This window comes from Hesperophylax consimilis, chromosome 3 (genome assembly GCF_061612785.1).
Source record: "Hesperophylax consimilis isolate HC1 chromosome 3, BYU_Hcon_1.0, whole genome shotgun sequence".
Taxonomy (NCBI): Eukaryota; Metazoa; Arthropoda; class Insecta; order Trichoptera; family Limnephilidae; genus Hesperophylax; species Hesperophylax consimilis.
The window spans coordinates 27,971,029-28,043,117 of NC_142838.1; the positions used below are offsets into that span (position 1 = coordinate 27,971,029).

The window sequence follows — 72,089 nt, forward strand, 5'->3', positions numbered from 1 at the left end:
TTAAGCAGTGACCAATACGCTCATTCACTTTCAAAGTGTAATTTGCAAGCTAATTTGTCCCATTCAAATTAATGCTAATTTTGAGGAAAATCCTGACACGTATTACACGCGTAACTCTTACGTATTAATCCAATGAAAATATATTGTACTCAAAGATGTTGTAACGAGACAAATTCAACACCTGCATATTGTGATCCTGATGAATGATAATTTTCTGTTAAAGAATTCTTAACACGTGCGAAGGCTTCGAAAATCAGGAAGCAGGATTTTTTAAATGAAATATTGAGTTAATTCTGCGAATTCAAGGTAAACAAAATTAATATTATTTGAAGACATATGAGCACGTAGAATATGTCCTTACTCAGAATATAAAGGTACGAATACGACCTTCAAAATTATGTGTGAATATTAACAAAAAATGTATTATTTTACTAGCCAGTTATGAGCAATTTCATTGTTTTAAAAATATGTACAATATAAACACGTACATTTAATTAAATCATTTTATTTTAACACTTCAGAAGTGTTTTTTTTCATCGGGAGAATATTAAAATTAGCATAGTATACAAAATACTCACGGATCTAATAAAACATATTTTTAATTAATTCTGATAAATATACAGGGTTTTCCAATAAGAGGTGTTATTTTGATATTCAATCATAAAAGATCAATGTTTTCGTTGCTTGTGTGGCACGTAGCGCCGTTTTGTTGACAGTAAACGTTGTCCAGATCAATACCATCCAATTCCGGCCATAAAAAATCATTAATCATCTCTCGATAGCGCAATCCATTCACCGTAACTGTTGCTCCGGTCTCATTTTTGAAAAAACAAGGTCCAATGTCTCCGCCGGACCATAAACCGCACCAAACAGTCACACGTTGAGGATAAAGAGGCTTTTCAACAATAATTCTTGGGTTTTCCGAGCCCCAGATGCGACAATTTTGCTTGTTGACGAAGGTGAAAATGGGCCTCATCACTCAAGATGATTTGCATTTGATTCACTCAAGTGAATTTTAATAATTTCAATGGGTTGTTGAAGCGTGTATCGTTCAATTTTTATAAACGGCGTAGTTTCTACTTGTCAAATGTCAAAAAATGACAGCTTTAAAATTAACATCTACCGAAATAGCGGGCTATTCAAAATAACACTCCTTATTGGAAAAACCTGTATTGTCACACCCTTTTTAAAAAATATTATTTGACATTCACATTCAGAAGGTTCTCCTTGATCTTAGACTCTTATAATTTTGCCGCTGTGTGGTTTATCACTTTTTCATGATAAACCTTCTAATTTTATTAACCAGTCCTTGTCATAAAAGCCCCATAAATTTGGTAAATATTCGTCAATAGTTTGAGGAAGCTATGATTCTATATCACCAAATCCATCATACGCACATTGAATCAGTGACGGTCATTTTAGCGATTTACTAGAAAAAAATTTGACCATCTAAGGTTACATTTGATATATTACATACAAAACTTACGCCGGTAAACGCATAATAAGAGGTGAAAATAATTTAAGCTTTCGACGCTACGCACACGCTACATCATTCAAACCATTGAGTTATATAATCCTCAATGTGTCAAACTTAAACGAATGATTCACTAAACGAGTGCCGTATGTCCGAGAATACATATGCATCGAAAAGGTTGTAAAAATGTTATCAGAACTTGCACCATAAAATCAATCACTCACCGTCAAGGGTGGTATTGAAAATTCTTTACTTCAGTTTTGAATTATGATTGTGGTGCTGATGATGTGTGTGGTTCCCAGGTAAGATATGAGAGGTACTTGTTCGCATTCGGATGTAATGAATTTTTAATCAATTACAAGCAATAATTTACCTGACTTGTGGGCGAATGGGAAAAAAACTAGATGGATTACAATCGTGTTTTGAAGAGGGTACCTTGATGTTTATCAAAATATGTCATGCGTGCATATTGAGTTTGAATCGACGCCTTTTAAACGGCACCGATCATAAACGTTTATTTTACTAAGGCTCATCAGAAAGTAGGAAGGTTATCTAGTTTTCAGTGTCCAAGTTGCGTCAAGTGATTTGTCAATACTATCTCAACTCATCTTCACAGACATGTAGGCAAAACTCTCGAAGGAATTTGTGTCTAGGTTACAACATTTGAGTAATAGATAAATTAATGTACCTAAACATACCTTTAGTGACTAACATTTTTTTCACTGGCAAAATAATCTTATACTGGCTTCAAAAAGTGTATCTATTTAAAGGTTTCACGATGTAACAAACCAATCAGATTTATACGTAAAGCGCATTAGCGCTATCCATTATGCAGTTTAAATAAAAGCTCTTTCCTCTAGCCCTCTATTAAATAAACAATTTTCAGGAAAGGTTTAAATAGAGCCGTCTGGTCGTGGTGTTTCGCCAAACTCTGAAGCCTTCAAAATAACGACTATAAAGAATCCCCTCTGATTCTTCCCGGATCTTATTTGCAAGTCATCGTCGCTATGAATATGATATTCGTTAAATATTACACCTGAATGCCATAATATTAACATTTAAAGCTTATTTGACATTCCCTGTCGATGTAAAAATGGCGGCGGCAAGTTCAAGGTTTCCCAACTGAAATATTAAATTTTAAAAACCAACGAACAGGGAATTTTGCATACATTATTATTCTTTGGCAAACGTGCTCGGGGCTTTATTGGCTGAGAGGACATTCAACATAGAACACTCAAACATTGAAAATATTATAATTTGCAAAACAGGAATTAACCCATTTAACATTTTATCTGTCAGAATTTGATTGCAGTAGATTCGATAATTTTTAATGCCGTTTTACATTATTTATTTACATCAGGAAATCAACGGAAAACTTTATATCTTAATTTGGAAAAATATGTTTTGTGACATTTTTTTCGTATATTTTTTCATACATACAAAATTTCGGAATAAAAAACATAGGTACGTATTAAGGTTTAAAAGCGGTAAGTTATGGGAACCCACAAAGATACCGCCTGTCCGTGGGTGATATAAAAAAATAACAATAGAGAATAAAAATAAATTCGTTTAGCAAAATAAAATAGAACGAATTTATATAAATATTGTTTCAATGTGTAACTCACCAAGCCATAATTTATATGAATAGTGTTTCAATGTGTAACTCACCAAGCCATAATTTATATGAATAGCGTTTCAATGTGTAACTCACCAAGCCATAATTTATATGAATAGTGTTTCAATGTGTAACTCACCAAGCCATAATTTATATGAATAGTGTTTCAATGTGTAACTCACCAAGCCATAATTTATATGAATAGTGTTTCAATGTGTAACTCACCAAGCCATAATGTAAAGTGTTTTACATAATATGTCATTTGTAATTGTTTTGATAGAAGATGATTGTAACAATGTACGCGGACCGATAAAACCGATAAAACTGTGCTTGAAAAAAAAAGATTTAAAAAAAAAGATTTTAAAACCGATAAAATTGGTGCTGATTTTGGGGGGGAGGGTGTAAAATACATTATTAATCCAATTGCTTAATCTATTTTCATTTTTTTCAAACTTATTTTGGTTTTCATTAACTTTATTTAATATTATTATCCTATTTCATGGTTTTGCAGGATAAATAATTTGCGAATATTAAATTTTAACGTTCCCTTTTTATTATATATAAAAAAGCGTTCAGTTTGAGACGAAATTCAGGACATAAGGCCTCTGAAGATGGACAGTGAGATCTGTCCGAAACGTCAGAAATTAAAAAGTCCTTTTAAGGACTACTTTACGCGGGTAAACCGAGAACATTATTCTACATTTTACACCCGTGAAAACCTTAACCATAACATATATATATATATATATATATATATATATATATATATATATATATATATATATATATATATATATATATATATATATATATATATATATATATGTTATGGTTAAGGTTTCACATTAGTTAAGTTATATATATATATATAACTTAACTAATGTGCTTCTGAGTTATTTGTCCACCTCATCCTATAATGCCGTAAATGTTTGAAGATTGCCCAAGTGAAAAATAGTTTTTTTTTATTGTAATATAAGTAATATAGATACATAAATCATCATTGGTTATGTATGCCTTATCAGAAAAAAAGGAGTTCTTGTGCCTGAAGGGAGCCACGATTCTTTCATAGGTTTTATGTTGTAATAATATTTTTGTATGGATTATAGATTTTTCAATGTAATGTTTAATTTAAGTTTATTTGAATTTTTTTTATTTAATTTTTTTTTCTGATTGATTGACAATGCAGCGCAGTTCAGAAGGGAGATTATTGTAGTTTTTTAATGCTTGGTATATATAATGGTTTTGCATTTGTGTTGTTTTAAAATTTGGTGTAATAAATTGATTTGTAATTTTTAAATACTGAAGACAATATTAGTGATTTTTTCAAACGAAAATCTGAAACAGAAAAATCAGAAAAGGAAACGGTCACATCTGGGACTCGAACCCAGGACCCTTGTCTTTCCGGGACAATTGTCCCGGAAAGACAAGGGTCCTGGGTTCGAGTCCCAGATGTGACCGTTTCCTTTTCTGATTTTTCTGTTTCAGATTTTCGTTTGAAAAAATCACTAATATTGTCTTCAGTATTAAAATATTATAATTTGAGGTTTTACTCAATAAGTTATTCCGAAAAATAATAATAAATTGATTTGTATTTCTCATTAGTTTGTAAAATTCTTGGTATTCTTTGTTATTTTTTTCTTTGCATATTTTTACAATGGAAGCTTTCTTAAATATGTCATTGACATTTGGTACTGTAAACAATTTAAATAGTGACTCTGTTGAGAAGGTAGAATTTTTTTTTAGTATTACTTTTATGATGTATCTTAGTGAAACTTTTACAGAGTTTAGATTGTTTTTATAGGATCCTCCCCAGCCTATGATTTCGTAGATAAGCAAAAAGTGTAAAAGTGCATAGTACACATTTTTGATTGTTTTCACATTTAAAATATTTCCTAACCTAACAAAAATATATTTATACATTTCCTGATTCTCTTTACAAGCTCTGTAATGTGGCTGTTCCACTTCAGATTTTGATCAATGATCACACCGAGATATTTAACTTCAGAAGAAGAGTTGATTACAGTACAAATAGGATCGTTTTGTTTACAGTTTACATTATCACATTTTTCGTCGTGGATTATAATACTAACTTTCTGATTAGGTATGTTCTTTAAGGAAAATAAGACATATGTTGTTTTTTTGCATTAAGTGTGAGCAGGTTATTATCAAACCATGATTTTAAAGCATTAATTCTTCATTTGCAAGTTTGTTAACTATTTCCCATGTTTGACCTTTTATTAATAATACAGTGTCATCTGCGTAGGAAAATAATTCTCCTTTAATTTTCTGTTATAAAATTTCATTTTCATATATTAGAAATAATAATGGACCGAGAACCGTGCCTTGAGGAATGCCAAATTTACTTGTTAGTGATGTACTAAATGTTTGGTTTAATTTTACAATTTGAGGTCTCTCTGTTAAGTAGCTTTCTATCCATTTAAGGGCTATGTGGTTTATGCCATTTGCTATTAATTTTAATACAAGTCTTTCATGGGAAATACTGTCAAATGCTAAAATAGATCATTTTCAATCTGTCAATATTCAGTACTTCCGTCTATAAAAAAGGTATGTAAATATCGTCATTTAGATATGGTTTTATTTATTTGCGATTTATAATTTAGATTTGTGCCAACAGTAACACCTAAACATTTGATATTTCAACTTTAGCGAGTTCATTGCACAATGAACATGTTATGTGAGCATTAATATATGATTTGCTTAATTATTCATTCGCGGTGCAATTAAATGGCAATAACACTAATGAATTATTTACCATTCAAAAAATTATATCTGGCTAACCACCGCCCAAATGTAGGCGGGAAAGCACACCTCCGTCATGGCACACACTCCTTGCTTCATTCATATTCATACATTTTTTCTACTGCTGACATGGCCCGGCTTTAGATTATGAGATTTCGTTCGAATTGCGAGGCCATTCAGCGAGTGCTTAGCCAATCTTAAAAACAAATCCTCCGATGCAGTTGATATATGTAACGTGCAACATTGGATATTGTATTTATATCCATCCCACAAAACTCATTTTCATCATTGCTTTATGTCATCTTTTATACTAGTAATTCATTAGTTTCCAGTATGTCTGTCATTAAAATTCCGAATGAACTTGATTCACTCATCCGTGTGAGCACGGCCACGAGCCACCGCTTCAGCTTGATCACCTTATTGCCTTGTTAATAGGTACATCATCTTACCTCACCCCACGCACCTGCTGCCTGCTACCAGCTGGGCACATCTCATCACGGATGTGACTTGGAGACGCCCGAAGGTCAGAAGTTCACAAATCTTGTCCCCTGTGCAGGGAGGGACTAACAAAATTGACATTCTCGGGGCAAACTTTATTGTCCCAAGCACAATTAAATGTTTTGTAATATTCATTCCGTTAAGTCTGTAAAGCTGTAAAACGTCGTTAAGATGTATAAATTAATTAATAAATTACGAGTATTATTAAAATAGGGGAAGTAATGAGTTTCAGGGTAAACAAAAAGCTGTATAATTTGTGGATATTTCAATATGTAAACCGTAAAATTTATTTGAGATATCTGAATAAGGGAAATTTCGCGTAACTCTCTGGGCCAGTCTGCACCAGTCCCAAGGCACCTGTGACTTGTAACTCTCTGGGCCAGTCTGCTCCTGTCCCTAGGCACCTGTGACTTGTAACTCTCTGGGCCAGTCTGCACCAGTCCCAAGGCACCTGTGACTTGTAACTCTCTGGGCCAGTCTGTTTCCGTCCCCAGGCACCTGTGACTTGTAACTCTCTGGGCCAGTCTGTTCCGTCCACAGGCACCTGTGACTTGTAACTCTCTGGACCAGTCTGCTCCTGTCCCCAGGCACCTGTGACTTGTAACTCTCTGGGCCAGTCTGCTCCAATCCCAAGGCACCTGTGACTTGTAACTCTATGGGCCAGTCTGCCCCTGTTCCTAGGCACCTGTGACTCGTTACCATTGATATTTACACAACGTGTGTTATCAATGGTTACCTCGTCACTACCTTACTAAGTCTTACGTAAGTGCTACTTTTTGGCGGCTTCATTCACCGCCGAGTCCCCACTCCTCGGTTCTTTCGGAAACATGCTAATAACAGAAATATGTTTACAGTTTACAGTCAAATTATGTTTTGAATCTTTTCGAAGGAGGATTAGTCCTATAGCTTTTAATCTTCTTATCGTCCCGCCTTATCAGAGAACAGTGGCTAAAAAAATCATTATGTTGAAAATTGCGAACGGCATAATCGGAAGGTGGGAGGGATCCTCCAAAATTAAATCATTTTAATATACGTTCAAGTTCGTTTTTACTGACGTCCATGGTTGTAATACGTTAAGTCATTACATTTTTTAAGAGTACCAACTGCTCCAGACCGAAAGGATCCAGTGCGACTATGGCATCCCAGATTGGGGTAAGTTGTGAGGCTGAAGGAAATGGGGTGGGAAGGAGATGAGAAAGAGGAAGGTGGGTCAGTACCTGGCTATTCAGATATGGTCACCAAATATGGTGGAAATCATTTCGAGCAACGTTTTAATTCAGAATTATGGCCTCACACCAGGGCGATACTGAGAGTATCTCCCACTCTGGAATGTGCCGGAGTAATGTACTATACATTATTTTTAATGAGTAAATTGTTAAATAACACCAATTAATCAAAAAAAATTGTGTGCATGCCGGATTTGAACCAGCGACCTCCGATTTGCTAGTAGAGAGCCTTATCCCTCGTACATGGAGATACATAAGTAATGCTGCAATAATTGAATGAGCGAAGAAATGAGTTTAAAGAGAATATATGACGCAAATGCGAATGGTAGCAGAAGTCGGGGACGCCCGAGAAAGACATGGCACGATCAAGTGAATCAGATGCTTGAATTGGGTTATGTTAAGAGTAAGAATAATATATTATAATCATATAATAATAGATTATGTATGAGACGATGTATGAATGTGAATGAGGAAAGAAGTGTGTGCCAAGACCGAATTATTTTGCGGTCCGTCCTATATGCCTACCCCTGCGGAGAAACGGCGGTTAGTTGAGTAGTTAAACGGTTGGTTAGTTATGTTTAAACATTACAACTTTCCCAATGACACGTTATTTATCCCCAACGCTGTGCGCTGGTGAGAAATAAAAATAAAGCATTATTACATTTTATAAAGGTGGTGATCGTGACCATGACCCTATTTATTAAAAGCGTTACTAGAATCGTTCGGCGGTGTCAATCTTATCACATTTACATTACATCATATTTGGCATTCTAGAGAAAACACCAGCCCGGTACAGTCGGCAGACCGCATGAAGCTCTTTCTCTCTCGTATAGGCGTTTGCGGCTCTTCGGACATCAACTCCAACTATCTCACCTGTCTTAAACAGCTTTATAAGATGAAGCCAATGAACGAACTTTGACTCGAACATATATTCTAGCTGTTTATGTTACACGTTTTTAACAATTAGTAATTTGTAACGACAGAGAACAAAATAAGTAGCATTCCCCCAAAAAATCTCTCAATAAGAGCAATGATCTCATCTCATCTCTGGCTTTCACACTACCACTCTGGCTTTCGCCATGGAGTAGGCTTTCACCATTGAAGTAATAATCATGTATTGTTTCATAGTGCTTTCACACAAACGAAGTATTGAATTCCGTAAGTCTAAACTTAAACTTTAATGATGATAAAACGATAGATAGGCGAAATAGATTTCAAAAGTAACTGAAATGTTAAAGGTGATTTAATAAACAACCTGTTACCAAAATACTTTTCAAACAAAATTTTATGCAACAAGGACATTCACAGACATAACACAAGGACGTTCAATGAAATCAGACCACCAAAAAAGGACAAAGAGAATACGCAAAAATCTACAAACGGATAAGATATTAAAAAATGGTATCGGAAACCATTAAAAACTATACCCATTAATAAAAGCAATATAAAATAAAATGATGTTATTACATATAAGTTATAATTAATAATTTGTAAACTTAAATTAACCCTCTTCTTGGCAATGTATCCTATAGTATACATAGTTTTCATAATTTTTTCCCACTTAAGCTGGTACATGGGTAAAACAGATTTTAATGAAATCTGCTTTAACATGTTCTGAACTTGATAATTAGTGCCACTAGAGCCATCTATTGTTTAATTAAGAAGAACAGTGACAGTTCAAACTCACACCGCTGCAAGATGGCTGCCAACAGAAGACGCACAACTAATTTGTCTGTAAGTTATCTTTATTTATTACTTGCATTATTAGATATTTAGTTATTTTAGGAATGAATTCGTGTTTATAAGGGTTCAGTGAATAATAAAAAATATATACTGAGTAACATATGTGACAAATCTTGTTTATATTGCATTCCAAAATGGTGTGTATCCTATGATATACACCGCCAAGTCTGCAGTGAATTACATTTGATTGAATGTGTATCCCCTGAGATACAATGCCAAGTTATTAAGAGTTTATATTATCTTATGTATAATGTCAAGTATTTATTGTTTATTGTATTATGTAGTAAACCCCTTTGAAATCTATATATTATGATTTTTTTCATTTTTCCATAGCCTCGCGAAATTGAAGAAATGCTGACTATAATAGCAGATTCTGATATTGAAAGTGACGAAGATGATGAACTACAAGATGATTCATCTGCAGTGCGCTCATCAAACTTTGGAATTGTTCATGATGCATTGGAGGAAGATAATGAACCAATGGCTCATGTTGCTGATCTTTCCGCAAACACCTCAAGCGCTGAACTACGGACACGTCGACATGTTAATCGTAAGAAAAAAATGAACTTTGATTGGAAAGAGAAAGATTTTATGTCAAAAGTAGACATATGTGACAATCATTTTACAACTCCAGAGAAGATAAAATCACCCTTAGAGTACTTCAAAATGTTTTTTTCAGAAGAAGCATTCAATATTATTGTTTGTAACACCAATTTGTATTCCACACAATCATCAAGCAAATGCATTGATACTTCCTACAGTGAGATATGTGACTTTCTGGCCATTGAAATTTTAATGGGCCTAATAAATCTACCAGCATACGCTGATTATTGGTCTGAAAAAATGCGAATTGAGCAAGTGGCAAGTATCATGCCACTCAAAAAATACCAGTCCATCAGAAGATATCTTCATTTTGTTAACAATGAGGATGTTGATGGGGATGTTTATTTTAAAATAAGGCCTCTTTTTGAACTGGTAAAGCAGAATTGTTTAAAAATTGAAAAAGATGATACCATACAAAGGAACAAGAGCAGGCGACAATATATAAAGAGCAAACCTAAAAAATGGGGCTTTAAAATGTTTGTCCGATCGGGGGTTTCGGGCATAGTATATGACTTCTTGATATACGGTGGAGAGGCAACATTTCGTGGTTGTGAATTTTCAAACTACGAAGAAAATCTTGGAATGGGGGCAAAAGTCGTTCAGACTCTCAGTAAGTCTATTCCCAATGCGGCATGCTCTGTTATATATTTTGACAATTTTTTTACCTCTTTTGAACTTCTGCATCATCTTCGTCATGAGTACGGAATTTTAGGTCTGGGCACCATGCGGCGAAATCGATTACGAGGATGTAAACTTAAACCTGATAAACAACTCAAGAGACTTGGAAGAGGAGCTTTTCATCAAATGACGGATGAGAAGAAAAAATTGGCTGCAGTCACTTGGTTTGACAATCGTGCTGTCATTATTGGAAGTTCATTTGTAGACTCACACCCATTATCTACAATACAAAGATATAGCAAACAGGACAAAAAAAAATTGACGTCACCTGCCCCGAAATAATAAAGCAGTACAATGCCCATATGGGTGGTGTCGACTTAGCCGATATGCTGATAGCTTTGTACCGATGCACTTTTCGCACACATCGTTGGTATATGGCGATATTTTCTCAATTACTCGATATATCTATCAACAACGCATGGCTACTTTACCGGCGTGAAGTGGCCCTACAAAAAGAAGGAAGCAAAAAAACAATATGTTTGAAGGATTTTCGTCTAAAAATTGCAAATGGTCTGCTTTACAAAAACAAAATACGTGGCCGTCCTATCGGAAACATCACAACGCCACCAAGCAAAATAAAGAATCTGGTAAAAGCCAGGCCGGATGATGAAGTCCGGTTTGATAACTTAGGACATTTTCCGGAACATAAAGAAAAAGCAAGATGCCGACTATGCAATTCTGGACAAACGTCTGTATTTTGCATAAAATGTGGACTAAGGCTTTATTTTACTGATAAGAGAAATTGCTTCCTATCATATCACACAAAATAATAGTTTTAATTAGCTTTTAAGACATATTTTTTTCATTTTCCATAGTAATTTATTTTAAATTTTGATTTGTAACAACCTGGCAATGTATCCTATAGGATACAACTCCAAATAAACTATATAAAAAACAATAAAAATATTTTTCATTTGTTTTTGTGAATCTGAAGCCTAACAGACTTCAAATATGTAAAAAAATATATTTTGTGATGCTTAATTCTATCGGTGCCAAGAAGAGGGTTAACAAACAACTAAAAAAAAATTAACTTTGATGATAATTTAAAAGTTATTTAGTATTGAATGTAGCTATCAATTCGTGGCTATCCAAAAGAAACAATGTAATTTTTTTACCTCCATATTTTATATTAACCTAATCCGAAACCGGTCGGTTCGCTTAAATATTCACTTCCCACCCTCCAATAAAGGATAATTATTGTAAAAATTTATTTTTGCAAAGCAAGAGTCATATTAGAACTACTAAATTAATGATCTGTAGTTTTATAGTGGAGTATCTTATTGAGTAAACTTATTGATTCCTAGATACCTGCGTTACCTTTTTATTTACTGTGTCTTGTTCTGTTTCATGTTTCGTTTATATTTGTTAGTACTATCTTAAAACCTCAAATAGTAATATTCAATCATTGAAGATAATGTGAACAACTTCCTAACGAAAAATGTGAAACGTAATAATGAAAAAAGTCACATCAAGGAATCTTTTTTCTGATATTCAGTTTCACATTTTTCGTTTGAGAGTAGTTAATATTGACTTCAACGATTAAATTAATGCATATTAAAGGGTTTAAATGGATTACTAAGAGTCTCAATGGATATTACAATAAAGTCAAGTTGTTGGAACCTACTGAACATGTGCAGGCATTTTTTCGTGTGTTTCAGCTTCTTACAAAAGCTACACGCGAACTCACATGCTTCTCAATTAGGCCAGTGCAATTAGCGCCAAAAAGGGGGTCGCGATCGAAGTAATTCCGGTAGTCCCAATTTTTTTATATGTTATATAAACTGATCCCCTGATGTAAAATCTGAGTTTCCGACCTTGGCGCACCTGTGCTCGCGCCGCCATTTTGAAAAAACTGGCCGAAATCGGGCAAAAATCTAGTTTTTCCCAAATACCTCATTTCCAATGCAAATTTCGGCTAAAGTATCTTTACAAATATAATAAAACATAAAATAACCTACAACTTTTATGAAAACAAATTTCTTCTATCTCTAATAGGTACCGAGGTAGAAAGTCGTAAAGGTGCATATATTTTTGAAAAAACATGAAAATTTTATTGATACCAATTATGTAGAACATAAAATTTCAAAAAAAGCTGTGCAGTTTTTATGTTAATATAGTGTTTTTACCGATACAAAGAATAAACAAATCTAGGTAGGTACGCACAGAAAATCTATCACGGTTTATTATCACCTTATTAGATTTTTGTTTTCATTTTTTTAAAATACATGCATGATGCATCTATAAATTTACTAGAGGGCACTTCGGTATGGAGGGGGCTACCCCCCTCCCCCACCCTTCTACTCCACCCCTCCGGTTCCCTTCAGTTGAATGGAACAATGGAATTCAGGGATTGAATCAGGAACGTCAGAGCAACATGTAGAGATGAGGCCTACAAGAATTAAGAGGGATGATCGAGACGTTCAAACTCTCATTGATTGGTTTGCTTGCCAAGAAGCATTTCCTAAAACAAACGTGATTATGTCTATTAGCAGTGGCACAATCGGGGATAGCAAATTCACTTGTGACATGGCTGAAAAGATGGGGAAATTAGCTATGTCTAAAGTTATCAACCAGAACTTTGGAAACCTACACTTAAAACGTAATGATGCGATAGTTTCTCTTGCGGCGGTGACCAGCAGTGTCAAAAATCAGGGTGTGACTATGGCAATAGATCCATTAATGCTATTCCATCGTATGTGTATTTCCAAAAAGTCTGAAAGTGAACTTAAAGAATATTTTCAATATGAACTCTCTCCTGTACCATTGTCTCTTTTCTCAGAGGAAGGCATGCGCAAAGAAACAAAGTCTATATTTCATTCAACATTCAACCCTCTACCAAATAATACAGAACTGGTAAGCAGTAAAATACACGTAATTGATGGAGGATATTTACTGCACAAAGTTGTATGGGGTCGTGCTCAACCTTTTTCAGTAATTTTCCAGCAATATGTCAGGTATGTACAAAATCATTATGGATCCAATGCAGTAGTGGTATTCGATGGATACCCAGATTCTATGGAAAAGAAAAGCACTAAAGGGGTGAAAAGAGCACGGCGTGCCAGAGTTACAACTTCTGCTGAAGTTGTAACTCTTTCGAAGAACAAGTTTCGTTTTATTTCCCTACTCAGAACCTCATTTGCACGATCCCACATAACGACAGTACAAGCTGAAGAGGATGCTGACGTTCTCATAGTGAACACAACAAATTCGTTGTCATCTCAACATGATGTAGTCATAATCGTTGGTCAGGATATTGATCTGCTGGTACTCCTCACAGCTCTCTCACCTCCCAACGTATATTACCAAAAAGTTGGAAAAGGTAAATCACCTAACGCGTTGTACTCGAACAAATGAACACATTGAAATAGTTGAAAACATTTTATTCCTTCATGCCATAAGTGGTTGCGATACAACTGGAGCTCCTTTCGGTCAAGGCAAAAACAAATTTTGTAATATTCTTCTCAAGAACCACTCGGTGAATGAATTTGTTCGTGTATTTCAAGACCCAAAAGCAAAGACAGAAACAATCACTTTGGCTGCCGAACAACTATTTGCACTTTTGTATGGCGGCAACGAGAAATCAAATTTGTAAAATTTAAGGTACATCATTCTTGTCAAAGGAGTAAAAAAGAACAAATTCAATTTATCCAGGCTACCACCCACCAAAGATGCAATCCAGCAACACGCTTCAAGAACATACTTGCAAGTGCAGACTTGGCTTGTTCACGATAAAGATACGACTGAATGGGGGTGGAAAAAGGATGCTTTTGGGTTACTTACTCCAGTAACAATGTTGAAGGAAGCTGCACCTCAAGCCTTGCTGAACTTCATATCATGTCAATGCAAAAAAGGTTGCGCTGGAAAGTGCACCTGCAGAAAGTCGGGTTTGAAATTTTCCCTACTCTGCATTCATTGCAATTGCAACTCCTGCGAGAATGCTGTAGAAGCCTTCGTTGATGACGATGACGAGGAATATGATGACCCAGTCGCCACAAATTTGGGTGATAAGACAGATGAAGAAGCTATTCAGGGCCAGAAGTAAGAAACTATAGTCAAGGGCTCGTACTTCTGTCTAAACTGATCTACCATTAATTTTATTTTTTGTTATGCTGACAACTTAACTAATAAAGAAAAGAATGTCAATAAATGTTAATTTTACGCAAATACCATTTTTTATATACCTTATCATCTTAATTGTATTAATAATCTTAAATGTATATTGTGATTACGTTGATAGGCATGTCAGACCAAGCTGCGAGCACAAATGTAGTGGCTTTGCCTATTTTAGTGGTCTTCCCATTGGGAATGTATGGCGACCGATATGCTGAAATAGTCTATCTACTATATTTATAGCTAGGTCTGACACAGGCATGACGATTGTTGTCAACGTATATGTTCTTAGAATAATAATTGTTAAAGAAAAATAAAATCAAGGAATGCCAAGTTTAAAACACCTAACCTCTGTTTCAATTTTTGGCCTGGTTTTGGTGGATTAGAGTTTGGATACGTAATAGAGATAAAAAAATATAAATTATGTACCTATTTCTTAAACGAAATTTTATTTTCTACAAAATTATTTTTCACAAAATTGTACTGGAAACGAGGTATTTATAAAAAACCAAACCTAGTCGCGCAAAAAAATTGTTTTTTCAAAAATATACGCACCTTTACGACTTTCTACCTCGGTACCTATTAGAGATAGAAGAAATTTGTTTTCCCAAAAGTTGTAGGTTATTTTATGTTATATTATACTTGTAAAAATACTTAGCCGAAATTTGCATTGGAAATGAGGTATTTGGGAAAAACTAGATTTTGGCCCGATTTCGGCCAGTTTTTTCAAAATGGCGGCGCGAGCACAGGTGCGCCAAGGTCGGAAACTCAGATTTTACATCAGGGGATCAGTTTATATAACATATAAAAAAATTGGGACTACCGAAATTACTTCGAACGCGAATCGCTAATTGCACTGGCCTAAATCCATAAATTAATATGTTTTCAATTTACGCAAAGTTGCCGGTGACATATACTCGTACGTGTATTGTACAAAATACGTGTAACTGAATAATGTAGCACTTTTCAAATGGAATCATTTTTAAGGTTTTCAAATTTATTATGTTGTATAATGTGTATATTTATATTCTGTCATTTGCTGCATTTGTTTATAAGAAAAAAACTGTTAATTGTGTATGGCCAAGTGCATCACCCTTAATGGGTGCAAACTTAAATAATTTTATTTAAATTAAATAACTAATAAATGTGTTAAGCCAATCAGGTATCTACCATAAACCACATTACTATTTTTCTGATGACGAAAAATTTACTTGATGTCGGTATTATATTAGGTGTAATATTTAATTTAAATGTAATAAAATTTTTGAACGATGTGATATGTGACGAAGCAATATTTAATTTTATACAGCAGCCCAGGGGTAAGGTACACAAACCTTCGGGAGGTGATTCTATATGATGGTAGAATTTAAAAAAAAAATCCCCTACAAAGTTAATTTTCAAAGGAAGTTTATTTATTTTTCCATGAAAGCATTTCAACTTAATTAGAAACTTCCTTATAACTTTGCAATTTCAAATTTTTGTAAACTATTTTACTTGAATTAACATGTAGAATCGCAAGTGCACTTTACCCCCGAACACTTTATATAACTAATATAAATATAATTTATTCAAATGGATTACATTGATAATACATCGGCCGAATTCAGTCTCATTATACATGATGTCCTAAGTGGCGAGTCAGATCGAAGGTTAGTTTCAAAACTGTTTAAGAAATCCTTCCCACTTATAAACAAGACGCATACATAATTTAATGTTTATTCTTGGTATTTATTAGATACGTTAATGCCATTAAATATTATTATAAAACATTGACGTGATTTAAAGTGAATATGATTATTAGTTATTATCAATCAATTAGGCGCCTTTGTTTATAATTTCATCATTTTTCGTTGACCTTTTCATCGTTTAGTGGCCCTCAAAATATTAATTATTCTGTTCTCTGATCCTACCTGTGTAAACCATACTTATGAAATCACATACATATTATATTATTATCTTATATTTTATTAGGTACCTGTTTACGTGTTTTATGTAAAATACCGAGGAATATTATAAATGAATATGTCTATTATCAAACACTAGGCTTCGTGTGTGAAAAATGGGTCAGTTAAAAGAAAGGATGAAATCACTGAACAGACAATCCCTAGAAGTTTGATGCTTATGTATAGAGGTTGACGACATGACGCCAACGCCGCAAAATTCACGAATAAAAACGAACATGTGGTTTTGGCGGCATATCGAAAATCGCACATTTTAAACCGTTATAGAAAATTTACTCGTCAACAGTGGAAATATTCTAGTTGCATAAGACCTCTTGAGTTCCAGGCTCAGAGACCAATGAAATGTGCCATTTTCGTTTTGCCGCCATAAAGACATGTTTGTTTTTATTCGTGAATATGGTGGCGCGGCGTTGACGTGACTCCCGGCAACGTCGGTGGCAGCCATCTTACCAGCCATTGGCATTTTCTACGTCACAAACCAGTACCTATCTCTTCAAGAAAGAATTTTAAAATGTTTGTTCATTTTCACCAGAAACAACATAAAATTCAAAAGCTTACTTCGGGCATACGGATACGCCAACAACACAATTCTATCGGTTTGTCTCTTCAGTGGGTGAAATGAATAAAATATTGACAATAGTAAAAGGTTACGTATAATAATTGCATTCACGTTACAATAACAATATGGGACTTAAAGGTAACAGATATTCCGTACACAAGCATGTTTTCACCTGTGTCTGATGTGGTAATGTGAGTTAATGTTTATAAACGATCGCATTGTTTTAGGACATTGAAGTATTTGTCTGTGCAACGCGTACTTTGTAGTTTTACTATTTCTTGCATTGCGTCATAACTTTCAATTGTTGTGGGCTTTATATTGTTCCGGTTATAACCTTGTATAACACAATGCGACAGTTGAAGTCGGCGGTCGAGGAAATTATGTCGAAAATTTTAATTAAATTAATATTACACGCATTTTCAGATAAGGGTGTTTGTTCTTACGCTGTCCACAAAGATAAATTCGTAGATGAATAGGGAATTTTCACCGTTTTTTTTTACTCTCGGAAAAAATATGAAAATATTACGATAATAAAGGTATTTTTATGTGGGCAAATACATTTTCAATAAATTCAATGTGCCATTTTCAATTTGCCCCCAAAACGACTTGTTCGTTTTTATTCGTGAATATGGCAGCGTTGACGTCACGCCAGGCAACGTCAGTGACAATCGTCTTACCAGCCATTGGCGTGTTCTACATCTTAATGAGGTTGTAGCCAGTTGGAACCGTTTCGGAAAGTGCGGATCGGTTAAATCGTTTTTCAAATCAATTATTATGAGTGAAAATATTTAAATTACATATTAGTACGAAAATCATAATCAGAAAAATAAACTCTAATTTGAACAATTCATCAAATTTCAATGTTGATTTTCAAGTTCTGTGAAGTTGCAGTTGGACCAGTTGCTTCGCGAATCTGAAATATTAACAGAAATTGGATAGAACCTTCACAGAACTTGAAAATCAGCTTTTAAATTTGATGAATTGTTCAAATTCTGTGAAACAACCCGACCTTAGTCTTATACAAATTTTAACGGTGTTCATAGTTTTCTAAAAATACCCCATTTCGCCTTCTTCTGTGTACGACTTATAAGGCAAAATAAAGACAGACCAATTTCAGAATAATTATAGAGCTCTTAGATAAATTTCATGTTGATAGCCGACCACCGCGCGTGGTAAATGGTGGCAATAGAAGGAGAAGAATTCGGAGATATGTATAAAGAGTTAACAAAATCTAAATTAAGTTAGAGTATTATAATTCTCTTTTAAGAATAACTGTATTATCAAAATACAATTTTCATGGTTCTGATTATCGTTCTTTGAAAAGTAGTAAGAAATTCTAAAAAAAAGAAAAAATGAATTAATTGAACCTTGATTCAATTTATGATATTCTAATAAAAAACATCATAGTGTTAGATCCACTGAAGTTAGCCAACAGCGGATTCTCTTGATATTTCACAATAATTGAAATGAATTTATGACAACCGAGTCCTTCATGTGTTCCATTAACTTTTCGATTATTTCTTGAATGATGCTTTAGAAATGACATTCTAGGATCCTAATGACCAAGCCGAACTATCAACATACAAATCGATTATTTATGTTTTATTTTCGAGCAATATAATTCTGAAATGATACCAGCTTGATCACAAAAAGTGGAAATTTACAAGTCAATTTGATGGAAACTACTGGATATTAAAGTTTTGTCCTTCTAAAATATGCTCGTTTGATCTTTTTCAAAATAAAATAATTTTACTAAGATTTAATTATTATTAATATATATTATATTATAGGTACCTATACAAAATTACAAAAAGTCAACATAATATTATAAGCAGACGTGTTTTTAATTACAATTTTTAGGATGAATAAACTTCAAATTAAATTATTGTAATATTTTAGTATATGTGTCTAATGTCTTATTTTTAACTATTTTGAGCCGTCAACACTTTTTACTTATTGGAAAATGTACAATTTTCCGGTTTAACTTATCATAAAATAGCAACGTTAATTTATTTCCCTTAGATAAATGATGTACGAAGATTCTAAAGAAATGCTTAGATTTCCCAAGACAATTTTGGGAATTATAGTACTAAATGTGTTAAATATTTATGTGAGAATTCGCACACACCTAATAATAATCTACCCAAACTCACCGCATACGGATACTGAGTACGTGTCCTTACAATGTTGTGTTAAGGTGTGAATTTCCCAGATTCCTAACTATAGTTACAAAGAAACATAAACACTGGTAATATTTCCATATTCTATTATCTCTTTAAGTTTATTCTACAGTTTAGAAAAACACAGCCTAGACAAATAGTATAACCGATTAGTTAATTTTTTCACGGTCGAGGCAAATATTAGCAAATAATATAACGTATATATTTTTTTAATTTAATTAAAACCAAATTTAAAAATATAATTATTATGTTCTGCAAGTATTTTTTGGTTTTTTCATTATTACAACTGTTTAAGGCCATTTTCAAACTGTGGTTTTAACCACGTTTAGACGACTTATTTATATGATTCTATTTTAACGATTAAGATAACATAGTCATTATTAAACAATTAAGATAACATTAATGTGGGGAAAACAGACTTCAAAATACCCCCACAGAATATGAAATCTGTTGTAACAATTATTTTATTAGTAAATCGGTTTAACCGGTAATAAATCAATTTAAATTGGGAGGGGGTAAAATAGAATCATATAAACAAGTCGTCTAAACGTGGTTAAAACCACAGTTTGAAAATGGTAATGAAAGACGAAACAGCTGTAACAATAAATTTGATTTAAATTAAATTTAAACAAAAGAATAAATATAGTTAAAAACAATAAATATGATATTATTCTTCCTGTGATGAATTTAAAATATTTTCTACGTGGGCATGTTATGTATGTTTTCGTAATAATGTATATTTCGTGATACTGATTTAATAAGCATATATATTTAACCTTCCAAAACACCAATAAAATCTTAAATCGTATGTATTATAATTTATCTCTTTGGTGTCCAGTTAAATCATCAATTAAAATATAAATAGTGTTCATAGAAAATAATACTACGTTAATCATAAATAAATGCTACATTTGAAATTCTCCCGCAGTAAATAACTTCGGTGGAAAATGTAAAACTTTTTACATTTTAGATAGATGTATGCATATTTAAGCTTTTTATTTTTTTATTATTGTGAAACTCAAGTCCGGCAGAGGAGGCAAGGTAAAGGTTCATTGACAGAACAAACATCCGTCCTAAAGTGTTGCGTAAAGATTGTGCGTCGTTTCATCCAAGATCGTAACTCTCAATGTTTACTTATCAATTCACACCATTAACAGACATTGAGGCATACACCTTGTAGCGAATCTGCTGGCATCTCATAAAACGTAGGTATACCTACATAATAAATTATGTACCTGAATGACAAAGAACATTTGGAGAACTATCTGTAACTGTAGATAAAAAATACATTTTTATTGTTTTTTTGCTATTTTTTGTTGTTTTTATGATCGTTTTAGTGCAGTGCTGATAATGTGGCGCAGAAGTAATGATTTTTCAACATTTGTAATTATTTCGCCTAACGTATCGTCCTGGTAATATAAAATAGGTTATACCCTCCCCGCAATCGGGTGGAATAGCCTCTTGTCCAAACCTGGCAGAGTTGGTGCCTTTATTAATTGTATTTTGTAAGCACTTAGTTTTCTGTATTGTCCAGTGCGCCACCCCTGACGCAGCGGTAGCAGTTAAAGGGAAGGTTCCCTTCGACCATGATTTCTTGTTCTCTTGCGGTTCTGGCTATCTGTGTTTATTTATGGTTCTATCTATGGTTCTCCACTATCCCACCGTCTTCATGGGGGTCACGTCTGGCCATTGTGGTGCCGAGGACGGTGTGGAGGGCTTGAAAGACCACCTTACCGTCCCACTGCTCACTCTCGTTGGGACAGCCTGTGGTGCGCCAGAAGCAGAGGCTGTTTTTGTGTTGTTCAATGCCATGGGAACGTGTTTGAATTTGCAGTTCCGTTATAACATATGTTCTTCTTTATAAATGTTGTCTCTCCACTATCTTCAGGAACAAGAACAAACTGCCTTGGATGAGAGCACTCAAACGTTTTTGGTATGTAAAAATGTTGGACCATGAAGGGACAATCGGGGGCTTTCAAAATCATTTACAATGGCTTCGTTTAAAACAACAAAAGAAGAGTCTTGACATTAGAATCGATAAAGGGACCCATCTGGTCCTTAAAACGGGTCGGAAAACTGGTGGGTGCTCTCGACTGTAATTGAGTAGGTATTTATATAGTATGTAGGTACATATTTTGTAGAACATCCTGTACATGACAAGTTCACGAAAAGTAGTCGTTCTGTATCGCTTAAAATTTCCAAGTTTATTTTTATTAGTGCCAGGAGTATTTAGAGAGCGGTTTGGATAATAGAAGAAGTCGAGGACGCCCGAGGAATATTTAACGCAATATCTCTGCACCGGAATGAGATACGGAGTCGAATTAATAGACGTGATATTTTTTTACAGTAATATTTTGGTATACAGTAATGTAATGTAATGTAAGTAAAAGTCGGAGACGCCCGATAAAGACCAGTTAAAGTTATTAGTTTATTAGTTAAGCGATAGCGAAGAATTGCAGGGTCCACTAGTTTATTATATTTTACATCCATGCAATCAATGAATGGAAAACGTATCAAAGGCGGAAATTTTCTAATTATTATTTTTAATTTAAATACGAAGGTCACAACTTCATAATTTGGTGACCGACTTTTCCTTACGCATCCTATAATTAATGCCGCTTTTTTATGTATTTTTACAAGAAATATTTTTTTCTAGGAAGCCTTGAACCAGGTGAACTCTATTAAAAATGGTCGCAGCCAGGGTTTTCAAGAATTACCCAAAACATTTAGATTTTTCTCTATAGCCACGGGCCGCTGGTTGTGCATCACTGGTTTGTGACAAGTAAAATTTCATAGCCGAAAACCAAAACAATCCAGTTAGCTAGTTATTTATGACAAGTGAGATTTAACAAGCGGTGGGTACAGTACGCGCAAGGTAGTGATATTTTTCATGGAAGCCTTGAACCAGTTGATGATAGTTATAATGCGTTGATTGTTTTGAAGAGGAAATTGAGAAGCATATTTAAATCTTTAATACAATCATTGTTAATAAATTTGAGTAATAAAAGTGTATTTTTCTAATTATTTTTTTAATAAGAAGTATCTACTCGTATTTTGAAAATAAACTATACTTTTGCGAATATATTGATAGTAGATGATAGTAGAGAGTTACATATTATGACTGTTAAAAAATCTCTTTTGGATATAGCGACTAACGCCTATAAGGAGCAAATTTAGTCGGTCCCCTCGTTCCCGTTATAACCAAGTTTGGCTGTATTATATTGTTAACTGACTGTTGCATCGTTAGAATTTTCGAAACGTTACAAAAACCATACCAATGTCTAAAACTCACATTCGTTATGGCCTTGGAATTGGGAATGCCAAGTAAGTAGGTACTTAAATACTGACGAAATTGCGGGTAATTCAAACAACTAATTACATCTATCAATAAAATTAAACTCGATTTTAAAAGACATATTTTTTTTATAAATTGACGACTAGTAGGCAATTTGACGACCTCCGTAGCCAAGCGGCTAAGAATTTAAACAATTATTTTTTACAATACAATACAATTTTAACTGTACTAGATCTTATTTTTTAAAATCTTCCTGTTTTCACGCAAAGCGTTTGCGCTCTTCTGTCCTGTTCAGGGTGGATCAATGCAAAACGAACTCTAAGCAGAATTCTTGTCTGAACAGACTACGCAATAATTACAATAACGTATTATCCAAGGTGGATATTTTCAGTTGCGAACTTACCAAATACAGAGGTCCATAAAAGAATATTTCTCCGATGGTTTGTGAATAATTTTATGTCTCTATTGTTATATCTACATGGCTATAAATGTATTGATTAATGTTATGTTTTGTAAATTTTTCGTTTTAAATCTTTTGTTTGGTATAATTTTTTGATTTCATATTCCTTTCTTAAAAAAATGATTTAGTTATTCCTTATTATGCTGTCTCAGTAGAGGTAAAGTCACAAGGAGGAAATCCATAATTGGTTTTATTTTGGCTATGTACTAGTAATACTTATGTACAAACTGAAATAAATGTAAACTCTCGATTTCCCGAAAATTAATAAATAAATAAATATAATTGTCTGGTAAAAAATATTTGTATCACATATGTATTTTCCATACAATAGCTGGGCCCGCCATTGAAATGGGTATATAATATCCTACTTGCCTTCTTATAATCGGGCATAATGCGTGATCGTGTCACACCCACCTAAAAACTTGATAATGTCGATATACGTTACATATGGCACGTTTTACATTATTTATGCAACGTGACACTACGCGTTCCGTAATGCCGTATACTCGATCAGTTTTTTTTAAGAAATCTAAGGCGCTCTTCGGTTCCACATTTCTAGTGAATGTATTACAAATCATATGAACGAAAGTGATGTAAATGAGACGTTTTGTCCATGTTAATTGGAAGGTTTCATTGTTGCGTAATATAATATGCGGTATTAGATTTTAAGTGTTCCAGACCTGGATACATACATAGAGAAGCGAAATTACTTGAATATGTATCGTTATTTCTCCTTTGTGGATAGGTGGGAAGTTATTTTCACGTAGGTGCCAATTCTGTTAAACCTAAGGGTGAATTAATCGATATTTACATAATGGGTACATGGAGAAAAATGAGTTTTACTAATTTATTAAAAATCTCTTCAAATTATTGGTGATCCGGTTAAAAGCAGGATTGCAGACCGTTTCCTGATATTTTTTTAGTAAATTTCTAACATATCAAATATGATTTAAGATTTTCTAACATATCGGTTGTGATGGACCAAGGTTTTTCCCAAGGAACTTTCCCACAACGCTGAAAAAGAGTATTATTGCGAAAATAACTCTTAAGATCTTGTTACTGTATACTCCATACAGGGATCGAGAGGCTTAGCTAGGGTTTTCTTTTTAAGGTATGCCTTATAAAGGGCGCCCCCACTAGCTTAGGAAAATCGAAGGACAATGACCAGGATGCTGCAACATTTTACAAATCAGACAGAAGAAATCATCATTAATTTTACGTAGGTAGAAAGATAGGATCATCACACGGTTATATCGGAGCACGCATGTTGCACCATGCACCTGTATTCGCTTTGATAATATATAATGACAAAATGCGAAAATATTACGAAACAAGTGTTCCTAAATCGTCATAATAATCAATCCCGTTTTTGACCAGAGTACGGATAATTTTAAGAGATTATTAAAAAAAATTGCAATTCTAATTACTCTCCGTGTGCCAATAGCATTACATTAAAAGGTTGTCAGTGTGTTAGTTTAGGTTCTATAGCAGTACATTAAAAGGTTGTCAGTGTGCTAGTTTAGGTTCAATAGCAGTACATCAAAAGGTTTTCAGTGTATTAGTTTAGGTTCTATAGCAGTACGTTAAAACGTTATCGTTAGTTTAGGTTCAGTAAGCTGAATTTTTCTTTACTTGTGAAATTGATCAAACATTTTTAATCTGACTCCTTTATAAAGCAGAGATACACAATTTTAATAGCGTCCCTGGGGGTTAGCAGTCAAAACGTCTTTTGAAAATTAAGTTTTCTTTAAAATCGGTGTAGACCTCCTCCACCCTCCTAGCTCCTAGTGTTTGTCTGTTTAGTAAGTTCGATAAGGGTTGTATAACACGGTTTAGTAAGGATATTCGGTTTATTGAGCCAATAGGTTCTACGTAAGACTTGTCTAATACGGTGTAGCGGTGAGATGCATATTCACTTTATTAAACTATAGGTTCTGCGGTAAAGATTGTATATTATACGGTGTAGCAAGAATTTTCGCTGAACCAGTAGGTTCTACGATAACAGTTGTATAATACAGTGAAGCAAGAATATTCACTTTATTGAACCAAAACGAGGTGATTTTGCACAACAGCGCTTTACAAATCATCCAAATATTATTTTTAATATAACGCACTCGTAGCTGATGTCGAATAACGTAGGAATGACCATTACGATGCGTAATTACTCATTTGAAATAGCACTAAGGTACTATGGAATGTGCAGCCTAATCGGTATGCAAGGATATCCGCCGCCTGCAGCGATCTGCTGAGTGAGATAATATTATATCATCGTGTCACTATATTGGCCAATAAAGTTCAAATTATGTATCACATTGCACATATTGCGTAAAATCGGGTGTTAGCGATGCCACGGACTCGTGAATCATTACAATATCGTGAATATGGAATAGACAGCTTTGTGGAAAAGCGGTACAGATTTCTTTTCATCCTATCGAAATTAATTCTTGACTTTCTTATGCAATATGGTTTTACCACTTTGCATGGTAAGTTTTATCGAACTGGGTCGGCCCGTCGTAAGTTATGAAAATTTTATATAAATGTGATAATATATATTCACGTTGGCCGCATTCAGATACTCTTTTATACACTACAATTATCGTTATCTTAATTTTTAACGGAATCTGACAGGAGTCCAGACTTGCAGGCCGGCGATTGAAGTAGCGAATATCCATGCTAGATATTTCGATGGTCCAGTATTAACGGGAAACAAGTTCGAAAAATCATAAATTACAATACGGGTAACAGAATATTTGCCAAAAAGAAGCTCTTCTCAGTTTTAAACAAACAAAAAACTGTCAAAAAGCGAGTCGAAAAACCTGTTTGAAAATATCCAAATATTTAAATATTCCCAGTCAATAAAACTGGCGACTGTGCCATGCATTTTATTTAAATGTGGAAATTTCAGTGAAAAATGTTGAAATACATATTTAGAAATACTCAAAAACAAAATATTGATTATCTCAGAATAACAGATTTGTACTTGTTGCGGTTAAATGTCGAGCGATCAATTTGCTAAATATTTGGTTTAAAAAAAGAGTTATTCGGTTTATTCAAGTATTTAGGCCTGAAATCCAAATTTAAGAATAAGTCCTGCTGAGATGTTGATATTATGTATTTGAAAAAAGTGGTTTCGAACAAATTTATGTGTGCTTAGGTTGGCTAAAAAACGACACACCGCGTGCGTTTTTACTCTTCCGAACTGGGCCAATCTCTTCTGCCTCTCTTCTCGGTTGGTTTTTGAATATGGGTTTTTTTATCTAAAAAACTAACCTTTAAAACTTTGGCGGTTTCCTATTAAAACCGCTTCATTAAAAAAACTTTAACGCATTCTTGTAAATTAAAAATTCTAAAATATCTTCCCATTTTCTGATTGCTCGGCAAACGTAACAATGGTATAGGGATGGTGAAATAATTCATAAAATTTTAACTTCAATGTTTTTTTATTATATTTATTTATTCATTTAAAATTTACGGCACAAGTGCCATTTACATACAAAAGTTTTTATTTTATTTTTTTACACATATTAGTGCAGTATTAAATTTTGATGAGAAAAATTAAAGAATTAAATTTTGTTAAAACATAACAAAGAAAATAACAGTAAAGAAAGAAGTAATGACATAAACCTGTTATGTAGTGACCTCATTCAAATAAGTGGCGTTAAAATGTGTTATTAGTGCAGCTTTATACTTTACAAGGGGAATATTAAAAGTATCTGCGATTTTAGCATAAAAGTTCCCAAATGTGTGAAATCTATTTATAACTGAGTTATATCCTGAGACTGTGGTATAATTGTCACAATAATACATACTAGAGGACCTTGATCTAATGGTAGGTACATGAAATTGAATCAACATTAATATGTCAGGGCTATCCAACTGATAATTTATAATTTTGTATAAAAATATAAGATCAAAAATTTTTCTTCTATCACTTAACTTAGGCAATTTCAATGAATGTAATAAAAGATCGTAATCTATTCTTTCTAAAGGAATTCCAAGCCTAAAATTAATAAACCTCAAAAATTTGCGTTGGACTCTGTAAATAATTTGATATGGTTTCTGTAAATAATTTGATCAGATGAAGGAGTAATATAAACACAACCCAGAATGATTTTATTGTTTTTAATTAAAAGTATTATTATTATTTATAAACAAGTTCTGCTGTTTAGTTACTCGTATTATTACGCATGACAGCTATTTTGCCTTCCGAAGGCATTATCAAATTGTCTAAACAAACTAAGAAAAAAAAATTGTAATGTAAAAGAAAAAAAAAACTTAAAATTAAAAAGGATTTCTACAAATAAAACTTGATAACATTAAAACACATCAAATGTATTTACAAAATAGACTTAATAATATTTAAAACTGACCAATGTTTAATTGGGTAATAAATAAAGTACTACGTCAGTAAAAATTTGTAAGGTGGACTGACTGGTTTTATGCTAGTATTAAAGTTGCCAAATTGAATGAATTCAACAAATAATAGCTGTAATAGCTTGCCCGACTATTTAAGATACCTGAGAAGGAGACAGAGAGAGAGGTCGGCAAACTTCTTAAACCAAAATCCAAATAAATTAATACCTATGCGTAATAGTTTTCTCGAGCTATATAAAAGTATATCAAAATAACTGTGGTGACCATTTTTGTTTAACCATAAATATGTACATCTAGAAACACTTTATTAAAGACTGTTTTATAATTTTAGGGTTTGGTTAGGAATCGGAAAGATCCAGGCATTACTGTAAAAAAGACATTTCACAATGAAGTCATCGTTTTCGTCAAGCCTATTACAGACCACGATATATTCTCGTGGCTTGGTATATTACAGCGTATCGCTCGCCAAACATTCCCATTGGGATTGTATGGCGAGCAATACTCTGAAATAGGCCAAGCCATAATGCGTATAGCGTTATCTGTCAGCCCCATAAATATTTCATTACAGGGCCGTATTTAGGATTTGTGTATCCCGGTCTGGGTGGGGAGGGGGTAATTCGTAACCATCCTCGAGGAGGGTCCTCCCTCTGAATTTTTTTAAAAAGTAAGCTAAATATATGGACTAAAAGAAATATTAAAGTGTATTATTAAATTGCACAAAATTTTACCATACTTTCAGTATTTATATAAAAATATTAAATGTTTTTGAAAAATAACACAATATCCACATTCACAAGTATGCTAAAATTTTTACGTAATTTGAAAAATAGTAAATTGTAGTAACTACACATAAATTTAATTGTAAAAAGCTTATTGGCTTATCGGTTTGCGTCTACGCTTAACACTGATTAAGCTTCTTATAATATCTTCACAACATAAATTTAAACAATTAGTGGTGCGTGTTCTTTTGTGGTGCGGGCCCATAGGCGGTAGCCTTGGTTGCCTGCGCATAAATACGGTCCTGTTCCATTGATAGCATTTTTGCTATCCGCAATGAAAAGCTTCCCAGTGTTTTTTAGCCAAAGACAACAAAAACCAAAGAAGGAAATTAAGCAAGAAAAAAAGACTCAAGGGGGTTTCACTGCCAACATAAACACTTGACAGGTCATAACGTGGTAAGTAGGTACCATTCATATTATGTACTCAAGTGTAGATACTACTTTTATGTAGGTACCTACCTACATTTCCTTTGTCTAATAAATTCAATTCCACAGTGGTAAAAGTTACGATTTCCACTATTCGAACTATTTTTAGAAATGTGTAGGTAAGGAGATCTGTCTCTTGCATTCGGAAGGTACTAGATGGTAAGTAGATGGGTAGATTTAGGTAATGCTACATAGATACATTATTTTACTGGTAGTATTGGTGTATGGGTATCCTACACCTGTTCAGTATAGCAATCGACGTCCGCATTGTTCATTGCGTAATCCGCGAATCCTGGGCCGAATAATAAGCCTAACTGGACACATCACCATGACAGTTACATGTTGACTTTAATCTATATACGATACGATACGATTGTACCACCCCAGTCAGGAGCACTCCTGTCCCGTTGCGACCGGTACACCAGGGGGCACTGATTTGTTAAGACTTGGAACACGTGCTCTGAGAATGGAAAGGATGTTGGAGTTAAATCGACCGGTATATCTACAGGTAATCTAATAAGCCAATATTGGAATTTAGGATGGGCAGGAATAAAGGAATTGATTGAGCGTTTTTATATTGTTATTTTTTTCCTCCTTTTTCTTCCGTTTTCCTTCTTCTTGCCTCCTTTCAGCTCTTCTTAGATCTTCTTGTTCATTATTGGCTATTCTTGGCTCTTTTTGCCTCTTTTTGAATATTCTTGTTTCTTCTTGGCTCTTCTTGCTTCTTCTTGTCTCTTCTTATCTCCCTTTGGCTCCTCTACCTTGTTTCTTCTTCCTTTCTATTTATTCTGTCGGGTCAATACTCTCCGAGTACGTTTCGTACATGGTAATTAATGGAAATAAACGTTTAATAATAATTGGGAGCTCATTTTTGGTGACATTATGGAGAATCCGTGACATGATTTGCATAGTTAAATCAAGCGTAAATCAGTGGCTCCCAGCCCGTGGGTGACGAAAAATTTGGTTTAGTAACTTTATATCCGGGTTCTTCTTCGGACACATAAAAATCTTCGATTCGAATTCGTACCTACTTCCAACTCACAATAAACCGATGGAGTCGAATTATTGTTCAAACAAAATTGTGCATTATTTATTTGAAAAGCTTTACTGTTCACATAGGTTTCTCACATATTTTTTTTACCTATCAACATTATGAAAAATCGTTCAAAAATGTTATGCTTTGATTCTGCGATCCATTCGTCATTGACGCCATTTCCACTGAAGATATTATTCTATGTTTATTTCCAAGGATGTTAAATGTTGGCCAAGCCTTTTCCTTTTCTCCAGACACTTGGCTTTGACCAGTCTGGGTTAATTCCGCTGGGCAGAACTGATCTAGAGGACTCTTCTCGACTGTTTGTAGCGGTACAGATAAGTTTGGGAATCCGTTGCAGATATTATTCGAGAATATTACTGTACGTACACACATCCAGCACGTAAACATGTTCGCATGTCAGTAAATAAACACAAAAATGTAGGTAGTCCACAAATTATTATGTAATATTTAAATAATAATGCAAACACACCAACCGAAAATGTGTTTTAAAGATAGTAGTTATCTACAAATCTATGTGAAAATCTGTAAATCTTCAAACAACTTAATTTTAAATAATTAGTTAGTTACGGTAGTTACAAACAAAGATCACACAGTGATCACAAAATTATCTACAAGGCAGTGTTGCCAACTCACAACAGACAAAAGATAATTTTTTAAATGGGCCATTCACATAAGCCATGATCTATAAAGCTGTGTTTTTTTCCAGGTAGTAATCATGGAGAATATTAGTCCTCCATCATTGTTCAAGAAACATCTTCCGCTTATTATGATGGTAGTAGGAGATGTTGTCTGGGAATGTTCGTATTTTTTTAATTAGTTACTTTTTTATTTAGGTGCGGACTGCAAGTGTGGTACAATTTAATGAATACGATTATAAAACCATCATTTATCACAGTTGATAACTACACACCAGTTTAAAATAATAATAAATATTTTAAGGTGTGCCCATTACATATCTGCTGATCAAACACCTGCGAAGATTTGCTTAAAAGTCGTATATGGAAAGATTAAACATTAATAAGGTAAATAAATTGGTTGAAATTCCACACCGGGATCAATGGCTAAAATGACCTTGAAGTTTGAAGCTTGTTTGCTTGTTTGAAACCCACACGATGAGATAATAAGGCAAATCGTTTGTTTTACAGGTTTTCTCACATTCCTGAAGCAGACAGCTTCACGAAAAGTTTTCACGGAAGATTTTCGTTTAAGTTATTTGATTATTTTTATTAAACGAATTATTAAAATAAGATTTAAGTTTTTGAAAACAACAAATATCTATTTGTTGAAGAGAATGTATGAAAGTTTCAAATCATATAAAAATAATTAATTGCTGAAAAGGCGACTGTTGACCGTTGGGATTTGATTTTTTAAATACGTTATTTGAATTTCGTATTTGTTTTTGTGAATGAATGAATGAATGCTTATGAAATCATGGAAATTAATGCTCATAAAATCTCTCTAATGAAATGAATACAGAATCGAAGTCGATTTAATATAGTCTCTTCATAGTGACACCATACAGTAGTGAATGGTAGAAAAAATCGGGAGGGGGATGTGTAAGGACTGTAAGGAGTTAGATAATATCAGCGCTTTGGCACCTTGGCAATTCGGCGCTCGGAGCGGACTGCTCCAATTGCGCCCGCATTGGACCAGCCCTGTAAATACTTATGTGTGGTATAATAAGACGTGTAGTGAATGTAGTGAATAATAAAAAAGTCGAAGAAGACATAGACCAAGGCTGCCCAACCTTTTTAACAGTTGGGCGAAATTGACGATTTTAAATCACTGGCGGGCCACTGAATACAATATTTCAATGGGGGGGGGGGGGTTGTTAGAGAATTTCTATAAAACATAATTCCCCACAAAAAAAAATTCGAAATGAGTGTTCCCCACAAAATATTTGAAATCCATGGGGGGGGGTTGTTACGGAACTTCGCTGAGAAAAAGTTCCGCGCACCCAAAAACATCGTATGTGATTCCCCACGACAATTTTTCCGAATTCCATGGGGGGGGGGTGGCTACAAGATTCCATTTCGGACGCATAAAATATTATATCAAAAACCGGTGTATTTTTGTTTAAAAAGTAAGTTCAACAGGTTAGATTTTTTCGTCGCTGATTCTCGTTCTGAGTAGCCTAATTAGCGATAAAACGCCTTCGTTGGCAACACTGGTGACCGCGCGCAAGCTGCATTGTTTGGTTTACCGCGGGCCCGCGACAATTTTTCAAATTGGCGGATTGGCGGGTTTTTTGAAAATGGTTCACGCGGGCCACTTATAATTCGTTCGCGGGCCACATTGTGGCCCGCGGGCCTGGGGTTGGGCAGCCTTGACATAGACGATCAAGTGAAACAAATGCTCAAAAAATCTTTACAGTAATATTATTTTCACCCTTAAAATGCACCCATTTGTCTTGAATTCAAAATCTCAAAACTTAACTCCAAACCATTCATAAACCCGAGCAACGCCGCATCAACTAGTGTAATATAACAATCCAGCTCTTTAATACTTAAATTAGAGTTTTATATTATCTTAATCTTTTAAGTTCCTACCGCATAAAATAACGTGCACATTTTGTCTATGGTGAAATTGCCATAGACATATCAGCTGATAGTGTTATCATTTGACATATGTCATTGAAAAAAGCGATATGACATTATTATCGTATTATTGGCCCATCTTTACTTTCAGTTTAATCAGTCGTTAGTATATTTTATAGTTTGGCATTAGTCACAAACTATGATGAATACTCTTAGAGAGGCCTACGGCAGCGTCGTAAGTAAGATTGGATCTCCAGCGAAAGGTGACAACATGCTAAATAAAAAGATTCTATGTGTGGGATTGTGTAATTTGGACATTGTTCAAGTAGTTAAATCTTTCCCTTTGGAGGATTCAGATCAAAGGTTTGTGAAGATGGAAAATAATGTAATATTTGTATTCTTATAATAATTTAGTTTTACCTACATAAAATGTTCTCGTATTACGCATTTACCATTTTTAATGAGCATTTTTATTATCATTACAATATTTGGAGTGAACAAACAGGGGAGTAGCGTCTATGTTTGATATTTAATATGCCTAATTATGTTTATTCAAATGATTATGAGATTATCTTTTATCTTTGGGTATTAGTTTTTTATGGTGGCAGATAACAGAACAGAAGTTAGAAATTCAATATTCACAGTTTTTAATGGATAATGCCGCAACATTTTAAAACTTAATATGTGCAGTTTGAAGAACACTTCATATCTAAATCTTATTCTTATTATAATATGATTATTTTAACTGTAATGCAATGTCTATAAAATGATTATTTTTTGTCTGCCTATGTAAACCACTGGTAAAGTTTCCTTACTCCAATTACTTCTTAATATGCACAATTTTTTTAAATAAAACTTCCGGTAAACTTGCTGACATCTGCCTCACGCACACAATTTTAAAATAAATAACCATTGATTTCAGCTTAGTTACTAATTGAAACAACTATGAGATGTAGACAATGTAGGTTTTTAGGTTCTTAGTTTGGGTTATTTTAATAATTTATGCGTATTTCCTAACCTTTAAACTTGCAATTGAGAAAAAATTGGAACTTTAATGTATCTTTTACCATCGCCACCTACAAATAGTGGTTTTTTGTAGTAATTAAGTTGAAACCAAGTGTCTTTAATGTTTTTGCATATGCGTGAGGCGAAATTCGACAACTTTATGAAACTTCCTTTCAATTTAACTACTACAAGAATTAACTATTTACATCGGCGAAGATGGTTAAACTTCCATTTTTCTTCAATCAAAGTTAAAAATTCCCATGTCAAAATATGTTTAACTGTCATCTTGGATTTTGTTACTATGAAGTGACATTTGCCGAATAGCTGCGTTACAATACGCACAAATTATTCAAATAACCCAAATGAAACTGTTTTGGTATTTGCTGGAGATACATGGGATGAAAAAATCGGATTAAGGGCAGTCAAAATTTGGGTTGATCCAAACCTGTTAACCTTAAACATGACCAAAACAAAATATATTACTTTTAGCATTTCCTCTGTAAATCATCCATCTTTGGACCGTTCCTTAAAAATACATTGTTGTGTGCAGGAGTGCAATTGTCAACCTTTGGAAAGGAAAATAGAAGATAAAAAATAATTGTTGAAATCTAAAATGGAACAATCAAGTTACCATATCTCTAAATAGTATAAAATAAAGTCGCTTTCCATGTCTGTCTGTCTGTGCCCTTAGTTCACCTAAACTACGCATCGTATTTTGATAGGGTTTTTACTTTAATTTAGAAAATTTCTTCCGGAAGGTTTATATATAAATAACATATGCATATTATATTTATAGAAATTAGAGAAAAGTCAATGTTTTGTAATCATGTCGTAAAAAAAATATTTTATGGCGTTTACATTGCCAACACTAGCTAAACCTTATGATACATCAATAAAAATGTACTACGGAATTGTATATCTTGAAAAGGCCCACAAAAAGGTCCACAACGGTATATGTCTATTTTATAAGGATAACTCCCAGCTACGCCGGGTACACGTCAGCTAGTTAACAAATGAAATAAGAAAGAAAGAAAGCCAGCCTACATCTTCAAGAATATATTGGACATAATGACATTAAAAACTGTATACTATGCGCTTTTCAATTAATGCTTTCATATAATGTTATATGTTGGCGTTATTGTTACAAGACTACCCTAGAGCCTTTAAATGTTGCACAAAAATTATTTAAAAAAATAATGTATAAGAAAAGTTTATGTATTCATCACAGTTATATCATATAGTGAAAGTTAAATTATGTCAATAACCATATTCAATATGTGATCCATTTGTGTATGTGTTTTACTGAATTAATATAATAAGGAAGTTGAGTCCATTTTTTTTATTTTTTTTTATCAATGTTCGCATTCAAACTTAAATACTGGTATTTTTTTTTTTTTTTTAAAGTTTGTTTTCATAGTTAAATTAATTCTCAAAGTTTAAATTTTATTAAGCCCGCCAAAACGAGCGGAATCCGAGCGGTAACAGGCGGGGTGTAGTGTGACGTCATTAGAACTGTGAAAACCACGTCGCTTAAGCATTATGTATGGAAAAAATTTTAATTCTTCAACAAGGAATTCCAGTAATTTTTTTACCAATGTTAACCGTCTATTATAATTGATGTTATTAAAAAAAAAAGAAAATTGATTAAGATTTCATAGTTAAATTAATATTTTAAGTTAGAATATTTGCTTTTCACGCCCGGTACGGTATTGCCGTCGCTACTTGTTGACGTTCCCCGCGCGAATTCAGGACCACCGCGCAGAAAAGTAGAGACCAAAAGTAAAATAACGGTTTACAGCCCAGTTCACTGTGAGACTTTTCTGAGCGGCCGGCGGCCTGAAGTGTATCACATGCTATGTGACATGTATAATAATAAAAACATCTAAGTTATGCAATAAACAACATATTATTATAAAGCACTATACGAATATGTATCTTTAGAAATCCATTTCATATAATAATAATAACAAATACGTACATATATTTGACAAACCCAAATAAACCTTTGGCCTATACACCTCTCTCATCTAAACCGACCATCTCTCATGTAATAGAAAGAGATGCACCATAGGTGTTCCGTTGTACGTACAAGTCACGACACATGTGACGACAGAATTCTTTCGACCAATCGTGGAGCGTATACAGTCTATTGCTATTGAATGCTTTTTCAAGAACGTTTAACTAATTCTAAGAATAATAATATAGAAATATATTTATATATTTAGAATCGATATTTTTTGATCTACATGAACATATTTTTTATAAGTCAAAATATTTTTCACTCAACTTCCTTATTGTAAAGCTGCTCATCTCGACACAGGAATTCCCTTGTGAGATGAGCAGCGGAGGTTAAAAAAAATAATAACCTATTTTGTGGATGTTTTTCCATCCCCCCTGATGAAGATAGTTGTTTCTTTTACTAATTAAATTGAAACGAACTGTTATTTACAATAATTTGGGCATATTTATCAGTACATATGTGGAGTAAGGATACTTTACCAAAACATTCTAGGAGATTCTTTATTCTAGATATTTTCTGTCTGCAGAGTTAACCTTCTCAAATTGATGCAGCATGTAAACTGTTCTGTAGTTCCTATTATTAATGTTATTGTTAGGGGCTTGGCCTACTTAGGTCCCTTAACCTTTGGAACACCAGACCCTTTGTGAGGGAAATCAACTATGGAATCATAAATGAAGTGTTTCAAGTGCAAGCGATTCTGTTAAAAAAAATGTATGCACTTTCTCATGGCATACAGATTTGAATAGCAAAACAAAAAATTCCAGCTAGGGCGAAATTTCAATGCCAGCAGCGCATGAATGGTTTGTCAGCGGAAAAAAATTCTTGTTACTGGTGCACAAATGGTTTCCAAAGGTTAAGCTCTCTCCATTCAGGACATAGGCCCAGTGCTAACTCCTATGTTTCACCTTATTCTTTTGACAATAGCCAAGCCAACAAGGTTATCATTAGGTGTTTGACAATGCTCCTATGTTCTAATGTATCTAAGCGAGTCATTCCTTCCTATACTGTACCCTGTGTTGTTCTGAGTGTGGTTTGAACCACCTGTAAACACTTTAGACTATCTCATTCTGCGTTCTTTCTCCAATTTAGTGCTTTGAATTTTCTAGTAATTCTAATAATAAAATGCTTAATGTATGTAAATAAATATGTCATTTTGAGGTTAGTAACGTTTTGCACAACTACTAATAGTTTTGTATTAGTGATCGACTAACCGGTGGATGCAATCTGTTAGCCATAAGTTGATAATAGTTTGACTATAATTAGTAATAAGATAGATCATTGAAGAAATTTATTATATATTTGTACAGCGCCCTTGAGGTGATTTTACACAAAAACAGCGCTATATAAATCATTAAATATTATCACTTATTTAGATGTCTGGAGTCTCGATGGAGACGCGGGGGCAATGCGTCCAACAACTGCACGGTGCTGTCGCAGCTCGGAGCCCCCTGCGAATACCTCGGGACACTCAGCAAAGAGAGCCACCTGAATTTCCTACTAGAAGACTTCAATAAATACAATATTAGCATGGATCATTGCGTTTACTACAAGTAAGTTTTTGAAAAATCATTAACTGCAAAGTCACCCTGAAATGCCAAATGCCATTGAGTCCTTTGATGTTTAAAAATGTAATTCTTCTTCTGATAAGTATGGCAATGATTGGTTATCCAGTCGTACAATAAGACAATAATTTTTAAAAGAAAGGAGTTTGATGAAACTCTGTTTGTCTTAGTCTAAAATCTCTAGTAATAAATTATAAGTGTCACAAGTTATCAGAGAGCAATTAAGATAGACATGAAATATTGTCTGTAGATTAAAGAAGAATGTATGCATCATATCAGATACTATCAGCATTAGTCTCTGGATCGGGGTCAGGACCTGGGTTAAGTAGTAGGTTAAAATGCATGGTCAACAAAATGGAGATAAAACATTAACCTCATTAAAAAGGGCTAACTTAGAATAAAAGATAATATGTAAAACAAAATAGTTACTAGCTTACTAAGAGAACCATCTCCGTCATCCCAAAAATATCATATCCTCTCTCTTAACCCTTGGCCTCCGAATTGTTTAGATAAAAAAGTGTCCTTCACATCCAAATTAATTTTGTACCAAAAGTTTTAAATCTGCAGTGGTGTACTAAATCTAATATAACTTTTAAACTAAACATGTAAACGTAACAATTTTTTAAATGTACTTGTGCATTGAATTAAGGTACTTAAAAAATAAATTAATTGTTTAAAAACAATATGATTAAACGAGGATATAAAAATTAATTTATAATAAAAATAATTTTTATTTTCATTTTTTTATAATTGGATTAAGAAAAGTTGTACAATCATACTTATAACCATAATATATATTTTTTACATAAATATATTCATAAAACTTTTAAAAAAGTACACAACTATATAAATATGATGCTAAATTATTAAGTTTACGGAAATTATTTACGCACCGATTTGTTTCTACAACAATGGCTGCCTAAAATGCCAACTCCGTCTTGTCCTCCCCCAAATCCTACAACGTACTTCTTCGTACTCCTGGATTGCTGGTAAATGGAATTCGGCTGATGTTTGGAGACGATTTCCATGTCCATTCATCAGGATTGGTAGTTTTGCGACGTTTTGCTGGAGTTATGGAAGCCAACGGGCCTACTTCACTCGTCGAAACGTCCAAAACATCCATTTCCTCCTAAGTGGATTCTTTATCCTCAGACTGCGGATCTGAGGAATCTATATGGTCGCTAAGTTATCGTCGTCAAATTCATATAATAAACTCTCAATTTGGGCTGATGCTAGCTGGCCACCACGCGTTTTACGGACAAGCTTGTCTATTTCCGAACCACCCGCCATTTTGCCAAAATCTAACAAAATTTCAATCGTAAATATCAGGAAAAAACTTTACCAACTGAATCCTGCCAATACTACGAAACGAATGCATAATTATCTACAGAGCGATTGGCATTTGAAATTTTAAACAAAGTTGTCACTCATTTATCCCTTTTTCGTTTTTAATCCTACATACATCAGACCCGCCAAGACGGCGTCGTTTGATTTTAAGACACATCGCTGTACACACGCCGGGACGGCGTCGTTTGATTTTAAGACACATTGCTGTACACACGCCGGGACGGCGTCGTTTGAGGCCAATGAGTTAACACTTTAACAGCGGCGCATTTTAATTACTGTAACACTTTGTCAACCGTTCACGAGCCTCACTCATAACGTTTTTTCGTAGAAGACGCTGTTCATGTTTGAGTTTCATACCGTTTATATTAAAATCATGAGCTCTTTTCATGATCTGCGTTATCGGAATGTGTAGATGAATGTTTAGGCTACACACATATAAGAAATTATTTTATGTATTGATGTACGCGAGGTGTGCGAAGGGACGAAACATTGTCCCCGCCACCTCATCAATGCCCAACTGGCTAGCTGAGTTCGCACATACAAAATAAGTTGTCAGTTTTTTTTTTGCAGGCAGGTTTTTAAATTATATAAAAAAAAAGAAAAATTATTACATTGTTATTTTTATTTGTTATATATTTTTTAATAATATTGCATATATTGTTTGTAATCGACCTATTATGTTATGTACAGTCATTATTGTACTCCTGAACAGCTTTTCTTTAACATTGTGTCCATGTAAAAGCCGTTATTGCTTGAATAAATAAATAAATATAATAAAATAAATAATTATAATTATTAGATCACCACATAAATATAAAAAATGCCTGTAACTGTAATAGTCATTTGTCTATAAATCTTACAATAACGCTGGCGAACCATAGAAAGCCATCTTTCAAATGCGCGGCTAAAAATGAACGGCACGAACGTGAAGGGCTGTCAAAGTGTTAAGGATAAAAGTTATTCAAATGTATAACTTTTACCAAGTTGACATCGCGCTTGGGTCCCACCCAGGCGTAGCGTGTTAAATTCCTCGGCTGGCTAAGTCCTCCATCACAACACAAGCAACATTTTCGGCTTTTCTGTGGTGGTAGTAGGAGATTTTCAAATATTGTCAGGTTATTCGTAACCCGGGAATGTTTGTCTTTTTTAAAAAAAAAAAAAAAAAGTATTTATTAATTTTACAAGGGGATAATCTTAATTCACTTTCAGTGAGGTTGAAGCCCCCCTGTCCACGGTGATTGTCTGCTTAGAAACTGGCTCCAGGACTATCCTTCACTCCAATCCCAACTTGCCAGAACTGAAGTTGGAGGAATTTAAAAAAGTGAACTTGAAAAATTATTGCTGGGTTCATTTTGAAGTAAGTAAATCATAATAAAAAAAAGGATTCAAGTAAATAACCCCTAAAACATCGCTACATAATGTGATAAAAAAAAAATTAAGCTTTTAAATATTTTTTTTCTTCATTACAGGGCAGAAACGTATCGGAGGTAAATTTAATGATGGAATACGTGGAGCACTGGAACAGTACAAGGAGCAAGGATGAACTAAACGCTCCCATAAAAATCTCTCTGGATTTAGAGAAGCCTAGAACTGAATTATTAGATCTCCTGCCCTATGCTGATGTAGTGTTTGTTGGTAAAGACTTTGCCAAATCCAGAAAGTGCAATAATATGAGTGAAACACTCAAAACCGTCGCCAAAGATACAAAACCTGGGTAGGTGCATTTTGTAACGCTAAATATCAAATATAATATGATAAACCTGTTAATCTGCTCAGAGGGTTTATGAAAATGACTTTCAACTGTTGCTGTTTATCTACCAATGAAACGATAAATTATCTATCTATCTTAAATAGAAATGATGAAATAAAATAATATTTTTTGTTATTGAGGATAACTTTTTTAATGCACTAACATCATAAATCCTGCTACTGATGTCATTTTTTTTAAGTTACAAACGTGGTAAACAAAAAGCAAACGGTAACAATAACAATCAATAAATTCATTGATGTTACATTTGGGGTGCCTTAAGAAAGTATTCTGGGTTCAATCCTGTTCTAAATTTTCATATTAAGTATAATCAACAAATAAGTCAAAGTTATCCATCTAGTCAAAATTATCCATCTAGTCAAAGTCAGCCATCTAGTCAAGTAAGGCTTGCTTAAATATTAAAATGGATGCAGCAGATTTTCGAAACTGGAAACGGAGAGGACAGGTCTTTGCTATGCTCAATCAATTATCGAAAATGTATTTACAATTTAAGAATATGAAAAACATGCATATTATGTTCATATTGTATCCATTTTTAAGTGTAGTGATATAACTAAACTGTACTCACTTAGTAATTTACATACGGGACTTCAATATTATGTACAGGAAAGTCTGTACATTTTCTTCTTACATCCATCAAACTAAATAATTGCCATTGATGTATTATATTTAGATGAGACACGAAGCGAAAAAATAGGTTCCGCTTTTTTGACCTACTTTCCCAACGCTCTAATTAAAACTACCGAATCAGCTCTACGCGCACCGCTTATCGCGTTCTAATAGTGGAAGAAGTTTCTATGTAGTGCCTCTAATTGTAGCTCTATGATAGTTGCCCGTATTATTCCGTCCGTATCATGCCCCTACTATTTCGTAAAACTCATATTCTTTATAATCTTAGGATTATAGTTAGTTCTCGTCATACGTACATGGCTAGAGCTATCCATTTATCCTTTCCAGCATTAATATTATATAAATTCTTAAAATTATTTTGTTTAATTACAGAGCGACAATAATATGTGCATGGGGTGACAGGGGTGCCATGGCACGCGCCCCCGACGGCTCTACGGTGCAGAGCCCTGCCTTCCCCCCCTGGCAGGTGGTGGACACCCTGGGCGCCGGAGACACCTTCTGCGCCACAGTCATCTTCAGCCTGTCGGCGGGCCGCTCCCTGCAGGACTCCATCTCTCTGGGCTGTCGGGTGGCAGGGGATAAAGTGGGGCAGGTGGGGCTGGATGATATTGCCGCCTCATATCGCCGGATCTCCGCCAAGATGCCGAGTTAGCCCAAACTTACAGAGCTCAAAAATAATGTCGACTTGCATAATCCGTTTTACTTATTAGATTCTTACGCGCCGATTCAGCATTGGTATATATATGAGCCGGCCGTAAGTCTGGTTTAAGGCCCTTTTACCAAAGTACGCCTTAGTAATAAGTCAAGTTTGTTGTTTGGTTGTAACTGTTCCGACCTTATGTGCCCCTAAATTTTTACACTGCTATTATAAGAAAGGGGGTTTGGGTAAACATATGGATGTACACTTTGGATAGTGGTTGGAACTCATTTCGCTTCAACACGCAACAATATAAGCGATCAAACTAACTTCTTAACACAACTGTGTTTAGATGAGACAGCTTTATTATTATTATTAATACCTCTAGAGCTTAAACAGTGTGCGCAGGTTATGTAACCAGTGGCCAGTCCATAATGGCTGAAAATCTGTGCCTACCTTGAGAAAAACAACAAACAGTATAGCAAAATTTAAAAAAAAGTAATATTGTTTTAAATACAACAAATTTCTAAGAAATAGTCAAGAACTTGTACACTCAATTATTCAGTTAGCCACAACAATCAGCGGAAGATGAAAAGCCATTTTCAAATATTCAATGCACAATTATTCATACCTGAACTTGAAAAACTACGCACAGTCATAGAGTAATGAACGCCACTGGTAAGCACTCAATCCATAGGGCCCATTTTGCTATTTCCCGTGTTGGAACTTATTTCTTTGACAAAAACCAATTCCCTTTACAAAAGTTCAAAGTTCATCAACTTTATTTCGTATTTGGTGACAATATGATTCACCAGGGATTCTATTTTAAATTGGGATATTGATATGAAGTGCTGTCTTTATAAAAATGTTTAGAGTTAAACCTTAAAATTAATGACTGAAGGAAATTCAAAAGGTAGTGTTGAATTTTTTTTACAGGGAATACAAAAAATTGACCACTTTTCTACCTTCTAAGTTTGTAAACAATTTTTGTAGCTGCTGATAAAAATACATTAGTAAATTAAGTAATTATAAAAATAATATGTAATAAATAGGTTTGCCATTTATTTATGGTATGATGTAAGAGTTTTGGACACATTTACATTTATGAAATTTATTTAAATGATTATATAATATATAGGTGATACAAATACGATTTATTAAATTTTGCTTGGTCTAATTTTTTTTTTCTTGTGACAGCTGTTTCGTTTTTGGAAAACGGAAAAGCTGGCTGTAAATAAATAGATTGATACCTGACAGAACATAAAAATCGTATTTTATTTAAATGATACCTACTAAAAAAACATGAATATTTCATTTCTTCAAAGTAACCCAAACAATAAATAAAGGTGATCCATATTGTATAATTTATTATTATAAAAGTATGTAAGTAATTTGTGGGTATGAAATCAATTTAGGGTGCGCAAAGTGCACTTTCGTCTTTTGTTTGGTCAGTTTTCTGATTTGGTGTTTGTTCTTGTTACAGAGATTACTGTGCCATCTCCTAGTTCAAAAGCTAATTTTTTATTGTAATTGTTTTTAAATACATACAGAAAAATATTTACTGCTGTAATCATTATAATTGCAAATACCTTTTTTCTTCCTTCTAAGCCATGTAGTGACTACCAGGGTAACTTAAACACACGAAATTCATAAAATACAACTATATTTTGTAAAAAATTTACCTTCAAAATTTTTTCCGACTGATACTTTTGTTTAAACGGCGATGGAAGTATTCCAAATGCATTTTAACTATTTGACTCACTTCAATTGTGTGGATTTTTAATTTTTAGGAGAATGATACCTAAAATTTTTATCTGCAGTTATACAGCCTTATTCTTTAATGTCAAAAATGTCTTTAAATGGGCTCCGAAAGAGCTGGAAATGTTGCATTTCAGCACACTGACAAAAGTTTGAAAACCTGACTTCTTGAAAAAGTGAGGTTATTTTGAACATATTATTTTTTAATTGACCGTTATTGCATGAATTTAATAAGATTTCAATGAAAAATTATGTTTTTTTTTAATAACAATTGTTTTATGCATGTGTAGATACATATAAATCCTAGAAAACAAGGTATATATTCCGCTAATAATGAATCCAAAATGTGATTTTTTTTTGTTATATCCGCGAATTATTAAAATAATTAATTTTTTTAAAGAAAATAAAAAGTGAGGTGTCGGTTTTCTTTCAGATTCCTTAAATAAAATAAATGTGTTTTCAAAATTTCGTATTCAGTACAATTTTTCGGTATTTGGAGTAAAAATATGATATTTTTCCATTTTTTATGTTTGATATTAAAATATTCCTATTTATAAATATTAATGTATATTTCAATAGTATTTGTTTTTGCAACATATTCAAAAAGAAGAAATATAGCACATTTAAAATACCTTAGAAATATTTAAAAATTCTGTAAGAAATTTCAAGTTTATACATATAAACAACCTTCTTTGACTGCATAAACAAAGTTTGTATATATGACCGGTCAGTGGTTAAGTTCATCGCGTTTTGTTCCCACCCGGGTGTAGTGTGTTCAATTCCTCGGCTGGCTAAGTCCTCCATCACAACACAAGCAACATTTTCTGCTTACTGTGGTGGTAGTAGGAAATTTTCAAATATTGTAAGATTATTCTTAACCCGGGACATTCCCGTATGTATTTTTTTTAATAAAAAAATAAATGTATACAGTCAAACTTGGTTATAACTAAACTTGGGACCGACTAAATTTGCTCCTTATAGCCATTCATCGTTATATCCAAAATAGGTTTTTTAAAAGTCATATGTACCTACCTACCTACCTCTACTATCATTATATTCACAAAAGTACAGTATATTTTCAAAATATGAGTATGTATTACTTATTAAAAAAAAAATTAGAATAATACACTTTTATTACCCAAATTTACTATCAATAATTGTTTTAAAGATTTCTTTTTCATGCTTCTCAATTTCCTCTTCAAAACAATCAACGCTTTATAACTATCATCACCTGGTTCAAGGCTTCCTTGAAAAATATCACTTATTATCACTATCTTGCGCGTACTGTACCCACCGCTTGTTAAATCTCACTTGTCATAAATAACTAGCTAACTGGATTGTTTTGGTTTTCGGCTCTGAAATTTTACTTATCACAAACCAGTGATGCACAAGCCACAGCCCGCGTTTTCAAGTTCATACGGCCCACTTGCCTATAGAGAAAAATCTAAATGTTTGGGGTAATTCTTGAAAACCCTGGCTGAGAACATTTTTTTAAAGAGTTTTGGTTAATTTACACTGCATTTCCTAAATGGAACCAAATTCGAAGAACCGGTTTGCATAACACGAAATTCAAAAAATCAACAGAAACCTTAACTCTTGAATATCGCTCTCAACCCTCCTACCCCTCAAAGAAAGCAAAAAAATCCGTATGTAGGTCGCGGCCTGTTAAAAATAGGCAAAGCGGCACCTCTGCTGAAAAAGTTGTGCATCACTATCATAAATTTACCCCGTGCAGAGGTGTAGGTACTCATAACTAGTTACCTTCATAAACATATTTATTGGTTTTTAAAACAAAATTGACGATTAGTTATAATACAAAAGGAGACGTAAAAGGGGAACAAATTTGCTCAAAGTTCAGATTTTGCATGACTTTTGCAGATTTTATGACAATTTTTACATTGTGCCCAATGGATAGCAATGGTTCACATAGCCGACAATCTTACACAGGTAGTGCACAAAAAATTATGTATCCGTCCTTGACGGGATAGGAAATTCTTGAATAATTCCCAACTATTTTTTCAGACCCAAGACCCAATAGCCGGATCGTTATAACCAAGTTCGACTGTATATACATAGAGGGCCGGCCCTGAGCCAAGCTTTGACGCCCCTTGTCAAACCCAGTAGAAGCCTGCCGGCAAGTAAAAGATCACTGTAATCGATAATATTTGGATGATTTGCATTTTAGGTAAGGAATTATCAGCGCAGTAGCAATTGGGCGCCCAGAGCGGACTGCTCCAATTGCGCCCACATAGGACCGGCTATATATATACACGGTGTCCGGAAACTCGTAGTACAAGCGGGAAACTGGAGAATCTACACCACATGGGGAACCCAAAAAAACATAAAGTTTTTTGATTTGAGCATTTTCAAAAAAAAACCAAAAAAATATATTTTTCGGCTATTTTAGGGTTAAAGTTTTTTCTGGTGTTTAGGGTTGAATAACATATGTTTTAACCCTGCAGAGCAGAAATATTTTATGATTACACCGGGTTAAATGAAGGGTGATTTCAAAATAATGCTTCAAATCCGAGTTTCTTCATTTGTTTTACTTTCAAATAGTTTTAATTAGTTGGGTACTTTGATCTTCAGTAATAATTTATAAGAATTTGATTAAAAAAAAAATAAAAAAAAATCAACTTCAAACTCGATTTACTCGATAACGAAAGCTCAAATAATAAAAAAATATACTACAAAATCGACTCCAAATGTGATGTAGATTCACCAGTTTCCCGCTTGTACTACGAGTTTCCGGACACCCTGTATATATATATTTCTATTAACTATTTTATGTCAGTTTCTATTAGTGAGGTTTTCACATACACAGTTTTTTATCAAGTGTATAAAATTTTCACCACGTTAATTAGTAAGGCTGATAATCTGTAACCCAATCAGAGAAAATACATATGTATTGACATGTAAAAAAAAAAATATTTTTCATGAATTCACATTCATGACAAAAGTTTAATGCTGCACCAAGCTCCTTAATAATAATTATGTGTTGAAATGTTAAAAAAACTGGTACATTAACAGCTTGGGTTAATATTTATTTATTAATTTAAACGCCCTAATGGGCTTTTACATTATACATATTTTACATAATTTACTGCATAATACAGTGACAACAGTAGGTTTTATTTTTAAAACATCAACACAAAAATAACAAAAAATTTTTTAAGCTCACAACTGCTCACAACATATCTATAAGCAAACAACAAATATACGCAATCGCTCTTTAAATATGCTACATAAAAATGTCATTCAGGTATCTCTTAAACACAGGTAAACTTATATTAAATATGTCGATATTTCAGGTGAATTTGTTTCCAAGTATGTGAAAGCGAGAAATAGGTGCATGTATGTGATAGTTGGTACTAAAGTTATTGTTGCAGAATAATATATTTTGCCTAGTTGCTCGAGTAGGTACTCTGAAATCTATGAATTGCAGGAGTTCACAACAGTCTAGTTTGGAGTTAATCATCTTAAATTTTTTTTTTTTTTTTTTATATTTACTCCACACAGGAGGCCCTGAAGAAAATAATTTCCCTCAGGGCCTATGTCATCTTTGGGGATGCTGTGTGGAGGGTCTTTTTTTGGAGAGGAAGGAGTGAACATGGGTCTTGAAGAGTCCCATGTTGTAGGAGGGAGGAAACACAGAGGCCGGCAGTTCGTTCCACAGCCGAGCTGTTGAACTTAAGAACGAATCGTAGAAGCGACCCGTTCTCATGTGACAAGTGTCAACTGTGTACAAATGTTTGGCGTGTATCCCGACTACGCACCGGTGCCGAAGGGATCAATGACGCTAGTTCTTCAGAGCATCTTCCATTGTAATACCGATAGAACAAGGACAGCATACCTACCTGACGCCTGTGCTCTAAAGATTGCAGTCCGTTTGTTAAGATTGGGGAATCTATCAAACGGACCGCCCGTTTCTGCACAGAGTCAAGGGTTTTTTTCAGGTATTTTGGGGCTCCAGACCAGAGATGGCTGCCAAATTCGACAGTAGGGCGCACTTGCGATTTGTACAGGGTGAGCAGTTGTGTACTATTAAAGTATCTGCGGGCCCTGTACAGTACGCCCAGCTTCTGAGAGGCCAACTTTACTCTAGCTTCGATGGAGCCCCCGTACCTGAGCTGGTCACTTATAGTTACACCAAGCATATCAATGGAAGGCCTGTTCGGAAGATTGCTTCCGTTGAAGGAGACTAGATTATCATTTGGATCCCTTTTAGACGTAATCAGACAGGATTGGGTCTTTGAAACATTAAATTCGACGAGATTATTTTTACCCCAGGAGGAAATACTCTCGAGATAACCGTCCATTCTCTGCTTCAAAGCCCTCCGAGCCGTTGGAGTTTGTGTGCCCTTTGGGGGCTTGTCAAACAAAAAGCTATCATGAACTGTACTGTCATCCGCGTAACAATGAATCGGTGCACATGTCAAAAGGTCATTGATGTGCAACAAAAACAAAGTTGGAGACAGAACCGATCCCTGTGGGACGCCAGCATTTATGGAGTGCGAGGAAGAGGTGAAACCGTCAGCAATCGCCTGAATCGACCTATCCCTTAAAAAGTCAGCAATCCACGTACACAGGGATGCGGGAAGTCCGTAAGAATGCAATTTGTTGACAAGTCCTCGGTGCCAGACCCGGTCAAAGGCCTTGGATATGTCTAGTGCGACCGTTTGGGTCTCACCGTGACCCAAACAATAAAATAGTTAGGTCATTTATTTTTCCTCTGTTTTCAGGGAAATGTATTTTAAGTGTATTTAGTAAGAATGTATAGTTTATGTGTTGAATAGATGTATAATTTGAAGTTAATAAATCGTAAAAATTTGTGCTGCACGCGTTCAATATTTTTTATATGAAACTGGTAGTATGGGGACCACACTATTGAATTGTATTCTAACAAGCTGTGTACTAGCGACAGATACACGATTTTTATAACCTCCAACGAGTCGAAGTCTTTGATGGTTCTGATTATAAAACCCAGTGTCTTCATACCTTTGTTAGTTATTTGTTGTATGTGATTTACAAAATTTAATTGATGTCAAACATAACTCCAAGGTCCCGAATTTCGTTGACTTTTTCTAAGATTTCGCTTGCTATTGTGTATGTAAATAATAGTGGGGTCTTTGTTCGACAAGATGTTAATGTCTTACATTTATCAATATTGAGGAATAAGTTGTTAGCTATACACCAATTATATAATTTTCAGATGTTTGACTATAAGATTAGGCAATCGCTTATATTAGATATTCTTTTGTATAATTTGATTTCATCGGCAAAAAGCAGAACTTCTACATTGTCAAAACAATTTATGATATCATTTTAAAAAAAAATTTAATTTAAAAAAAAAAGAAAGACAAACATTCCCGGGTTACGAATAACCTGACAATATTTGAAAATCTCCTACTACCACCACAGTAAGCTGAAAATGTTGCTTGTGTTGTGATGGAGCACTTAGCCAGCCGAGGAATTGAACACACTATGCCCGAGTGGGACCCAAGCGCGATGTCAACTCGGCCACCGACCGGTCCGGTTTATAAATATAAGAAAGAGAACGGGGCCGAGGTGACTCCCTTGCGGTAGGCCACTAGTTGCATTAAATAACTTAGATTTGGAATATTTAATTTTGACATTAAAATTCTGTTCGACAAGTAACTCGAGAACCAATCTAACAACTCCCAATGCATACAGTTTACTAAGCAATAATTTATGGGATACTTTGTCGAAAGCTTTTGAAAAGTCTGTACATATATATAAAATATAATATATAAAAGACTGTCCACTTGTTTTTTGTTGGAAAAAGATTCCGTAATATAGTTGTGGTAGAGTAGCAGGTTAGTAGCAGTTGACCTTCCAGTAACGAATCCATGTTGGTTTTTATCAATTACTTTGAGTATTGATGGATAAATTATATCGAGAACGAGGTATTCTAAAATTTTTGGAAATGTTGATTGTATACATATAGGACGGTAGTTTTTTATGTCTGTGTCATCACCTTTTTTTGAAAATAGGGGTAATAAAACTAGATTTCCAAAGGGTTGGAAAATGTTCAGAAGAAAGTAAGTGGTTGTAATAGTGCGGTGAGTAGACCTGATATTGCATGTGCGCATTGTTTGAGAAATATTGGCGGTATGTTATCTGTGCCCGCAGATTTGTTAGAGTCGAGGGAAAGTATTTTATTTAGACATGATTCCCATGTAATGCGGTAGTTCTGTAATTGTATTGTATTTTGATATACATACGATGGTACGTTGTTATCTGATATTTCGTCTTCGTATACGCTTTGGAAATGATCAGCAAACAGATTTACAATGTCAATGGTGCTATTTGCTATTTTTCCATCGTAATGCATTGTGGGAGGGTAGTCGGTACTTTCATTGTTTAATTTTTTAACAAAGTTCCACAGGTTTTTTGATCCTAGAGCTTTTTTCTCAATGGAGTTTATGTGTGCTTTATAGCACAGTTTTGATAGTGATTTGCATTTTTTTCTCGTTTCTGAAAAGTTTAAGCAGTCATTGGTTTGGTGAGTAAATTAAAAAATTTTATGTAACTGTTTTTTTTTGTTTGAGTAATATGTAGTATAAGATCATTGGGGAACCAAATTGGATATGTTCTGTATTTTGATATATATGAGGGGACATGAGATTTTATATTTTCGGAAAATGTATGGTAAAGTTTTTCTAGGGTTTGTTCAATGTCATCATCAATCAAAAAGGTCCAATCTGTATTAGTGAGTTGATAGTTAATAGAATCGTCATCGGCGTTTTTGAAGTTGAGCGTTGTTTGTTTCAATGGGGGTTTGTTTGTGTACATATTGTCACGTAACGAATCGGACACGTTCAAAACTCCCGCGAATTCAAATTAGTCAGCGGTGAGTTGTTACCATTGTCGCTGTGCGCGCGCGCCTGCCTCGTGCACGGCCAAGTTGGTAAAACTGCTCTACGCTCGACACGCCGGCATTCAAATCACCAACGGCCGCACACTCACAATCTAGCCTTGGCCCTGTCAACATGTCTGTTTTGCTATCAACCAGGACGCCATGATTGCGCGCCTAAATTAACGGCCGCTTTGTACAAGTAATTTCGAAGCCTGTACCTAATTGCTGTGCCTACTCACCATGGAGAAATGTACGCGTAATAGCGCGTACAGTACGGAAGATAACCCTCCTTTTGTGGTTCAACATGTACGCGAAACCTACTACAAATTCATGTAAGCGGATTAACTATCTTTACCTTTTATGTGCCTTTTGTGACTTGAATTATGCCTACACACACGCTTGCCAGCCAGAACCTAAATTATCAAGAGAGATTGTTCCTAACGAAACGCTAGGAATATTTAGGATGTAAATGACCCATCTCATTTGTGTATCTGTTTGTAATTGTGCTTTGTGAATATACTATCATACCCCATTAATGCGTTTCCTTTGACGAATTCGAAGTGGTTTGTTTGGCAATCAGTTCCCCGTGTAAAAGCCGTAGCTGACCTGACGCCTGATGATCATGATCTCAACCTCTACCACCTGAGCTAACGCCGATATGTACTAAGGCACCCTTTTTGCAATGGACCTCTCACAGGGAAATTGCGCCCTTTACAATATTTACTACAATGTGTAAGGGAGGACAATGATTATCTACCGGTACAAGCTGATCGTTTGACATTTCAACACATAGTTTAGAACAGTTTGAAAGGGCTAGATCTAGAAGGCGATCACATTCATGGTATACAAAATTATATTGGTGTAGATTTAAATAGTTGATCATATCTATCACTTTACATGCTGGGTCATTAGAAGATTCATTAGTAATATGGCCACTGTCACTGGAGTTCCATTTCAAATTTGGAAGATTATAATCGCCGATGATAATTATTTTCGACGTAGGATTTTTTGACATAAGGAATTAAATGTCTTCACAATGTTTCTTGTAAGTTTGAATGTCGGAGTTTGGCAGTATGTATATAGTTCCAATGATGATTTTTTCCATGGGGGTAACAATTTTTACAAATAATTGTTCCAATGAAGTATTTTACGTGTTTAGTTTTTTCGCTAATAAATTTTCCTTTTTTGCTATCAGAACTCCACCTCCTCTGGATTTAGAACTAGATTTTGAATTTCTGTCACGCCGAAATATCTCGTGGTTTGTAAAACCAAGTTCTGGAGATTTTATTTCTGGGACGAGCCATGTTTCGGTAAGGATAAATATATCGTGTCCATGTAAAGGTACTGTTGTTTTTAGTTCGTGTAGTTTTGTACGAAGTCCTCGAGTATTCTGGTAGTAGATTTTAGTCACGTCTGGGCATTTGGTCCGGCATTTTCGGCTACTTAGGTCTAGTTTTTTGGGACAATTTTTACTATCGATGGCTTTTTGTTAATACATTTTATGGTGAATCCGACTTCACCTTCCTGTGTGGAAGGCCTGATGAGGAACACGAGCCAGTGGAGAGAATTTGAGGAATTCAAATCTAACCCTGGGATATCGCACTTATTATAAAGGTTTAAAATAAAAATTGTGAGGTAAATGAATAAATTTATTGTACAAAAATAATTTCTCTTCGTAACACTATTTTTTTGGGAGCATACTGATAAATATTTAACCTTATATTATATTATAATATTTAAAAAATACAATTTACAGATATATTTCTATTACATAAATAATTTTAAAAGATGTGCACATTTAGTGTTTCATTAATCAGTCATTATTTAGCTTAATTTAATTTATTGTTGGTATAGATTCATCATCGCCTAAGTCATCATCTTGAAATGCTATTTACAACAGTATTGAAGCTTTGGTAAAAATAAAATCAGATTTTGTAAATAAGAAAAAACCATTGATGATATGTATTATGTACAAAACATCAACAATACTTAGTGGTCCCCAACTGTAATTACAGCAACGCAACCATCGACAAACCATCTAAGTAATTTATTATTTGACATGAAGTAAAAAAGCCCGTAAAAAATTATTGGTGTAAATATTTGGTGTCTCTCTCAAAAGTGGCCAAATTTAATATGACTAGGGCGAAGAAAGATTTTCATTAACAATATACTCCTCATTAGAAGGAATTACAACTAAGTAACATAATATATACTATTCTCATAAACAGTAATAATTATTGGCTAAATATGATTTAGTTCCCATATTGAGATTATCAATAAGTACTCTGCAAAATGCGATTTTACAACTATGTCAGTGTTTTCTTTTAAATGATGTAAATATAATCATCACAATAAGCTTACAGTTAATGTTTTCTTTTCTCTTAAAGTAAATGATTTGACTAAATTGATTTTCACTTAATAAAAAAATAAATACATATTCTGGTTTTATCATGTTGTGGACTATGTGATGAAATAATACTTATTCCGTATGAATAATTATAAATCTATCAAAAACAAGACACGGAAAGGTAGAGGTAGAAGATTGGCCTAAGTCCAAATCTCAAAGATAGTACAGACCTACTCAATTGCTAGAATTTCTGACACATTCAGACATGCTGAGAGATCAACAGATTTGAGAAAGATCTGATATAGTATAAAAGTAAAAAAATAAAATAGGTTATTGACACCTTTACTATAAAATAAAATAGCAATTCAGTAAAAGAAATAAGAAATTGATTAGAAATGTGTAGAAAAATATAAGGAAATTATCACAATTTAATTGGCAGAAAGATCATCCGAAGTCAACTCCAGTGTCGAGCATTTCCCTCATCATGACGGTGGCCTGACGAGGCAGGATCCGGAGCAAGTGGCCGATGAGCAGAAGGTGACGCGGGATGGACACCTGGACGTAGTTTCTCCGGACGGCTTCGATGATAGATTTGGCTGCAGCACCTGCTTCTATGGTGCCGAAATAGCTTGGGATTCTGAAATGGGAAACAAAATTCATAGATTAAAATTAATCGATTTTTTAACCTCTCAGAAAAGGACTTTTATTTACTTTGTGTTCCTTTGCGAACTGTCAAAACGCGAAAATTTTTGTGTTATTCACGAGTTTTGTTAAAAGCTTCATAACTCACGCTTTGGGAAACGTAGCCTCATTCTAAAAAATGTTTTGGAAAGATTATGAAATTCACTATCGTATTGTTTTGTTATACGTAAATATTTGCGTTTCTAAATATACATTTTCTGAAAACGTCAAAAATATGTAAAAATCGCTGACCATTATTTCAAAGCTGTGAAGAATGTACTATTTTCTGAGTATCATAAAGAAATAACACTTTATATATTGAAGAAATATAATTAAAAACTATTAGTCACCTCAAAATAGTAACCGTCCAAACTAAAATATTTTTAATAAATTATTTAAAAACGCAATAAATTATGAACGAACAAGATGACAAGTCCAATCGACTTAGATAATGCACCTCGAAATTCCATAGATATTCTTGAATGCAGACGCGTAGCGTTATTCATTATCGATACTCTGTTTTTTAAATCATGGCAATCCGTATACTAGTGATGGAAATAAATCGATTTTTGTAAAATCTCGCGCGTTTACGTGAAAAGACGTACTAATGTCTTGACCGCTATTATCATATTTACGTCTTTTGACGTTCTAATGTTCCGAGTGGTTAAGCAGAATTCAAATTATTATTGTTACATAAATGGTATGATTCACGAATAGGTATTAATCAATAATATAACAGTATATAGACCTGCTGTAGAGATCTCAAGTGGCAAGCAAACAGTACATCAATTGTTTTCGATTTCGTAGTTTTAGTACAGGGGGTATAACTCCGATCAAAAAGAGAAACCGAAAAAAAGACACGGTAATGTCTGAAACGTCATCAGGTTACTATCCAATGAAAAACTCTGAATTTTGATAGCTGCGTACTGGCCGAGTGGATATCTGTGGTGGTTTCGTTTCGAAGCACGCTGTTGTGTTGTAGAAATTTGGCAGATTTGAATATATTGTTTATCCGATATTAGCGAGATCCGTCGAGTCTGTCAGTTTGTGGCTCATGGAGTATGGCCTTGTAGTATGCCGATAGTGGAGGGTAGCCGAAACCCCTGATCGAAAAATACTTTGCAGATTATGCTCGGGTTGCTTTCAGCCAAAATGTAAACCTATTGTTAATGTTAATTTCAAAATGTGTGTAATCATTGACCTGAGCAATAATGAGTATTAATTTATCTGAATGGAAGAGTTTACAGAGATAAAACTGATATTGATTTATCACCTTTGTACCATGAGAAATTTAACATTAAGCCAAATTGATAGGGAACATGATAAAATTTGGTGTTAAAATTATCTAAATGCATCATCGTTTGTCTTCAATTCAATTGATTTTTCCAGTACAAAGATATCCTAGATTAGAGATAAATAATGTGCAAATCGGAAAGCCCAGGAATTAAGAGACCAAAGATCATCCCTCTCAACTACAGAGATTAGATATAATCTTTAAATATTACAAAACAAAGTCGCTCTCTGCATTGTCTGTTTGTGCGCTTAGTTCTTCTAAAATACGCAACGGATTTTGATAGGGTTTTCACTATTATTTAGAATGCTGAGAAGAGTCGATGTTTTATAATCAAGTCGTAAAAAATATATTTTCCTGCATTTACATTGCTAACGCTGGCTATACCTTATGAGATACAGTATATCTGCTATAACACAATCAACAAATCAGTATATCTGCTATAACACAATCAACAAAAAATATTTTTACGCAATGTGGGATTGTGTATTATTTTGATGAGATCATTTGGATTTAAAAGGATTTCAACCATTTTTGCACATAATAAATCCATCGAATTATGCACTCTTTGAAGTGAATTCAATTATTGAATAAATTAATAAGAATAATATCTATCATGCTAGGTATAAAGAATGTAAGTAAAAAAAAATGAAAATTTAAATTATATAATTTTTTCAATCTCTGGGACAAAATCTTCATGTAGTATCAAAATAAAAAATGTTAAAATTATATTTCAGTTAAAAATTGGCATTTGTTACTTTATCACCAAATAAAAGTAATCGAAGTTTATAGATTTGAAATTGCTCTTCTGGAAAGTTGTTGTTTTTAACTTTTACTCTTTATGATTAGCATCAGCATGGTATATATTATGAAGATACATAAAATTGTCACATGAAAGCGATACTCTTGTAATAAATCGAAAAGAATGAATTAAAAAAAAATATTGTTTCTTGTAAGGCAATGTTGCACAGAACTCATGAGAGCCATGGAATGTAAAAGAAAACTAGAAGTGCCTTCCATACAAATTTGAACAGAAACAATTACGCCACTGACTTAGTACCTTGTGGTTCTAGACCATTTAGCATGCTGTATGTCTCTCTTACTCTCTATTTGAATTTCGTAATCATGGTGAAACACAGTTTTGCATTGGAAATTTAAGCCTCTATTAGGCAATTATTGGGATCATGAAGCACGCCCACAAGGCACCTCTTGTGTTATTTTTTATTCTATGATGGGAGCTATGGAACCCAGATATATGTAGATCGAAAAAAAATCATGAAATAAAGCTTTAAAATGAAACACAATAACAATAAAAAAATATAATAATTATACATTCCTAGTCAGTTTACGTGTTACGTTAATATTACTTTCATATGGTGATATATTCTTTAAAAAAAGCGGTTCATACCTCAATCTAATATCTGAAGCAAGTTCCGCACTAATAATGAACGGATAAACGTGCACGATGGTGACATGAACATTACTGTTCTTGGAGAGGCGAAGTTCCTCCATGACGGACTCTGCCAGGCCCTGGACAGCGATCTGCGACGTGCTGAGGGGAAGCTGGCCCTTCTGGCCGCTGAGGCCCGCCACCGAGGTCAGAGCCACAATGTGGCCATGGTTCCTCTTCTTCATAGCAGGCAGGAATGCATCTAGAAGCTAAAGAAAAAAAAAACATTACAAATAGAACACGGGCACCAGCGCAAAATTGTAGTAAACTATTATTGAATAATTATAGCAACAAACTCAGCTATTGGTCATATGGAAATTATACAGAAAAATATCTTAAAAGTTATCCACACTTTAAAAACATAAGAATGACTGACACTGAACACATATTCAACATGTTTGACGTACTAGATGACCAAGTACATATTTGACGAAAAAACTAAATTTCAACAACCACAAACTAACATTAATAGACCAGTTAGACGAGCGTACATACAAAACATGAAAACTCCGTCAAAAAGCACAAGCTTTGAACAAATACTAGGCAATAAAAACATTAAACGATCTTACACTCGACACAAAAAAATGAAAACATTTCACAAACAAAGTAAGGCATTGGAAAAGAACAAGAAAGGCAATATTACAGAAAATATATCTTAAAAGAATAAAAAAAGCAATCTTACAAGAAAATATATCTTAAAAGAATAAAAAAAATATACCTACATAGTGCAAATATTATGTATACACAATCGTTTCAATAATTATATACATATTGTCTTAATTTTATATTACTGCCCGTATTATTATATGTAAGCAGTAAGCGCCCAACGAGTCTCACATTACCAAATAATGTTTTACAAAAAAAAATACTGCAAAGTGTATAAATAATAAAAATAAGAATTTATTCCAGAAAAGATAAACACAAAGTGTGTGAGCAACCGTTTATGGAGGATATTCCGGAGGGTGGAACTCCATCCAGGCAATCATGCCAGTGATGATGGTGTTATATGATTGGTGTAATCTGCGCCATAAGCTGCCCATGTGGTGGCGGAGAAGCGCTCTGAAAGAGTGGACTCGTCCCTCCGGGGACATTTCAGTAGATTAAATAAAAATAATCAAAGTATCTTACCCAGAAATGTGAAGTGAGAGTGAGATCCATAGCCTGATAGATATCCGAGGAGGGTTCATTGAGCAGAGACCTCGGGCTCGGGATGCCGCAGCAGTGGAACAGCATGGTGACGTCTCCCACCTCCTTCTTGATGGTGGCGGCCATACGCTTGACGTCCTCCTGCTTGGTGACGTCGCACGTGAAGAACCACACCTTGCCGGTGCGCGGGGGCATCAGCCGCTGGGCCTCCAGGGCCGTAGACTCGTTCAGAGCCGAGTTGATGTCTACGCAGATCACCGATGCGCCCAGGGCTGCCATCTGCTTGACGGTCTCTTTGCCGACCCCACGACAAGCGCCAATCACCTGGAAGAGGAATGTTACAATTAACAAAGTTTTTTTTAAATTTATTAAATATACCGAAAAATAAAACCAATTACAGGTTTTCTCCTTTAACCTGTTAACCGGGGAGTTCAGTTTTGAATTACGCAGCATATAACGGGCGCAAACTCCTTCACTAGGACGTATCAATACGTCACGCCCGGTGGACGTAATTTCATATTTTTTTATTTTTTTATTTTTATTTATGCATCAAAAAAAGAGAAAACATCGAATTAAAAAAATAGAATATTTACAAACAATTATAAAGATTAGAAAAAAATATAAAAAAGGTTATAATTACAGAACAATAAATGAAAGCACACAGATAAAAGAGAAACATTGAGTTTAAAAAATTAAAATATGTAAAAATTAAAAACTCAATTTCCGTGTGATGTGCTCGGAAATATAAGTCCCACTCGTTCCAGGGCGCAACATATATTTCAAGGACGTATTCATACGTCCTACCCGTACCCGATACTGTTTACGTTTGACGTATTTATACGTCCCGCCCGGTTAACAGGTTAATAAGACAAGATATAAAATAAAATAAATTTATAACCAAAATTCAATAAAACAAAAAATCACCCATCACAAGTCCGTTCCATTCAACTATTAGCTGGAGCAAAAGTGTACATTAATGCTAGTTAACTACGAAAATCGACAGAAAGCTCATGGGAGAGACAAAGGGAAATTTACAAGAAACTTTATATTTGAAAATCTAATAAAGTTTGTCGTTGCACTTCCCCCATTACATCACAATTTGAATAAAAGGAATGGAAAGACTCATTATTTTAGCAAATTCTTAGATCATTGTAGAAATGTATAATATATATTTGTACAGCGCCCTTGAGGTGATTTTGGTCAAAAACGGCGCTATACAAATTGTCCAAATATTATTATCAATATTACTTACCATAACAATTTCACCCGCCACAGGTTTTTGAGGAGAGGGTTTTATAACCTCGAGTCCGGCCTTTGCAATAGACACCACCGAATACAGTGTGAGCCAGGAAATGTCCCATACTAGAATACATACTGCGTATAAACGCAACAGCATGCGAAAGGGCAGCAACAGCTTCAAGCCTCCTGGTAACGAACTCATCCAGTTGGTTCTACAATCTTCTCTTTCCTAGAAAACACAATGTTAATGTTCTAATTAATTTTAAAGACTAGTAATTCAATAGACATTCATTACAATAAAAGTTGTTACAACATTTAAAACATTAAACAAAGTTATTATTCAACGACCGATACCATTTTTATTGCCTTATAAACCCAGACAAAACGCGAGTGTAAATTTAGTCGGAAGAATTCGTCTGACTGATTTTTATTACTGGGGCAATGTCCGGGCTGTCCGGGGTACAAATAACGATAACATACATCTGTTTCTTAATAATCTCTTTTCATTTGCTTACTTATCTTAAAAACGACCGCTTCTTTAGTCAATTCTGTAAATAAAATTGTCACCCTAACGATAAGAATTAGAAACAGTATATTGATATCAAATACATACGTAAAAAGTGTAGATAAAGTTTAGTTATAATACTGTAAATCCAATAGTTGCCAATACTGATTAGTGATTCTACTGCTGATTGCTGGTGATAATATTTTGAAATTTTGAATAATGAAGTATCTGATGTCTGACAGGTTGATTTTAAATTTGTATGTTTTTTTTTAATTTTATGGCTTCTGAATTTGAGCGAATATTATTTAAAAAGAAGAACTTACATTTTCATAGTGAATCTGCGTTCGTTTTTTAGATTCTGACTTTATTTTTGATGTACATCAAAATTATTTTTTTGATTCACTTTTTTCATTGTTAGTTTTCTGTTTGCTCCATCGAAGCATCGAAGCCAGAGTCAAATTAGCCTTTCAGAAGCTGGGCGTATTGTACACGATCCGCAAATACTTTGAGCCCATTTTGAGCCCCTCGTCCCACGGGTCGGTAAGCACTCATTATAATAATATTTGTATGAATGATTTGTATAGTGCCGTTTTTGTGCAAAATCACCTCAAGGGCGCACATTTACAAAATGATGTAAGACTGTGCAGAAAAAATTCAAACTAAACTGCGCTGCAGACCGTTACCTCAATATAGCGAACTTGATTTTCTCGTCATTCGGTTTATGTTGATTGCTTACCGACCCGTGGGACGATGGGCTAATAGTACACAACTACTGACTGGTGGCGATATCGTAACCAATAAAATTTATTCAAGGTGCGATTTTTGTTAGTTGAAAACTTTTGACCCTTTTTAAATCGCAAGTGCTCCCCACTGTTGAATTCGGCAACCACCTCTGGTCTGGAGCTTCAAAATACATTAAAAAAACTCTTGATTCGGTCGGTTGTAGAGTGTAGAAAAATATATTCCTGTGCCGTTTACAAGGAACCGATTCCTTTTCTGTCACTGGAAACGTCGCTCTTTTTTCTGGGGAATCGGCTATTTTAGAAAAAAGGTTCCTTGGGGAATTTTATTAACAAAACATGAAAGAAAAAAATTACAAGAAAGCAATAACTTTGAAAATTTTGAAGAAATGGTTATATTTTTCTCAAAATTTCTCTCATCGGTTATTATATATAAAGCGTTATTCAAAGAAATGCCTATGAATAGTAATCGTAGGTAAAAGTTTGTCATTTTTTATTTTTAAAAATTCTGAAAATAACCGGCTCCTCAGAAAAAAGTCACCGGTGCAAGAATCTCGCTATCTCTAGTCAAAAGTCAAATGTCAAAATGACATTAGCAAAGCAATATTAGTATTGGTTGAGTGGTTTATATTTATGATTTGGTTCCCTTTGGTACTTCGGCCGCTCGATAATAAATGCGAAGAATCTTTTCGGCATTATTAATAATAATTTAGTCATATCGATTTAGAAACCACCACACAAAAATGTCGGTCGTTTATACGGGAGATCCAGACTTGGAATTGAAAGTGAAGAAAGGTAAATAAAAATTAGACCCCTTTCATGTTTACACTTCTAACGTGCCATGTTATTTTATTTTTACGATTTAATCTTATGTGTCTTTATTGACTTCATTCGTGGATATAATTAGTTAAATTGTTGGAAATAATCAAAGTTATTTTATTTACAGCAACAGAACGCATCTCCGAAAACATGCATATAGTTGCTAACGAACCATCCTTAGCTTTCTACAGATTGCAGGAACATGTAAGGAAGGCTCTGCCCCCCATGGTGGAGCGTAGATTAGAAGTAACAAAGCTTCATCATGAACTACAGGGGAGATGTTACGACGTGGAATATGCAGTAAGGTAAGCATATATTGTAAGTAAGACTTCTCACAAAGTTATTAATGAGTATGCCCATATGTCCTGTTTACACAAGGTCAGTGTTTAGTAGAGTAGTACAGTGGCATAATTATTTTAAATTCAATGAAGAACGGCACCCAATCTTCTGAAAGTTGTCTGATAAATATAATATCTAATTATTGAAGACAATATTAGCGATTGAAAAAGATACGGTCACCGTATCTTTTTCAGATTTTGCTGTTTCAAATTTTCGTTTAAGAATCGCTAATATTGTCTTCAATAATTAAATATTACAATTTAAGGGTTTTACTCATTAGATTCTTCCAAAAATAAAATATGGTATCTGTTCATTGTTATTTTGATACAAAGTAAATATTTTAAATATACAGAAAGTAGGGACATACTTAATACGCACTTTTAATTTTAAAAACACTGCGGGTCAGTTACATAACAATGAATAGTAAATATTTCAGTTTTAATAGCTATTTCTTTAAAAAAATGGTTAATTTGACATCTTTTCTTCACGCCATGTTTTTACAAAATAATATTAAAATTGTTTTTCAAAGCTGTTTTTTTGCTTATTTTAAAAAAACCCAAACTAAGAACCTATTTTAAGTTAAATAAGACGAGAAAAAATCTATAACATCAATAGCAATGGCCGCCAAGTAAAAAATCTATTTTTATGAAATAACTATTAAAATTCATTGTTTTCCATTTCCGGAAACTGAAATACTTACTTATCATTATTTTCTAACTGATAAAAAGTTTATTTTCTATTAAAAGTGCATATTAACCTTGCCTCTATTTCCTGTAAGTATTATTATTATTTATAAATTCTGACCAGTCAGTGGGTGAGTTTGCAAATGCTACGGGTTCCCGTTCAGGCTTCGTATGTTCATTGGCTGGCTAAATCCCCCAACAATGCACAAGCAACATTTTTCACTTATAATGATGGTAGAAGGAGATTTTCAATTATTGTCAGGTTTTTCGTAAACCGGGAATGTCTTTCATTTGATGAAAAACAATGAAATTTAAATCACAATATTTCCAGTGCTGTAAAATCAATGGACGGCGCTGCCAAAAGTTTTTCCAATATCCAAGAGATGCTCAAGAACGCCATCTTCTTGAAGCAACAGCTGAAGTACGAGGAGGCCAGGAAGAACAAGAAGGACACCAGCTCCGTGTACAAGAGATTGTCGGCACACATCACCATGGACCTACCGGACCTGCCGGACCTTTCGGGGGTTGTGCGGGAGACCACCACGAGGGTCGAGAACATGATGGCCCAGGCCAGGAGCTCATCCCATGGCAGCAATAGTGAACTGCAAAGATCCCACACTACCCTACATTAAACTAAACTTACCGAATATCCTATGTTATAGGTATCGCAATAAGTTGATAAGAACACAGTACTCACAGAAATATTGCTTGCACAATAATGTTTAAACTTGTTACTCAACTTCAGGTAAGAAAGTTACTGTGATTTTGAAAAAAAAAGACACACAGTAAAACTTTTCAAATGTTTCTCGGTGACTTTCGCAAGGAAATCACTGTCGGCAAGTTTGGCCCTAAGCCAAACGGCGCCTAACGCTAGTAAAAACCTCAAGGGCGCTGTATTAGGTGTTAGGTATTATTAGCACCTTTACTCCTTGCAAGTCGGCGCCCTGAGTGGGGTGCTCCAATTGCGCCGGCATAGGGCTGGCCCTGACTGTCGGAAGTGTATAATATATACACCGATACACATAACCCTAAATGTGTGTTGTTTAATACAACTCTAATGGTGCAACCTATACGTTTCTTTGTTTTGCGCTTCAGGATGTCTAGCACGGACGATCTATAAAGCCCTATGTCAATACGACCAAATTCGTGATCTATGGTCAGTTAGCAATAATCGCGAGCACGGTCAACGACTGATAAGAAATTCCGACCGATGATAGACAAAAAAAAAGCCTGCCAAATTTAACGCAGCTCCTTGGCTGTCAGTTAAATTTCGGTTGACTGTTGATATACGCAATTTTTTTAATAATATTATTCTTTATGCAAAATTACTAACTTTTTTTTGTTATTTGTTTTTGGGGTATTATGCCGTGTTGCGCTAACTCCTTCTTTAGCCAACGTTTCGGACAGCATTGCAGTGTCCATCATCAGGGCAGATGTGTTATTTGAGGTTGTGTTAAAATGTGAGCTTATGTATGAGGTTGTGATACCGTGTTGCCAGCTCCAACCCTCTGAGCTAACATTAACGTATCATTTTTTTTTTTTTTTTTTTTTAATAGTTTAAGTGGTTTTCTTCGTTTAGCTCTGGTGTATCCGTCAATTACCGGATACCAAGAACTATTAAGCTTAGCTCCATCGTCTCTATTAATGTTTACGGGATTTTTATGAATTTCAATGGCCTCCGTAATCAGCCGTGCTCTATAAGTTTTCGGTCTCCCCAGGATTTCAGGAACAAATCCAAAGTAATGCCCGGTGTCAATCAAATGCTCGGCAATTGCCGATTTGTCAGGGTGGCCGAGTTTACAAGCTCTGAAGTGTTCTGAAATCCTTTTGGAGATAGTCCGCTCTGTCTGGCCTACATAGACCTTGTCACATCCGGAACAGCTGAGTTTATACACTCCATCTGTTTCCAGAGGAAACTTAGTCTTTGAAGACCTCAGTAAGTCCTGTATCTTTGTTGTTGTTCCGAAGACAGTCTTGATATTTTCCTTTCTCAATAGCCTGGCAATTTTGTCTGTCACATTGTGCACATAAGGCAGGAAGGCACAGCCTTTCGACTCTTGTTCAATTCTGTCTTCGTTTGGTGCAGATTTGGCTCTTATGATTTGCCTTGTCTGACTTGCTGGGTAGCCGTTACGCTCCAGTGCATCGGTCAGCTTCGTAAGTTCCGCTCCGATTTTATGTTCTTCACATATTCTGGTCGCTCGGGTCACCAATGTATGGATAAGTCCTCTCTTCTGCGCTGGGTGGTGGTGCGAATCAGCGTGTAAGTACCGATTTGTATGGGTTGGTTTCCTATATACAGTATGCCCTAGGCTACCATCGTGTTTCTGCATCACCTCCACATCTAGAAAGGGCAGGATTTTATCTTCGTTTTCCAGTTCCATTGTGAATTTAATTTTGCTGTGGAGAGAATTAAGATGGTCCAGGAATTCGTTTAGTTTCTCCGTTCCATGAGGCCAAATGGCAAAGACATCGTCGACGTAGCGCCACCATACTTTAGGGACAGCCGAAGCTGTGTCGAGTGCCACTTCTTCAAACTTCTCCATAAAAAAGTTGGCTAGTACTGGCGATAATGGACTGCCCATCGCAACTCCCTCCAATTGCTCAAATAGTTCACCCTGAAACGCAAAGTATCCCGTTTTGAGGCAGTGTTCAAAAAGTTTGCAAATGTCTTCCTCATATATCTCCCTTAGCATTGTCATGGAGTCTTCTAGAGGCACATTTGTGAAAAGTGACACGACGTCAAAGCTGACCAGAATATCTCCTTCCTCAGTCTTAACTTTCTTGAGCTTACTAATCAGATCTGTTGAATCGTTGGCTAAAGAAGGAGTTAGCGCAACACGGCATAATACCCCAAAAACAAATAACAAAAATTCTTCTGGCCGTGAAAATCTTAAATCATAATTACTAACTTGTTTATTATTGAAGCTCGTAGGATTGAAAGACGTCATTTATGCAATCAATTAAATCTGTTCAAACTTCGAGGGACGAAATTCAGATACTTGTTTCGTATATCTCATATTATGGCTAAATATCTCTATGACCAATTAACTCAGATGTGAATAATGACCTCATTTACTAATTAACTCCCTTTTTAGTGCCAAAAAGTAAAAACAGCTGCCAATGCAAATTTAGGTTAGTATTTCAATTCAACATTCCCAATTTATTAATATTTTTGTGTAACTGTATGACGTTAGACATTTCGGAACGTCAAATACCTCCAGTGTTGCCAGTATATATCGATAAGTTTACTATATCTGATCGATAGGCAGAACTACTGATGATTTTGCAACGAAGTAACGTCATTGTTAGCAATTAATGCTCTGAATTAACATCAGACGGCTACGTAAAAGTTAAAAATACTAAATAAAAATTAACAATGTCGAATTCAAATAATAAAATTAATTTACGGTGACCGGGTATCTCATCAAAATGACAATTCAACACACCTACAAAAAGTGATATAAAGTCATGAAAAGTTATGAAACAAAAACTAGGTTACGTAACTATTAAACCTAGTTTTTGTTTCATTACTTTTAATGTATATCACTTTTTAAAGGTGTGTTGAATTTTCATTTTGATGAAATATCATGGAACCTTAATATACATTGGCAGTCCGCATGGACTTTTTTACATTAAAAATAGAGTTAATTAGTTCATGAGGTCTTTAGTTATGAGTTATGACTAACAACTTTTGTCCCTCCAAGTTGGAACGTAATCAATTGATCGCGTCTCGATGGTCCATGGATAGTGTATATGATTTCTTTCAATTCTAAGAGCTTAGTAAATTCACCTCCATTCATTAATTAGCCAGTTATTTTGCATAATGAATGACTTTATCCAAAAAGTCGTGAATATTGACAGCTTATCCAACACCTTTGATGCCTCACTAAAAGCAGCAGCTTTTTTCTACCGACTCCCGGAATCATATTTTGACCATGCTCAAGAATATCACTAACTAACCATAGATGACGGATTTCGTCAATATTGTATTGACGTAGGGCTTTGCGAATTGGTATAAAATCATTGGAAGATACGCCTATCGATCCGACATTGTAAAGTTATCGATTACCCCCTGGGAGACAAAGTCTGTAAATACTTTGGAATAATTCTAATTTGTGGTATTTTTGAATGGTCTTGTTTCCATTATGGTGATATACTTTAAGCTTTTAGCTAAATCAATTATTATGAGTCACGCATGTATCATAAAATGTGATTGTATAAATTATATGTATTATCAAAGTTCAGATAGGGTTAATGCTAAATATTTTATTTGTTTAATTTATCGTCGACAAAGAAACAATACCTCCTAAACGACATCCAGTCTAAAAATCACTTTTTTATGAAATTCGATTTAGTTCATAGAACTAGTTCATAATACTACACTACTGGTGTGTAGGTTCAGCCGGCATGAGTTCTTGAACACGAGTCATTTGCGGGAAGAGGACCCCACTCCCTTTTCAAATCAACTACTCCCAGAGAACTTAGACCTGAATGCCTCTTCGTATGTACCCAGCACTTGACAGCGTAGCTTCTCAGCACCTGCGCATTCGCCTCACTAGCGATATTTCTCACCGAGAATGTGAACCGAGTCCGTGAGCGGCCCCGGACCCGCATTGGTGCGAGTCCTGGTCTGGGACCGAGTTCAGAGCCGGAACCGTGTATAATACAGTTTATACCCAAAAACTCGAATCTCGGACCTACTCCTAGAACTCGAGTTCTTTTAAAAGGTAGAATTCCTCGGAGGCCTGTGGCAAAACGCAGAACCTACTCATCTTTAACCTTTTAAATGCCAGTAGGTAGAAGTGTAGCTGTGCACAGCAGGCCAAGAATGCGAGTTAACTCGCTCTTGGCACAGAAGCGGTTAACTACCATTAGATATTGCGCACAGTAACAAATAAGCGGTAACAGACAACCTACATCGGTTATTATTTTAATGAAATATCGCCTATCTCCAATTCCCTCGCTATAAAATAGTTTTGACATGCCACGGATAGTTGACACTTCTGAAAAGTTTTTTGTCTCTCCTGCACAATTTGATTTTTGGCGCTAGGGCGGTATTTCTTATTTGTCGACATTATGTTAGTTTTCAGTCATTGTACCTTTTATTTTGGCTGTACTTAATGTTAAGAATGTGATTGTCTAATCCAATTATCTTATACCAAAAAATGTTTCATTATCTTCGATAAATTGAGGAGTCAGGTGGAAGAACGGCTTAAGGTTCATTAAGTCATTTAACCATCCGATGCATATTTCGTATTCTGCATGCCTTAACTATCATCACACAAAATATAGTCACTCTACTTTGTCAACTTATGCCCCTACATTCAAGAATATTAACATGCCTCTCAAGTTGCAGCTATAAACAATCCCCACTTGCTGCCATTATCGCTATTCTTACCTTACTTTCATCTGTCAGATTGCCATTCGATAAAAAGTCAGCATTTCAGTATCAGCTCATAAAATTTTATTCTTTATCAATTGATTCAGTTGTATGGTGAAAAATAATATGTATAGGGAACACATTTTTTTTATAAACCCTTGGTTTGGTAAAGAAAATTCATACCGTCACTCATTTTTACTCTTCGGACGGAAGAGTGACTCATTCAGACATTAACTCATTCAAAAGGTTGTATTAATAAGACAATATGCAAATGTCTTTTTAACCTCATTTTTATTAGCGGAATAGCAAACAAAGCTATTTAACAAATAATCAAAACGTATTTAGAAAACACTTCAAAAACTTTAACAGCGATTATCTCAAAACTCACTTTTGTCTGTTAGGTTGTTCTTCCACCTGTTTCCTCAATTGTAACTATATCTTTTTATCATAATAAACATTTTGTGAGAGTCAAGATACTATAAATTTTAACTTGTACCTTTCGATTCATAACAAAAAATTGATTGTTTATTTTTCGTAGTACATAATATTATTGTTTTGTGTTGTTATGATATTATTTAAATAAATGCCTATGTTGATTAAACCATTCCTATTGGGCTCATAAATCCAACTTTTCTCTACAATTACTAAGATTATTAAGAAACTCATATTATGATGAACTTTATTGTGTTCAATAAATCTTCATCACAACTGCGACATTTGAAAACCTTATTAGTAAGATCCGTAGATTACAAAATATTAAGAACCTTTTGAAAAAATAAAACAGTACTGCCTTAATTGCTTATTTTAATCCTCTTATAAATTATTTACCTAACCACCATCGATAGCCTTCCATAGCTATGCGGTAACAGATTTAGTTCTGCATCTGGAAATATATTTTTTTAGTCCTGGTATATGCTAATAAATTCATAAGGTTCTCATTAATTTGGATATAGTTTTCAATAATATATTATAATTCATTCCCTCCATGGTCGAGGGGTAAGGCTCTCGACTAGCAATCGCATGGCATGCGTAAGTACATTTTATTTAATGAATTTGTGTTGTTTCACAATAAATTTGTTTTAAATAATATATTATAGTTAATTTGCGGGACATTGAAGAGTAGAAGATGCTCTCAGTATTGTCCTAAAAGACCACCATTCAGAATTTTTTTTAAAGTAAGCTCCATCAATATTTTAAAACCAAACCTTTAGTATTTTCTTCAATGAAAATGTTTTAGTATTGTTTCAAACGGAAGCCTTTAAAATATATCAGCTTAACCGTCTAGTAGTAGAGTGGACAAATGCGTCAGATTCCCAGCAAGGCGTCATTCAATCCTATTCTAATTAAATCCTCGGTAAAAAAAATCCTAATCCTTTGTTCTCAACGTGTACAATTTCAGCACTTAGCCGATGTCAGGGCCCTATGGAAAATTGATATATTATTTTTCGAGTCCTGTGTCCTCAATGTGTACTATTTTCACAGCATTCACAAAAATGACATTTGCCCCAGGGAACTTATTTCAATAATGTCAAAAAAAATCGATCCTTGGCCGCTCCCCCCCCCATGTGTTCATGTGTTCCCATAATAATGGCTTTTGTATATATTTATGTACTGAATTAATAATGTTTGTAAATGGTAAATTGACCATTATGAGTAAATAGTTAGGTACATGAAATTAAATATAACGTTTCAAAGTGGTAGATGTGAATACTGAAAGTATCGCCCCGGTAGGAGAACAATGTTCGGAATCTAAATATATACTAGGATTTACTACCCATCAAACATGGTGTTTTAAATGTATCTCTAATCTCTAAATATGTAGTATAAAACAATGTCGCCATTCGTGTCTATCTGTTTGTGCGCTAAGTTCTTCTAAACTACGCAACGGATTTTGATAGGGTTTTCACTTTCATTTAGAGAATTTCTTCCCGAAGGTTTATATATTTATAAAAAGTCGAGCAACGCCAAGTTATAATTATGTCGATAATTTAACTAATCTCGAAATTAACATGAAATCATAAAACAGTAACAATTAAAATATATTGTGCATAATATTCAGTCGCAAAAATAATAATAATAAAATCATTTAGAAAAAATATATTATAAGGTGGTGCTGTAGACTCATAGACATGTTTATTTGAAACTATGGATGAAAGTGATTTCAGTAACCTAGTTGAGTCAACAAGACAAGATCAGTAATTATTATTAATTTGTGACATCAGTAAATTCTGTTAATTTATTCAGTATGGCGTAGTTTGCGATTTTTGTGATTAATGCCTCTGCGTACATCCTTTGCTCAGGGTTAGAAATTTTATTGAATTTCTTAGAAATGAATGTCCCAAATGCGTCACTGTCGGTATCTTCGTTTTTGTTTTTTAATGCATCAGTATCACAGAATAAAGGATCAGTACAAACATTTAAGAATGGTTTTTTATCATCTTCTGCTTTTTTCTTCTTCTTTTCAGGTATATATTTGACATCATAATGTAATCTTGAAGTTTCTGGTGAACTCTGAAACAAATTATTATTTTGTTGTTATTTTTTTTCACTTTCCCTATAATTATACTATTATTTTCCTCAGACCCAAAACAATTAATAATACATCCAACTCCAATTAAATATTGGCAGTATTTACTTGTTTTGGCTGACAACTCTGGCCGCTAGAGGTGCTGGTGTAGCTTAGCATAAAATCCATTAAAATGTATGAAAGTAACCCAAGTCTCACAACACGTGCCGCTAGTATAGTTTTTATAGAAATTTCAGGAGTTGGAGGTATTATTACTATTCTACAGTACTTGTATTATCACCACCTGTTACCCTTTCATTCTGTCAATAGATTTCGAAGAGGCAGTGATAGTTTGTGCTCTTATACACATAGAAAAAATGCACAAAAGAAACAATATTGGGTATATGTACTAGTATTGAGAGGCTACGTGCAGGAAAGTTTTAAAAGTAAAAAATTTTGCATATCTTTGCATGAGTGCAAACAGCTTCGAAGGGCTCTTACAACTCTTGAGGCCTGGAAATACTTATCTATGTTATAATAAAACTTTTTTTTGTTTATTTACTCATTTATTACACGTGGTACATTAAGGGAAGTGCTGAAATATTATCAGGTGTCATTATTGTCATATTATCAAATATTATCAATATGTCAGGTCTCAGATTCATCAGCACATACAAAATTAGAAACAAAAGATTCAACTGAATCAATTTTCTCTAGAAACAGGTTTACTTGAGGGGAAGGCATGAAAGTATATTAGGTCTAACCACACTTCACTTTGGAGCGACGGTACCACAAGGCGCTCCAGGCCGCTGTGCAGAAAAGTCTCAAAATACATGTAATAGCCGCTAAAGGGGATACGACATGCGATTTACAGTGACTGGAATATGGGCATTATTTTACACATTACCTCCACACAGGAGGCCTTGGGGAAAATAATTTCCCTCAGGGCCTATGTTTAGGGACGGCCCTGAGCCAAACGGCGCGTGGCTCTAGAAAATTTTGGCGCCCCTTGTCAAAACCAGTAGATGCCAAGGTAGGTGATCACTGTAATCAATAATATTTGGATAATTTGTACTTTTGTATATTTATTTATTTATTTATATATAATTTGTACATTTATTTATAACAATTACAGGTAATAAAGCCTAAGACGTTATAATAGTACCATTTATGCAGTGTATATGCAATGCCAAAAATCTCGCAAATGCGCTATAGGACACAAAAAATAAATCTAATTTTTTATCTACCGCATTCAAAAAGCACGTAGCTCTCCCCACAGGTGAGTTCATTAATAAATTAGTGCGGCTTGCTCTACTATATAGAAGATTGTGATGACGTCCTCGAGAGTGAGACTCTGGTACAAAAAAATTTAATTGGGCCAGTATCTCATTATTAGATAAGTGACCGTTTATTAGTTGGAAAAAATATTCAAGCAAAGCAATACCTCTACGTGTCTCTAGGGAGTGGTAATTGGTCATGCCTAATATATAAATCGATGGGTAAAGCCAAGGGTAACGTCCATAGAGCCGCGAGAATAAAAACCTTAAAAATTTTTTATGGACTCTTTCAATGCGTAAAGTGTATGTTAATTCATGTGGAGCCCAGATGATCGAGTTTGATTCAAGTACACTTAGGACTAGTGTGTTATATAATAACGTCAGTGTTTTTGTGTTACGAAACGGATATGAGTTTCTAATTACGAAGCCGAGAAGCCTGTATCCTCTGCTTATTAAATCATCGATGTGTTGGTGAAAAGTTAGTTTGCTGTCGTAAATAACTCCTAGATCTTTGATTTGGTTTAGGTGTTGGAGAATAATTTCATTGATTGTATATTCAAATACATGCGGTTTCTTTGATCTGGTATACGAGACGATATTGCACTTGGGTGTACTGAAGTTCAAGCCATTTATTTTGGCCCAGTTTGAGACGCAGTCAATGTCACGTTGAAGGAGAATACAGTCAAGATGGTTTTTTATTGAGCGATATAGTTTCAAGTCATCTGCAAATAGTAAATACAGCGAATGTGTGATGACTGAACCAATATCGTTGATAAAAATCAGAAACAGAAGTGGTCCAAGGATAGACCCCTGAGGAACTCCAGAAAAAACTATGAATTCCAAAGAACTGGAACCCTTATAATAAACAAACTGTCTACGATTTCGAAAATATGAAGCAAAAAAACAGAGTAGTCTTTTGGAAAAACCAAATGTAGCTAGTTTATTTAGAAGAATGTCGATGTCAACCTTGTCGAATGCTTTTTCCAGGTCGAAATAAGCAACATCCACTTGTCCCCGATTGTCGAGAGTTTGTGATAAGAAATCTGAGATGCATAAGAGGTTTGATGTTACTGACATTTGGGGTCTAAAACCATATTGACGGTCATCAAGAATTGGATTAACGTGATTAAGTATATATTTATGTAGAATTTTCTCGAATATTTTCATGATGGAACATAGAACGGCAACTGGTCGATAATTCCGGATATCGCGTTTGTCTCCCTTCTTGTATATAGGGGTTATTTTAGTTAATCTCCAGATGTCTGGGAGAATCCCGTTTTTTAGGCAAACATTGAAGAGATGACATAATGGTGGTATTAAAAGGTCGGAACAACCCTTTAGTATAAATGTTGGAATATTGTCAGGACCGATGGAGTGAGGTTTCTTTAAATTTGAGAGTGCCTCCTTAACATCTTTTTCTGAAATACTGACCAGGTCGAATGAGGGCCCAATCTGTACAGTGTGAAGGGTAGAGTCAATATTGAGAGTTGGTTGGACATTTTTGTAAACAGATGAGAAAAAGGTCGCAAAACTATTAGCGATTTTATCATCAGTAGTCAATTCCTCTCCGTCAAGAATCATAGACTTAAAAGAGTTGTTGGATTTTTTTTAGATCCTTAATGTACTTCCAAAACTGTTTGGGATCGATAGATAATTTTTCTTCCATTGAAGTTAAATGATTTTTAAAAGCTTCGCTGATTTCATGTTTTATGATGGAGCGATAGGCTGAAAAACTAGCATA

At 34.4% G+C, this 72,089-nt stretch overlaps 3 protein-coding genes across 6 annotated transcripts in view; 2 read left to right on the forward strand and 1 right to left on the reverse strand.

Annotated features, from left to right (window-relative positions):
• Positions 1 to 32,433: 32,433 nt before the first annotated feature.
• On the forward strand, positions 32,434 to 42,959 carry LOC149425218 (ketohexokinase-like). The gene is made up of 5 exons (XM_089651023.1): positions 32,434 to 32,698; positions 36,734 to 36,910; positions 39,479 to 39,626; positions 39,739 to 39,983; positions 41,040 to 42,959. The coding sequence occupies exons 1-5, from the start codon at positions 32,535 to 32,537 to the stop codon at positions 41,317 to 41,319; spliced, it is 1,014 nt and encodes a 337-aa protein (XP_089507149.1). The 5' UTR covers positions 32,434 to 32,534; the 3' UTR covers positions 41,320 to 42,959.
• Positions 42,960 to 51,640: 8,681 nt separating this feature from the next.
• LOC149425219 (epidermal retinol dehydrogenase 2-like) overlaps positions 51,641 to 72,089 on the reverse strand; it is a 37,612-nt gene continuing 17,163 nt past the window's right edge. For 2 of the 4 annotated variants that reach the window (XM_089650077.1, XM_089650074.1), the window contains 5 exons: positions 68,981 to 69,076; positions 58,110 to 58,325; positions 56,840 to 57,181; positions 55,670 to 55,920; positions 51,641 to 52,926 (listed from right to left, as the gene is read on the reverse strand). In XM_089650077.1, coding sequence (XP_089506203.1) covers positions 52,734 to 52,926; positions 55,670 to 55,920; positions 56,840 to 57,181; positions 58,110 to 58,325; positions 68,981 to 69,076 — 1,098 coding nt within the window. In that variant the 3' untranslated portion in view covers positions 51,641 to 52,733. Of the gene's footprint in view, positions 52,927 to 55,669; positions 55,921 to 56,839; positions 57,182 to 58,109; positions 58,326 to 58,450; positions 58,601 to 58,709; positions 58,845 to 68,980; positions 69,077 to 72,089 lie in introns of those variants that run through there. The other 2 variants (XM_089650091.1, XM_089650084.1) reach the window with 2 other exon arrangements.
• On the forward strand, positions 59,928 to 62,639 carry LOC149425220 (BLOC-1-related complex subunit 8 homolog). Its single transcript, XM_089650101.1, has 3 exons — positions 59,928 to 60,136; positions 60,288 to 60,465; positions 61,514 to 62,639. Exons 1-3 carry the CDS (start codon positions 60,085 to 60,087, stop codon positions 61,812 to 61,814), a joined length of 531 nt encoding a protein of 176 aa, XP_089506227.1. The 5' UTR covers positions 59,928 to 60,084; the 3' UTR covers positions 61,815 to 62,639.

Coding starts and splice junctions, on each gene's coding strand:
- LOC149425218 (XM_089651023.1), top strand. CDS start 32,535: ATGATGAATACTCTTAGAGAGGCCTACGGCAGCGTCGTAAGTAAGATT. Junction 32,699..36,733: donor TTGGAGGATTCAGATCAAAG/GTTTGTGAAGAT, acceptor TCACTTATTTAG/ATGTCTGGAGTCTCGATGGA. Junction 36,911..39,478: donor GATCATTGCGTTTACTACAA/GTAAGTTTTTGA, acceptor ATTCACTTTCAG/TGAGGTTGAAGCCCCCCTGT.
- LOC149425220 (XM_089650101.1), top strand. CDS start 60,085: ATGTCGGTCGTTTATACGGGAGATCCAGACTTGGAATTGAAAGTGAAG. Junction 60,137..60,287: donor GGAATTGAAAGTGAAGAAAG/GTAAATAAAAAT, acceptor TTTTATTTACAG/CAACAGAACGCATCTCCGAA. Junction 60,466..61,513: donor GACGTGGAATATGCAGTAAG/GTAAGCATATAT, acceptor CAATATTTCCAG/TGCTGTAAAATCAATGGACG.